Source organism: Populus nigra, chromosome 1 (genome assembly GCF_951802175.1).
Source record: "Populus nigra chromosome 1, ddPopNigr1.1, whole genome shotgun sequence".
In the NCBI taxonomy this organism is placed as follows: Eukaryota; Viridiplantae; Streptophyta; class Magnoliopsida; order Malpighiales; family Salicaceae; genus Populus; species Populus nigra.
This window is the reverse complement of record NC_084852.1, coordinates 36,116,194-36,187,406: the sequence shown is the minus strand read 5'-3', so window position 1 is coordinate 36,187,406 and position 71,213 is coordinate 36,116,194. Positions and strand designations below refer to the sequence as shown.

The 71,213-nt window shown below is 33.5% G+C and overlaps 6 protein-coding genes across 9 annotated transcripts in view; 4 read left to right on the top strand and 2 right to left on the bottom strand.

The window, feature by feature from the left end:
- Positions 1-1,056, top strand: part of LOC133676335 (tyrosine-sulfated glycopeptide receptor 1-like) — a 4,544-nt gene extending 3,488 nt beyond the window's left edge. Inside the window, exons 1-2 of the mRNA XM_062098002.1 lie at positions 1-64; positions 491-1,056. The exon at positions 1-64 is cut by the window's left edge and continues 3,488 nt beyond it. Of these exons, the coding sequence (XP_061953986.1) occupies positions 1-64; positions 491-507 (81 nt within the window). The 3' untranslated portion in view covers positions 508-1,056. The remainder of the gene's footprint in view (positions 65-490) is intronic.
- Positions 1,057-5,387: 4,331 nt separating this feature from the next.
- On the top strand, positions 5,388-10,811 carry LOC133675801 (uncharacterized protein C630.12). Of its 2 annotated transcripts, none has more exons than XM_062097296.1 (13): positions 5,388-5,781; positions 6,057-6,116; positions 6,204-6,382; positions 6,591-6,726; positions 6,981-7,077; positions 8,541-8,600; positions 8,708-8,808; positions 8,993-9,027; positions 9,138-9,195; positions 9,385-9,459; positions 9,563-9,720; positions 9,934-10,137; positions 10,285-10,811. In XM_062097296.1, the coding sequence occupies exons 1-13, from the start codon at positions 5,641-5,643 to the stop codon at positions 10,523-10,525; spliced, it is 1,545 nt and encodes a 514-aa protein (XP_061953280.1). In that variant the 5' UTR covers positions 5,388-5,640; the 3' UTR covers positions 10,526-10,811. The 2 variants fall into 2 exon arrangements, with proteins under 2 accessions (XP_061953280.1, XP_061953271.1); XM_062097287.1 differs by having other exon boundaries at positions 9,880-10,137.
- Positions 10,812-23,930: 13,119 nt separating this feature from the next.
- On the top strand, positions 23,931-32,724 carry LOC133673112 (ATPase 10, plasma membrane-type-like). Of its 2 annotated transcripts, none has more exons than XM_062093776.1 (22): positions 23,931-24,196; positions 24,931-25,013; positions 25,092-25,211; positions 25,361-25,459; positions 25,596-25,733; positions 26,049-26,187; positions 26,316-26,491; positions 26,917-27,123; positions 27,307-27,426; positions 27,630-27,749; positions 27,842-27,964; positions 28,410-28,514; positions 28,738-28,882; positions 29,241-29,402; positions 29,559-29,797; positions 30,179-30,211; positions 30,331-30,412; positions 30,904-31,064; positions 31,183-31,356; positions 31,589-31,771; positions 31,881-32,044; positions 32,274-32,724. In XM_062093776.1, exons 2-22 carry the CDS (start codon positions 24,948-24,950, stop codon positions 32,368-32,370), a joined length of 2,853 nt encoding a protein of 950 aa, XP_061949760.1. In that variant the 5' UTR covers positions 23,931-24,196; positions 24,931-24,947; the 3' UTR covers positions 32,371-32,724. The 2 variants fall into 2 exon arrangements, with proteins under 2 accessions (XP_061949760.1, XP_061949753.1); XM_062093769.1 differs by having other exon boundaries at positions 23,932-24,196; positions 26,049-26,183; positions 26,312-26,491.
- Positions 32,725-33,879: 1,155 nt separating this feature from the next.
- LOC133697857 (triacylglycerol lipase OBL1-like) lies at positions 33,880-37,166 on the bottom strand. The gene is made up of 5 exons (XM_062120670.1): positions 36,611-37,166; positions 36,005-36,246; positions 35,815-35,848; positions 34,870-35,630; positions 33,880-34,474 (listed from the first exon to the last, which is right to left on the bottom strand). Exons 1-5 carry the CDS (start codon positions 37,008-37,010, stop codon positions 34,217-34,219), a joined length of 1,695 nt encoding a protein of 564 aa, XP_061976654.1. The 5' UTR covers positions 37,011-37,166; the 3' UTR covers positions 33,880-34,216.
- An 8,114-nt stretch (positions 37,167-45,280) lies between these two features.
- On the top strand, positions 45,281-58,327 carry LOC133673082 (protein STRUBBELIG-RECEPTOR FAMILY 7). Of its 2 annotated transcripts, none has more exons than XM_062093713.1 (16): positions 45,281-45,677; positions 47,432-47,564; positions 47,661-47,732; positions 47,819-47,884; positions 47,977-48,048; positions 48,133-48,204; positions 48,655-48,726; positions 48,809-48,874; positions 48,978-49,040; positions 49,133-49,437; positions 50,000-50,283; positions 50,579-50,850; positions 51,399-51,531; positions 57,199-57,335; positions 57,480-57,636; positions 57,861-58,327. In XM_062093713.1, the coding sequence occupies exons 1-16, from the start codon at positions 45,587-45,589 to the stop codon at positions 58,011-58,013; spliced, it is 2,148 nt and encodes a 715-aa protein (XP_061949697.1). In that variant the 5' UTR covers positions 45,281-45,586; the 3' UTR covers positions 58,014-58,327. The 2 variants fall into 2 exon arrangements, with proteins under 2 accessions (XP_061949697.1, XP_061949706.1); XM_062093722.1 differs by lacking the exon at positions 45,281-45,677 and adding an exon at positions 46,621-46,805.
- Positions 58,328-58,912: 585 nt separating this feature from the next.
- Positions 58,913-63,294, bottom strand: LOC133673093 (26S proteasome regulatory subunit 7 homolog A). Its single transcript, XM_062093736.1, has 10 exons — positions 63,103-63,294; positions 62,741-62,822; positions 62,523-62,614; positions 62,367-62,444; positions 62,053-62,114; positions 61,376-61,520; positions 61,056-61,274; positions 60,789-60,970; positions 60,208-60,383; positions 58,913-59,452 (listed from the first exon to the last, which is right to left on the bottom strand). Exons 1-10 carry the CDS (start codon positions 63,193-63,195, stop codon positions 59,295-59,297), a joined length of 1,287 nt encoding a protein of 428 aa, XP_061949720.1. The 5' UTR covers positions 63,196-63,294; the 3' UTR covers positions 58,913-59,294.
- Between the last annotated feature and the right edge of the window lie 7,919 nt (positions 63,295-71,213).

The window sequence follows — 71,213 nt, the reverse complement described above, 5'->3', positions numbered from 1 at the left end:
CCAACCATCAAGGAAGTTGTTGATTGGCTCAAGAATGTTGGCTCACACAGAAATGAAAATAAGGGTTAGTGGAAAATGCTCTTCAACATAAATTAAACCAAAATGTACAATTGCACATAATATGAGGGGTTTTTTTCCATTGTTTTCTGATGTAAATGGATATCTGCCCCCTATCCTATAGGTTTATAGACGTACAGAAAAAGCAATTGCAATTAATGATAAGTTGTTAGCAGAGGAATCTACAAGTTAAGTTAAAGATGTAGTCATATGACTGTAATTTCATCTCCAATACAAGCAACCTATCACCTAGCCCATAAATCAGAAACTTCTAGCCTAAAACACTGCAAACTACTTATGCTCATTCTTAATTTACCCGTATCACTGCACTGCATTGTTTATAACTGAAACAATCTACATTCATTTGCCTTCTATTTGCCACTGACCATAGTCATTTGAAAAATGTTGTCAATATTAGTTTTTTTTTTTCCAGTACAACAGATATATTAACAACAACCATGGAGGCAAGAGGGGCACTCCAATAACATATCTGACGAGATATAACGCATGCCTGGAGGAGAATTAGTCCAGTGCACAAATGACAGATTGGGAGGAACCCATCTTGTAAACAATGTAGAGGAGGAAAAAATATATTAAGTTCAGGAAGTTATGTTGGCTAATACACGTTAATCACAAAAAGAGGGAGAAAAGGGGAAGCATAATCACTTACCTTAATGAAACAGACTCATTGCTGCTTATGCCCTCGTCAAACATTTGCGAAGTAGGCATTAAAACAAGCAGGTCACCTGCTTAGGAAATGCCACCCGGCCTCCAGCCAGGAGCATTACATGGATACAAGTTTGCAAGAGAAAGAAGCAGATAATGCAATGTGGTGCTCGAGAGCAGGAGAAAAGGAGAGAAAAAAGTGTTGATGATGAAAGTCAAGTGTTTAGGTCATGGGAGAGTCTGTTCTTGATTGGTCTACCATTGTTGTTGCAACTTTGAGAGGCCACATATATTTATAGCATTAATGTTGTAATGCAATGACAAAGACAGCCATCTCAATCTCATGTTTCCATATATATATATATATATATAGGCAGATCGCTACCTGGAGAAAATTTATTCTTTGTTTTATGTTTTTTAAGGTGTAAATAGGGTCTTTTATCCTGTTTGTTTGTTTACGGGGTTTTTTTTTAAAATAATATTTTTAAATTGTTTTAATATACTAATATTAAAAAAAACAAATTTTAAAAAATAATAATAAAATATTATTTTAACACTGAACACTGTCTTTACAGAAGAAAAAAGGTGGGTGCAAAAGTCAGATAGCGAATGCCACGTGTCCCATAATATCACATTTATTTTTATTTTTTTAATAAAAGATGTCTTCGAATTTTAATAGTCGATAGTCAATTTCGAACAATCTTAAAAATATATATTATTGTAAAGCATTCATAGATTTTTTTAAGTGTTGAACTCAAGACAAAAAAATAAAATAAACTTTCTTTGCTTTCAGCCAACCACTTAATATTATAATATCCCCGCAAACAAAATCTATCTTTAAATTAGTTTCCGTCTCAATCACAACTAATTTTTTTAAAAAAAAAACAATTTTAAAAACACACCTCTTATTACCAATCAGTTGCATTAATAGAGATTTAATAAATTTTTTAGTTGTTTATCTAAGATTTGAATTCAAATAATCAAGAAAAAAAATTTCTTGACTATTATACCAACCATCAAGGATTTCACTATGAATATCAATGAGTAATGTGGATTGGATTGAATTTCTTAGTATTCATATTTTATTTTATAGTTTTGAAATCCAGACTGCCTGACAGATCGACTCGGAATCCACGGCTGGAACTAGGCCGAGTTTAATAAAAAAAAGGAAGTCATAATCCCGGGTGACTTGGCCGATTGACCCGATCAAAAAACCTGTTGTAACTCGTTGATTTTTTTTGTTTTTTACCAAAATAATATCGTTTTGATTTATAAAAAAAATAAGGTTGACCTGAGTGACCCGGTCAAAACCTGGTGACATGGAAAAAACCTGTGACCCGGGCCTTAGGCCGGATCGACCACTGGGTCAGGTTTCAAAACTTTGCTTTATTCATTATCCATTAGGTAAGAAATTTAGATATCCATAAATTATTCATCGGGTTTCGGATATCCAATAAGTATCCATTATCTACTATTTTTTATTAATCAATAAAAAAAATGGTTGACATATATATATATATATTTGAAGTATGTAAAAGTATATTATATGATAAAATGATAAATATTATTCATATATATATATATATATATATATATATATATATATGTGTGTGTTTTATGTCAATATATATTAAGATTTGTATATATCATATTGTATTAAAAAATCTAAATATTCTATAAATATATTTATATAATATAAATATATATTTTAGGTTAGGTTTGAGAGAGTTTTAGGTCGAATTTGACAATATTTATACCCTATTTATAATCCATCAATCCAAAAAAATCTACCCATTCAAGTTGCATTAGAATACATTGTATTCAGATTAAATTGTCATTCCTAGATTTAATATTTCTTACGTACCAAAAAATTGTGATTTTCTTTCTAAAAAAATATGATTTTCGTGTAAAAATATGGGATTTCATAATCTTGAAGGTGATAAATATAAAAAAATAATCTTAATCATCTTACATCTTACAGTTTAATTTTTTTCAAAAAATATAATATACTTCTTATAATTTATAAGTCATATAATAATTTACATTCTTGTTGGAAAAAAATCAACATAAAATTCATATTATTTACAAGATTATCATTATATTTAATTAAGAACTAAGAAATTCTTATTAAATATTACAATTCTATTATTAAATTAAAAAAAAACTAACATTTTTCCCTTTCCCTTTCATTTCCATCTTACTACAATTTCCATCCCATATTTCATTTTTATTTTTATTTTTCTGTTACAAGCATAACAACACATAGAATTAAATTGAAATTATACAAAATTTATAAGAATAAAGTATCACGCATCTACCTACTTCTATAGCTACATGAGCTCCTCTAACCACAAATAATCTTGTTCATGGTACCTCTTCTTTTTTAAAAGCAACTATCAATATCTCATCACTTTCATCGTATACATTAATATTCATATTATTTTAATCTCATCTACATAATTCATCATTATAATTATTTTCTTTTAACCTTATATATATATATATATATGATTTAAATCAAACCTTAGCTTCAATTAAATTTCAATTTCTAATAAGTAAACATACTAAATTTCAATTTCAATGAATATAACCAACCATTCTTTTCCAATCATCACCATCTCATTAATACATACAATATTTATCATAATTTATAAAGATTTATCATCAATTATTCAATTCTCCCAAGACCATATACATGGCTGCCCTTCAAGCCTCTTTTCTTCCATGATTTTAACTAATGACAATCACCACAAACAAATTCAGAGTATGCTAAAAACTCAAATAAAATTAGATGAAATAAACTCATTCATCTCCAAGTATAATCATTTTAATAATTTACATTAATTATATACAATTAATAAGCATTTGCCCAATTACATAAATTCCCTAATACAACACAATTTGGTTGGCTATAGGAACCCTTTGCTACCATGATTCCTTATTCATTTCTATGATTTTGTATCTGTTAGAACTTATTCCAACCTAATCACTTTAATTACTACCAATTTTACAATTTCTCAAATTTTAACAATGAACCCTAACTCAAAGATTTAAGAATTGTCAAAATCATCTAAACTTCACCTAAACCTGGATAAATTAGTTTAAAACACTTTAATTATTGATTATTTGAATTTTAAATACCTTTCAGTTAATTTTCACTCTAACTTGAAACCTTCCTTTTTCATTCTAACTCAACTTTTCTCTCACTTAATTCTCTCTCAAATCTCATGTTTATGTATTTAAAACCCAATAACCCACTTATGTTATCCAAAAAATTAGTTTTCTTAAAGGATTTTCGATGTAAGAACAAAAGAAGAAGAAGGAAGGAAGCTTTTTTTTCTTTCTCATGGCCGACGACTTCTCTTATAAAAAAGAGAGATTAAATTTTTGTTTTATGTATGGTTCTGCCACTAGCTATGCTCTTTTAGTAATTTTAGGTAAATCTCTCGGCTTCCGGTGTAACCTGATATGAAAATTGACTAGAATTCAAAGTTATTAAACCTGGCCTGGGGATCAACTAAACCAAGGGGTTGGGTCTCAAGTCATACAGGTTGACTCGGGTCAACCTGAAAAAATTAAAAAATATATATTTAAGGTTTTAATATCCCACATGAAAAGGTTAAAAAACAATTCATATGAATGTAGGCTATACATGTTATAAATAATGAAATTTAAAAGATTATTTCAAAAGGTTTTTTATCATACATTAAAAAGATATTATTTTATTATTTTAAGTTGAAGTATTTAAATCATACAAGTTTACTATGTCACATTGAAAAAACACAATCTTTTTTTTGTGAACATAATACACACACATTAATGGGTTTCCAATCTCATAAAATATTTTTTTAGTGTTTATATAGTGAATTTTAATATAAGTTAATAACTAACAAGAAAAGAATGATAGACTCGGATGCTTGAGGTTATATCAAGCAAGAGACAACACCTATGCTTATCCTGAGATGTGAAAAATGTGAAAAATTGTTTTTGTCCCTCCATTAACTTCAATCACTAATTTTTTTTATTATTGCCCCTCCTTGACCAAAACCACATGCTTATCCTGCATTGCCATCCCATAGATTTAGTTTTCCAGCTTGTTATAGAAAAATGTTGCCCATTCCCGGGACTGGAAGAAGTGAAAAAACATGTTAAAAAGGGGAATCAGACTTGCATCTTGAGATGTGACCATGTAAAAAAAAAAAAAAAGGGAAAGGGTCTCTGCCTTGATTAAAAAAAACAGTTTCTTCTAGATTTTACCAGGTTACTCAGATTGATCTAACAAATTAGATGATTTTCTTTGAGCTAATTACAAGCTCAAGTTTATTTTTTTATTCAAACTTGACTAGTACCCCAAATCATGCAGGTCACTAGTCAACTTATCATGAAGCCCTGATAACTATACTAGAATTATCCATACTCTTTTATTATCTTTGGAACTCTTTATTTTCAATTCAATTTAATTTATTTTGTTAGAATTTGTTAATTATTTTTTTAAAATGTTTTTTTATTTAAAAATATATTAAAATAATACATATTATTTTATTTTTTAAAATTTATTTTGACATATTAAAACGAGATATATATATATAATAATTAAAAACTTAAAAACATAATTGTACCGTAATGTCAAATATAGCATTACCCCCGAACTAATAGTTTGAGGAATTAAAATTAGAGAATTGAAAGATGAGGGGCTTTTATGTTTGACCGAAAGTGAAGGTGTCTTTCGACCGATCAGAACTTCCTTTTTTTTTCTTTTTTTCATTTTGTTACAAGTTACCAGCTACAACCAACGATCTGCTTGATGAGTGATGACCCCTCTGGTTTCTGGAGTCCTTCCCTTTTAGGTGTCGCACAAGTCAACTGTTCAGTAGCAGACAATTCTACCAGGAAGGAAGGGAGGAAGTAGATTGAGAAATGAAGCAGCATCACAAATTGACGTTGGTACTGTGCGGGATATGGGTTTTCACTCTGCTCTACGGCGAGATGTTTGCCTTCTGGCTTCCATTTCAATCCTCTTGTTCCTGGCCTCATCTTTCCTCTCCTCCTACTTCTACCGTAATTCTTTCCTTTTACTTTCAACAAACATTTATTTCCTGTTATTATTTTATTTTTGCTTCTCTCCATAAATAATTGATGATGACGGGCTTGTTAGATCTCTAGTCAATTATAATTTCTTTCTTTAGAATTTCGATTTTCCTTTTTATTCTTTTTTAACAGTACGAAATATAGTCTGGGTCTCAAAATCTGAATTCGTGTGATCATTATTTTAAATGCAAAACTCTCATTAGCTGCATTGACAATATCATGTAAATTTATTCATTATGTTTCAGATAAATGGGGTTCAATCTCCCTCGGATTATGTTAAGGTTGCTGTCGTAACAGACCAACAGGTGAGTTTTCTTCTTGAATTAGATTATCAAACATGTAATTTTTTTTTTTCCTGGGGTTTTAGAGGCTAAGATTTCAATCCTTGACAGCTAATGGACAAAACCTCCATTGGTCTACCTCCAAAATCATTTCTTTTGGAGACTGTGAAGTTCTATGCTGATTTATACATGCGCCGCGCATTCTTTGCATCTATCCTCCCTTTCAAACCCAATGTCGTCTTGTTTCTCGGCGATTACTTTGATGGGGGGCCTTTTTTATCAGATGAAGAGTAAGGCCACCAAATCTCTATTTCTCTTCGTTGTTGTAGATTATGCGTGCATTTAAACTTGATTTTGGATATTTCCATCAAAAACATGTTAATGCATGACTTTTATGTTAGTGGCTTTTCCCCTTCATCTTTATTCCAATATTCACTTTTTATTCTTGTCTTCGGTTTTCTGGTGAGGAATGCCCTTGACATTTTTTTAACTGATAAGATGGCAGGAATCTTTACATCGATTTAAACACATTTTTGGGCTGAATGACGATGGAATACTTAGAAACATCAAGGTTTACTTCATTCCTGGAAACCATGATATTGGCTATGCAAGTATCAGCTCTCATAACCCAAAGGTAATTTGGCATGATTTCATTACCATTATACTGCCCTGACTTTTATTGTGATGCATCTGTTCTAATCAATTCTGGTTCTTCTCCTTTATTTTCCGTGTTAAGTAAAGTCCTGTGTCTTATGTTATTTAATTGATTGATGATTTATTTGCAATTTGGTCAAAGATTATCACAGACTTTGTGATAATGGCTTAGTTATGTTCTTTAATTTGCCTTTTGGTTTGCTCTTTGAGTGTCACTCTATACTATTTGTACAGGTGGTTGAGCGCTATGAGGGAGAATTTGGGATCAGAAACCGCCGGTTTACAATTGGAAAAGTGGAGTTTGTTGCGGTTGATTCCCAAACTCTAGATGGTAAAATAAAGAAGCCATTTACTCTTCACCATGAAAAAACTTTTGCATTTTGTCCAAACATATAATATACTCGTAGTGGGTCAGATGGCTACAGAACCTAAATAAAGCAAAACAACAGATGATGGTTAAATTAGGCACTTATATGTGAGAGGTATTGGTGTGTAGTGAAATGAATGATAAGTTCATGCAACCACCAATCAAATGAAGCCATACTTTTAACAATCTCCATCTTGGCTTGAATTGGATTTCGAAAACTCCCTCGAGTTTGTTTACATGAATTTATTTCCTATATCCTTTTTTGACTTACACTTTCTTAACTTCTCCACGTTCATTAACATGGATACCTTTCTTACCATGTTCATTAACATGGATATCTTTCTTAACTTTGCCATGTTCAATCTTTTTCGTGGATGGGAATGACGCTTCACTGTCTTTTGCTTATTGTAAGACTCGCCCCAAATTCCATATCTATTGTGCTTCTCATCAACTTGTACGAATTCTTGACAATCGATTCTTCATTTCTTCACCACCAAAGTATCTCTACTAAATTCTGTAATCCCACTCTTGCTCAATACCTACAACCATGCAAGTCAAGTTAGCCAGGTGAAATGTTTTTTGTCAGTTTAATCTGGTGCAAGTTGATATGACACAATTCAAGAAAAGGTGAAGAGTATTGAAAATTTGTCTTGAATTGGTTATAGGTGCATGGGTTTACAGAAATCTTCTCACATCCAAAAACCTCTTATGTGTACTATCTGGTGATGAAAGAAGACTGTCTTTTTTTGTTTAGATTTTGTAGCCAACTGACCCACCTCTAGCATATACATATTTCTATTGTGGCAGAATAATAAACGTGAGAAGGCAGCAGCAGCAGCTGTAGTTAACAGTAGTGAGTACTTTTTAAGAGATTTTTTTAGGTTTTTGAAAGAAACTCTATTAGCGTTTTTGACACTTTCTTAGGTGTAGTTGAGGTTTGGCATTGTAAGTGAGAAGTTTAATTGATTTTAGTAAATTGTATTAGTGAAGTTTTTGTGGAGCAAGCAATATGCCAATCTTCATGCTCAATTATTTTATTGTGGGTTTTGGGCTAATCAGTTAGAGAACCATTTTGACAAGAAACCACTGACATTTACTGATGATATTGTATTTTCTGAGAATGAAAATGGTACAACCCTGTTCAATGCTAGGAAACATTAAAACCTGACCCTTGCAGACTAATACTCACTGAACTTTCAGGAATATCATGAGTTATGATGTGGGAGCATATAATGTCTCATTATTTGCATTATCATGCATGAGATAATTTTACTTGGAGGCTGCATTGAATGGCTTATGTATGACAGTGGCTATTATTTTTATTCTAAGCATGCAAGTATAGACAAATATTTCAATAGAATTAGAAATGGGACTGAAGGTTGTAGGGAAAGGAGTCATTGTGCAATTCTATTTTGTGTAATCTCCAGGGCAGCCGCAAGGGAATCTGGCATCAATGTCTTGGGAGTTCATAAAAAATGCCTCCATCGGTATTTGATATTTTCCAGAAGATTTTCCGCTCTATTATTTGTATTGATAAGTGTGTGCTTGCCCTTAAAAGCAATTCACATGTTTTTCTTTCCCGACATTTCTTTAGATGTTCAATTACTTCCAAGGGTATTGTTGAGCCATATTCCCCTGTATCGGCGGGATTATACTTATTGTGGTCCTCATCGTAGTTCCCCGATCATCAATCAGGTATTTTTGTTTTGTTAATTTTTGTGAAGTAAAAAAAAAATCCTCTGTTTTTTGTGTTATATACTCCTTTTTTTCCATGTTCATCGAAGAGATTCTCATGTTTCTTTAGGGTTAATGATCTGAATGCTTGCACTCCTGTGAACTCTTGGAAACTTACCTTTCTGAGTTTCTGTTTCATTTTCAGCGGATCTCACATTCTGCTCACAATCATGAAATTGTGTAAGCTTCTTATCATTTGTCTTGTTGAAATGGGGACAGATGGTTGCATCAAATTGTAGAACTTGATTATGTTTTTGGGCTATGGTTTAACAAGTGTTCTGATGATGCAGGTATCAGAATTATCTTACCGAGGAATCTTCAAACCAATTGCTGGATATGATCAAACCTGTAAGTTACTCATCATCTCCTGGATCCATCTTATACCTACCTTGGCATTATGTTATGGCCTTTTGTCCAAGAAGCCTGAAAGAGTTTCTGTGTTTGCGACATTTCCCTCAACTCCAGTGAAGAAATGTGTTTGAAACTGATAGCATGTGTTAAGGGCAGATGTCAGAATAATATGTATGATTTCTGCAGGCACTCGTTTTATCTGGCCATGATCATGACCAGTGCTCAGTGACCCATGAGTCAAAATTTGGGCCAGTAAAGGAGGTAAGCACCTGATGTTTTTGAATATATAAATTTTCTGATAATATGACAGATTTTTGAAAATACGCTTCTGCTGATAATATATTTGATTAATGAAAATATGCAGCACACTGTAGGGACATTAAGTTGGCAGATGGGAAATTTGTATCCATCTTTCATGCTGTTATCTGCTAGTAACTCTGCAAGTTCCAATATATCCGCCCCAGAAGCAGCAGTGATGACTCAGCTGTGCTTTCTTCCAATGCAAACACACATCTACATATGGTAACCCTCCCTCCTGATCATAATAGTCATAGTTAGCATAGATTGGGGAGGTAGATAGTGTTATCAGAAATAATGTTTATCCATGCAAAAAGCAAAGAACAAAAAGGTTACTGCCAAGAAATTTATTTGCCCCCTTTTGTTTACTTGCTGAATTGTCAGGTATCTTTCCCTCTTTGCTCTGACCCTTCTTACTCTCCTCTTGTGGCCAACAAGTGGCGTGGATTTTGGGCATCACTTAAGTGATTTAATGGCATCTATCAGACTATATAGCAGCATGTTCAAAGGGACGAAAGAGAAAACTGAAGACGAGGATTGTGAATATGAGATGATGTGGGATGCAGAAGGATCGATGCACCTTGTAAAGAAAGCACGCGACACCCCTCTTCTACATCCAAGCGATAAAGCTTCAGTGGAAAGGTTTTTCACTACTACATCATCTCAATTATTTATAGCACTAAATACGAATAGCACTTGCAGTCTCCTGTGCACTTGTTATATGCGGATGTTAATTGAAATTACTGTTTTTATATATGATTTATGTCTCTCATTCTCTCTATGATGCAGGGGTAATGCTGTGATGCGCCCAACTGCAAGAAAAAATGCTCCTCGGGACATGGAAGTTTCTATGAACATAGACATAAATGCAGATACTGGATTTGATAAACTATCACATAGAACCAGCAAATCAAAGACAAAAATCATTATCCACAGACTAGTGAGGACATTCCAAATGGTCACAGTCATTGCTACTGTAAATGTACCTCTCTACATGATGTTACTCTTCAAGGATTGGATCGACAAGTGATGATAGACAACATATTCATGGAAAGATTAAATTTATTTCAGTTGTTACTCCTTGCATATGAGGAGGGATGAAATTGCCGAAGTTAGCTCCTACTATAAGTTGGTTTTACCCAGTGCACTGATCTGATACGTTTTGATGTTTCTAGATTTTGTCATAGCTGATAATAGGATGAGTCCCTCACAGCGACGAGCATAGGGAGGGTTGAGAGGACCTCTCGTGTGGGGCCTCTAGCAAAACACCTGTACGATTTTTTCAATATTATCTTCAGAGAGTAGAAAATTCTTCATTTTGTGCTGGTTTGGCCGAAGCGCAGTTCAGCGTTTTCACTTGCATCAGCATCTTGCTTGTATCTTTTTTTTGTTTTTTTTTGGGAGTGGGTACTGATGTGTTTCAATGCATCAATCAAGGAGTACAGTTCAAACCCATTATTGAAAGCTTTAATGTATGAGTTCAATTTCCATGTCATAGCCTCATCCCCAGCGATTCAAGCGATTCAAGGTGGTTTCGGATTTTTAATCGCAAAAAATAATAATTTATGCCGTTCATTAATCATAAGGGTATATCTAAGCAACTTAAAAAGTGCCTCTTGATGGAAAATAAACTCAAAAGCTAATTCAAACTGAAGCAGATACCGAATTGCAAATGAAGAAATAAGCTCGCATTCTTTAAGCTAATTTTTCTTTTTTTTAAAAAAAAACCCAATAGCTTGGTAATAATGTTAATCTTGAATAATCAGTTAATCTTTTAATTAATAACTTGATTCATTTTCCTTGACCATAATAATTGGTAATCAATACTTGCAAAATATCTCTTTTGATAGATTTGAGAACTTTTCGATACTTAAATAAGTATATTTTTTAGAGACTTTAAAAATAAATATGATGTAAAAAATATAAATTATGAAACTGTTTTTTATTAAAGGATTCATAGAGAGTTTTATAGCTCATGAGTTTTGTCATTTTCTGAAGAGAAGTGGCTAGAGTGTCATATTGTCCATAACATTAACGAGAAAAAATATCTCTTACACATGCATTAAAGAAGAATAAATATCTCTCACACATCATTGATGAGGGATAAATAACAAATTCTTTTGAAGACTTTTATACACCTAAAGGTGTAGAGAAATGAATACTTTTGACCTTAACATATTATGTTAAGGGTTACGATAAAAAATAAACAGATTCTTATGACTCAATATGAGGCCTAGAAAAATCATCAGCTCTGCATCCATCTAGGATCGACGTGTAGCCGAGTCCAGGGATGTTGAGTCTTGTAGCTTTCCATACCCCTTATATACTTGGGCTCAACGCATAGCCGAACCCAATGATGTTAGAGGTGTAGAGAAATGAGTACCTTGACCTTAACATATTATGTTAAGAGTTACGAGAAAAAATAAACAAATTTTTGTGACCCAATATGAGGCCTAGAAAAATCATCAGCTCTACATCCATCTAGGATCGACGCGTAGTCGAGTCCAGTGATGTTCAGTTTAGTAGCTTTCCAGACCTCTATATACTTGGGCTCAACACATAGCTGAATCCAATTATATTAGATCTGGTAGCTTGTCAAACTCACATGTACTTGAGCTCAATAATGTTGGGTCATCACCCTACCTTTGGCCTTTTTGAAACATGGATTTTAGCAAAAAAATAACATGTATAAATCACGTTGATCCATCAGTAACCCCCAAGTCTTTGTGTATTTAATACACAAATTTTGAAAGGTTATCAGATTTAATGAAAGTCTTTTTACCTAAGTTGTCTATCCCATTAATGAGAGACTTTTTACATTTCCCATGACACATATCTTTGCAGAGCAGTTGGGATTTATTATGGCCACGTGTCTCATCTTTATTTAAAGGAGATGACCAGGTGGCCTATTTTAATTAAAAGAAGGTGTCCATTGGGAAATAAAATGGCAGCGTGCATTCAATGCAGCTATTGAATAGACTTCTGGAGATTTAAGATGATATGAAAGGTCATTCATTCAAAGGTGAAGGTGAAAAGTTGTTTTCTTTATAACCATAATTGTTCTTACTTCTATCTTTTTTTTACTTTCACTTTTTATAATTTTTTGAAAATTAGCTTTGTTGAAAAACTCCAAGCCACTTTTGTTTTATTATAGGAAAAAACTGTCATTCTAGGTATTTTCCACTAAAACCTTATTTTTTTATTTACTTTGAAAAGAAAAGGAGTTAGATTTGTCTTTAGAAACATGAACATTGTTACCTATAAAGAGGAATTCAGGTTTCAACCTAAGACTAGACGAAAAAATAGGGGACTTGAGTCCATTATACTGAGCCTCAGAACTAGAGGGGGTAGAACCCCAACATCAATCTCCAGTAGGGGGAAAGTAGTTCTCCCCATAGAAGTTCTTCCCCTTTTGCTATTAGAGAACCTTAGGGGAGAGAAGGGCTACCTTAAGCCCCCGACGATGATGCCCCTATCACTAAAAGGGTGAAGGACATAAAGTTTGTTAATGATTAGCAGACATGAGAGTACAGAGTTCAAATATCTATCGAGACTGAGCGTATCAGTCAACTAAACTTAAGCCTTGCCCATAGTCATTTTGAAATTGCAACCCTTTTTTGAATGTATTCATTAGGGTACACTTTCCCTATCTAAGGATTTATAAGGGAAGTTTTTATATACTCCAGTTGAGTCTAGGCTAGTTGCACCCTAACAGGGAGATAATCTTATCCGCCTTCAATAAGTTTCTTTGGCTCGTCAAAAAAGTTTTGTAATTTTGTATGGGTCTAACACTTATACTTGAAAAAATATTAAGGCAATTCTCTAGACAATTTATATGGGTCTTACACCCACAATAAAAAAATTTATGTAGAGTCCAAAAACCTTTAGGAAATTATTGAAAACTTTATATAAGTTCAATGTCCATACTTAGAAAAATATTTATCAAATTTTGGCAGGAATCGAGCTTTGAATATTGCCTAATATTAGTAGGATTTGCCTTCTTCTTGGAGCTGAGAAAAGATCTGGGTTGTAAGCATATCCTTATATTCCTAGCAGATCATTAAGATGATTCTAGGATCACATGGAGATTTATGCTATTTTTTTTAAATGAAGTAAAATCCTTTAGGGTTGTTGAGGTTTTGTCAATCACATCCTTAAAGAGTGTGCAATAGCACTAGGGAGACATAATTGATCCCTTCTCAAGGTAAATTGTGCAATTACAATAGAGAGATTGAGTTCATCTCATCCTTGTAAGACTATGGGTTCTTGCCCTAGAAAGATTATATCAATCTTTTTTGTTGAGGCAGTTTCTATCTCATCCTTGAAAAATTATGCAATTGCACTGGGAAGACCATACAAATCCCTTCCGAGGTAAATTATATAATTGCACTAGGGAGACTAAGTTAATTCATTCCAAGGTAAATAATGCAATTGAATTAGGGAGATTGAATTCATCCTATACTTAGAAGGCTGTCGATTTTTTTTTTAGAGATTATTCTCATTGTTGAGGCAATGTCTATTTCATCCTTAGAGAATTTTACAATCACACTAGGAACACCATGTCAATCTCTTCCAAGATAAATTGTGTAATCGCACTAGGAAGACTAAGTTAATCCCTTTCAAGGTAAATTATGCAATCGCACTAGGAAGGTTGAGTCTATCCCATCATTGGAAGGTTGTTGGGCCATTTCCCTTAAGCATCGCCCGGAGAAAATAAACATCATTACTTTGAACAAGTTAATCCACATATAAAAAACTTACATTCTTAATCATTAACTATGATGCATTTTATTACCCTTTAAGGTATAATCAACTCGATGGCTTAGGTATCTAGTTTCTACTAAGATTGTGGTTTGAGTTTCATATGTGATAAGAGAATAGAGTTTCTCTAGTAGATGTCTTTTAGGTAATTGACTCATTTTCCCTTAGATAATTTTCAAAGAGACTTCACAGGTTATATGATTTGAACTAACTCTCTATTTTCATTTGTGGAAAGCGTTTAAGCTCTCGAGGTTTCAATGATATTCATGAAGTCGACAAAAATATATAGCTTGAATTTTCTTATCTCGGTAAGTCCCCGGGCAAAATAGGAGAAATCATTTTCTAGCTTAAGCAATAAAATGTTGCATAGCCTTCTGATTCCCTTGTAAACAATGCACATCTAGTGTTTTTGGTAGATCATGCCTCCCAAACTAATTTATAACATTCTTAATCATTAAAATAGTCTTGTTGATAAAATTTATTGGTATTATCAACAAGATCATAAGAATGAACATCATCCTCCTAATTGAGTAATGTTATAAGTATGCAGAGCTTCTCTTTGCTAGTATATTGGTGCTCAAAAGTGATATAAATTTTACACATAATCCTCTAAAAACCATGATAATTGTTGGTTCCCGGTTGCTGTATTGAGCTTATCGACCTGATGATTTCCTTGACTGACTAGCACCACCTCAATGAGGAGTTGGACTTGATTGAAAAGTTGTGGATGCTCTAATCGAATAATTGTTCTAGCAGTCACAAGGAGGTCCGTGACACATCTCATTCCAGGTGTGTTTTGATTATCTGCCACTGATAGCGATAAGGGATGTCAAAACCAGTTTAGAAAGAACAATTGATGAGTTTTTTTTATCAGTTCCCACAAACAACGTCATTGACGATGTCCCAAAAAAACCCAAATATCTTAGAGGCAAGGCTTATATCTTGGATAATCAGTTAATCTCTAGGTTCTAACAAGCTGATTCATTCTTCTTGACCATAATGACTAATAATCAATACTTGTAAAAGATAATTTTTGGTGGATTTGGAGACTCTCAGATACTTAAGTATATATCTCTTTTAGAGAAAATGCAATGATATTTCAGGAAGAAACTCTGAAAATAAATATGTTGTAAAGAATAAAGATTGTGAACCTGTTTTTTATTGAAGGATTTATAGAATCTTTATAACTTATGAGTCTTGTTTTTTTATGGAGAAGAAGGGTTGAAATGTCATCTTACCTTGATAGCATTAACGAGGAAAAATATCTCTGAAACATGCATTAAAGAGGGATAAATATGACGTACATATCATTAATGAGAAATAAATATCCCCTACATATCATTGATGATGGATAAATAATAGGTTCTTTTGAAGAATTTTATACACTTAGGAGGGTGTAAAGATATGAATACCCTTGACCTTAATATTTTATGTTAAGGGTTACAAGAAAAAAAAACAAACGAAGTCTTGTGATCCAATATGGGGCTTAGAAAGATCATCAATTCTACATCTATCTAGGCTCGACGAATAGCCGGGCTTAAGAATTTTAGATCTGGTAGCTTGTCAAATCCTCATATACTTGGGCTCAGTGTATAGCCGAGTCTAGAGATGTTAGGTCTTGTATCTTACCAGACCCACATGTATTTAGTCTCAACGCATAGCTGAGCCTATCCTACCTTTGACCCTTTTAAAACATGGATTTTAAGCAAAAATAACATGTATAAAACACACTAATTAATCAAGTGATAATTGCAACTAGCATCTTTAATTTACTAGGTAAAGAAATGAATATGATAAACATTATTTGCTTAAGCTAATATAAATGACAACATGGGCGGCTAGGTATCTGTAATTAGGGAGGAAACATGCTAAATTTTTGACAAGGCGCTCATTAAACTTGGAACTAGGAAGTAAAGTATATAAATTAAACACATTCAATATGTATTTGATCACAAATCTTATTAGTTGCCAACAATTTCCGTGTTCACGTACAAAGAAGTAGGTGGCGTGTGAACTGAGCTCTGTACAAAGATCACATCACAGACACTCAGCTCAGAGTGAACATGATAGAAAATAGTACAGATGATCCAGGGTTACAAACTCAACTCAGCAATTACAACTTACAATCATCCCTCATATTCTTTGTTGGTTGTTACAAACTTAGAGCATGTTACTTCCCAAAAAAGATTGATTAATTCAGAGGGAGACGCCAGGTAAAAAAGAACAGCAGTACAGGTTACAGCAATTAAGGCTTCCATCAAAAGGCAAACAAACAACCTTTGACAGTCATAATAAAAGGATTGAGGGACATGTCCCCCCATATTATAATTGATCTCCTAATCGGCTCCATTGATCTTCATATATACTCGATGAACCAGTTGGTTGGTGAAAAAGGAAAGAGTGCAGCAGTAAAAATTAACCGATCTCCTGTGGTCTGTGCCCCCAGAAACCCGATATGGATTGCTTTCCAATCAGGGAAAAAAAGGAGGGAACTGTTGCACTTACAAGGAGAAAATTCTGTGTAGCTTGAGAAAACGGATATGCAGCCACACCCTTACCCCATGAAACCAAACCGTAGTGGACCAGATATATTGAGCTCTTATTGTGCATGATGTAAGAGGTTAATTTATATGAGGGCAAGGAAAGAAATCAAGAAATATACGTCACAGCTATAGCTAGAGTAGTATATATATGCTATAGCTAGATGGCTAATCATCACCCTGAATATACCAGCAAAGAAGCATGGTGGCGCAACGGCGTAGGATGTAGATACGAGCACGTTGCTCCTTAACCAAAGCCGCACACTTGTTGGTGAAGCCATGTCCCTTAGATCTCCTTGTAGCAGGGGCCTTCTTGGCCCCAGTACAGCACTTGTTGTATACTTGGAACTTAATCTCACCCATATCTAGTAGATTTTGTGTAAGCTATGAGAGGTGTCCCCAAAAAAAGCTCGCCAAGAGCTTGGAGATGTCTGGGGGAGGGGCAAGGGAATGTATATATACAAAACACAATAACCTAAATTAAAAGATGAAAAGCCAGTTAAGAAAAGCTGGCTGTATTTTGAAGGAAAGCAACAGGAGGAGTGAACATGGTCAGGTTCGGAAACTGAGGGATTTGCATGGGAAGACGTGCATAGTAATTAGTAGATGCTATTCTTTTTCCTTCTGTGTAGATGTTAGACAGCAGGGGGAGTGAACGTGGGGTTTGAGCTTTTAATATCAATGGTGCGTGCAAAATAATGTTTTTAACTCCTCGCATTACTATCAAGAACCTTGTATTGTTGTGTTATTAGCTGGGATTAGTCAATAGATTAAGCGTAGATGTTTGATTGGAGAAATGGCAAAGGTGTGCATGAAAGGTGGAGGTCTGTTCGATGAAGACAAGACATAGGCTTAGGCTTCTGGGAACATGGCCCCGGCAATCTGACCTCAATTTTGAGGTAGGGAGTTGGTTTTGTTGGATTCTCCAACTCTACCAATATGGCTCACAGTCCCAACACACTAGTGATTGTTGCTATCTTCAACAAAAGAAAAACTATGGATTCTAGAAGTATTTGTTTTTGAATTTTTGAAAACACAAATATTTTTTTAAAAAAATACCCCCTTTTTTATTTATTTTTTATTGAGGAAAGCAGAACTAACAATCATGTCACAATTTTTGGAAAACCAGTTATTTTGATTTTGAAAAGGTTTGACAACCGGTTCTTAATTAGTTTCTCACCTTTTTTTAATTTTTTTCTGTCAGAAAACAGAAAAAGCAATTGAAATCAAATCTGATTCTTATATTTGTTACATAATTAATCTCAATTTATTGGAGAAAATAAAATTAATGTTTCTTAATTTACATAGCAACATTACACACACGCACGCACACACGCACAGTGTAGTTCTTGTGTAAGAAGGGAAAATGTGCCCGATGGATCTTAGAGATCTGGTTTTCAATGGTTATAACTCTCCAATGTCTTGTTTGATCAGTTAGGTCAACCCAGACAACTGCTCTCCTTAGTATGCGACGTGTAACATAATTTCATTAATACACGCAAATGTTTTATATTTTATAGTTTTTTTTAATGAATCAAATCCAACTCTTACTGTCTACAATTTGTTTTCGTTGTTTTGTAGTGGGGAAGGGACTTGGCCGTTGTTATGTAACTCAAAGTCCCGACTACAATGTTTTTTTGGTTGTTACTAGGTTGCCTTTCCCTTATAATTTTGTATCAAAACATTTTTAACATAAAAAAAAAATTATGGGAGAGTTGTCTCAAAATAACAGTGTCAATTCGGAATGCTAAATGAAAAATAATAACAAAAAAAAAATACAATTTCAACAGGTGGATAAAACTTTTTTTAAGAAAAAATATAGGCAATAATTTTTTAAAATATTGAGATAGTAATATATTGGATCGACAACTCGAGTTAATTCAGGTTAACTTTCTAAACTCACGACTCAGATCGTAGACTTAACTTGGTTTAATAACTTTATTTTTTAAAATAATATTTTTATCTAATTAAAAGATAATAAAAATAGACGCTTTTAAAATCGGATACCATCAAAATATTAGGATGTTTATTTAAGACCGTAATAATCCAATAAATAATAAACCAAAACAAATGATGAAAATCAATTAAAAATCAATTAAATATTTAAGGGTAAAATTAATAAAAAAAAATAATAATTTTTTAATAAAAACTCAACATTAATATATGAAATTAAAAAAAATCAAAAAACAAAATATATATAACAAAAAAACTCATGTGCACAAATAACTATAAGCTCTTTTTTATTACTAAACTAAATGGTAGCATAATATTCTCAAACACTTTTAATATGTTCAAGAATTGAGTTACATCATTTACACAAATAACAATATATTTTTTTTTCTGATACCGGAATCTGGTGGCTTGTCTCTCTTCTCTCTTAATTAAGAACTAAAAAATAATAAAAATAAAATTTTATATCAAAATCGAATTGAAAAAAATATTGAGCTATTAAAATTATATAATTTGTTTAATTTTTAAAGTTTGAAGACTAAAATATATCTTTTCTAAAAATTTTAAGACACCGTTCATGTTTAGCGCCTCTTACATCCCAATCTTTTTTATTTCAATTTCACTGTTAACTAACTAAGAAATTAGCTGTGGTTGACCATTAATTAAGATGAAATCATATAAAATACAACTTGAATGATAAAAATAAATTCTTGAAAAATACACAATGTCATTCACAATAAATTATAAAAGGATACATGATACCGAGTTTATAATAAAATGCCCACGCGTTTTAGAGAAGTAATTTTAGTAGCATTTCTGTAACTCAAAGTCTGCTGCCCCCTCCGACCAAAAAAAAAAAATCAACTAATTATTTGAGGTTTGATAAACTAGCAGTATAGCATTCTTCGGTAACACTCCATACAGCCCGATATTGCTGCTTGTATTATTTATTTATTTATTTGCAACTTAGTCCAATCCATTAGTTTTCCATGGTAAGTTATTTGTTTTTACTTAAATTATCTTAATTTTTAGTCAATTTTTCGGCTCTCACTTACCATGAAGTGTATATAGAAAGGCAAATTTGGACTAAATTTAATAAAATATATAAAAAAAATTGAACGTCAAGGGTGTAATTGAAAAGAAGTTAGAGTTTAGGTGCTAAATATTGACAATAGAGTTTGCAATTCTGACTTCCTTCCCAGTTAATCATTACATGGGTGCAATATTGATAATAGCTACTTAAGAATTTAATTAAATAGTAAGAAAGAGAAGATGGACTGAATCACTCTTCAGTTCTTTTATTTATTTATTTTTTAAAAAACAAGATTTATAAATTATAAATATTTTTTAAACTATTCAGATAAGATGTTTAAGATTTTATATTTAAAAACACGTGTATATTTAACATAAAAATAATTTATTCTTGGAATTTAATATTTTTCAGTATATTTGTTTTTCTTGTAAAATTATTGATTTTATTATGTAAAGGTCTTTAAATCCCCTAATTTTAAATGCATAGTTTTCTTTACTTTAGAGAAAATAATTATTTAAATAAGAATTTAATAATTCAATCACTAAAATATTTTATTACTAAGCTTATCGGATTTCGAAACATCATCAAGTCCGTACGCTATTAATGGCTTAGCCTCTAAGTTAATCAAAATGCAATGTAATTACGTGGATAAGTGAATTCGAAGATGTCAGCTACTTCGGCCTTAAATTACTTGCTTATGTAGCTGCTAATTTATTTTAGATAATTACCCTTTAACCGAAAGACATCAGTTTCTTATGTTCTTAATTTTTCTTTTTCTTTTTTTAAAAATAATTAAAAGAATAAATTACCCTTTAAAACCAAAAAGTATTAAACTTATTGTTAGGGGTTTTTCCATATTTTTATTGTGGTTTTTATTGTAGGAAAGTCAGTTTTTTTAAAAATAAATAAATAAATATAAATAACTGGCTAATTTAATTTAGATATATAACTAGATTATTGACACATGCTATGATATGAGTCGGGTCAAATTTTTCTTGAACATAAAAAAAAAAGTTTAAGAGTTTCTAATGTGTTTTCTAATAAAAAAAATAGTTTGATTAAAAAAAATCCAGATATTTTTTTAGAAATATAAAAACGAATTGACCTGAATTAACGTCCTAAATCTGTAATTTTGGTGTGATAATCCCAAAGAAAAAAAATAAAAAAAAATTATGAAACTCAATTTCCAATTAAACCAATATTAAACGGTGAAATTAAAAAAAATTAATTAAAAAAACACAAAAACAATTTAAATTAATTCAGGTTAACCACTATATCTGTGATCTGGATTATAAAACTATAATAATTTTATAAAAAATAAATTTAAAAAAATTATAAAAATAAATTTTCAATTAACACATTATCAAAGAATGAAATTATGGAAAAAAACTTAAAAAAAATTGGGAAGAGTTGTCTGCAGATGTGAACAGTGAATTCACCCCTGTTTTAGATCTTTTTTCCACATAGTCTATTTGGGAATCAAAATATTCTCTGCCAGTATTAGCTGATTTATGTATCTGGACATTGCAACAGTTAATTTGTTTGAAGGTTCCAAGCCCTCCACCAGCTCCTTAAAGAGTGACATTATTTCTTTTGTATTGAAAACTGAAAAAGTTTTTGCAGCGATACCAGCAACCAGAAACACAGAGAAATGCCACTTGCAGGCTTCTGCGACGCCCATTTTGTCGTGCAGATTGCAACGTACAAACTATGGCACCGAGCATAATTTGTAGGGTAGTTATGTTTGTGGTAGGGATTAAAGTTTTTTATTTTTAAAAATATATTAAAATAATATTTTTTATTTTAACAAAATTGTTTTTAAAAGGATCCAAGAATATAAAAAAAAATTTAATTTTAAATAAAAACAAAATTTAATATCATAAGATTAATCATTCCCTCCTTTGCATGGTCATTTGAGGTTTGTTTTCCAAATAACTCCTCTTCCGGCCATTCTCATCTTCTTGCAGCTCCTTGCAACAACCAGATGCTTCATATATACCTGGTAGCACCACCATTTGCTTGACAGTTCCGGGCTACCCGTCTCCTTCAAGAGTGACAATACTTTTAATAGCCTGTGGCAAGGCTCTGGGCGACATCAACAAAAAGGGCCTTCATCAACAGCCTGGCTGGTGGGTGGAGGATCACATTAGAAACCTCTGATTCATAATTGGAATCAACCATGGCATCAAACCCCATCATTTATGTCACTATCTCAAGCTTTAAGATAAATATTAAACGATGATACTAAATTGTGTCCTTGCTCCTGACAGAAATACCATAATTAATCACCTAAACTAACGTACGGATCTATGACTTTTGATCAGGATGTTATAAAGAATCAAGTAAATGATAACCTAGAAAATTCACAGAAGAAGAAAAGATTGAACTCCTTAATTAATATTCATGGTGTTGCTGTCGCAGGTCTTACCCAGCTAGGTCTTTCATAGTTTTGCCAGTCAGTTTGGAAATGGTGAGACAACCAATGCAAACAGCGAGAGACGAGATATGACAATTAAAACTTCCCTCCTTCGGATGCTTGTCGCAGGTTCTTGAGGGATTTTGTTCATGACAATGTTGCAAATAATAATCGTTACTCAAATTTTTCGTTGCTCAGAATCATGCGAGATATATTATGACTGAATTATTCAATCATTGTGTTCCCGTGTTGTGTATTGGATGAATAAATATAGTCCTCTCTCTCTCTCTCATCCTAAAGTTTAATCGGATGAAATTAGTAATAGAATTTATCCAATTAAATGTTAGAGAACTAAAAAAAAATGTTTTTAAATGAAAATAAATTTTTAATCTAAAAAATGGTACCCCAAATCTTCCGGGCAGTAATTGGATTATGAGATGACTATTTATTAAATTTCAAGTATATATATTTGATATATGTACAAATATTATGTGTATCCGTATATTATATCAATTATAGGATATGTATATATTATATTATATTATATTATATTAGACTAATAGCATATAATACAAGTTATATTTTTTGGATCAAGATATCTATATGTATCTATTATCTATGAAGAAGATAATTACCCAGAGAAATTACCCATTCGAATCGTTCGGGTCAATATATATGAAGTTGGGGTTCAATTGTCACATTGAAGTGAAAGTTATAAATATAAAACATATTTAAGACATTTGAAGCGGCTCGATTTGGGCCGGCCCAACAACGATTGAAATGTTAGGCTCTTAGCCCAGCAGTGGCCCATTCGTGTCTAAGAATTAGCTATATTTTGGTTGTTGGAGAAAATCGAAGGTTCCATGTCAAAGGGATCTCTTCAGATTACACGTCACTCTTATTTTGGTTGGTGCGGTAGGTTAGCAGTAATGAACACTTGCACCGGATGGTCAAGATTCCATGTCAGGAAATGGGCGTCAGACAACAATCTGTATGGTCTCTTACAATATACATAAATTAATGGATACTTTTTTATATATTTTTTTTTATGATATTGGTTGTTTTTTAAAATATTTTTTATTTAAAAAATATAAAAATAATATATTTTTATTTTAAAAAATTATTTTTAATATCAATACAATAAAATATTAAAAATATCAAAAATATTCAAATAATTATAAAACACGAATTGAACCATAAAAACAAACAATTGGGTTGGGTGAGTGCTCTTAATTTGACTAATGTAAATTTATTATATTTTTTTCTATGTCCTTTGAGAAGAAAATTCTTTGAAATATTGCGAACCCAATTCCAACCCTAATTTCATGAATTATTGAGAACGAGTGGAACAAATTGTAGAAGTTGGAGATTAATATGCATGGATCCAAATCATTGTCGAAGTTGGAAATAGTAAAGTATTTCTACCTAACTCTACTTTACATGCAAGGATTATAAAAGAAATAATCAAATCCCATGAAGGTTTGGAACACCAACCAATCAGCCTACTTAACTAGTTTGGTGCATGTGGTAGCCTCCGACGTTCCATGTTTTCCTTGCGCATTTTGACACCCACGGCCATAAAAGGTTAGAGCCTATTTTGGAGGGAAATGGGAAGGGGCAGTTAGGTTAGAAGAGCAAGTTTTGAAAGGTAGCTGGGCAACGGTCTTTCCTGGCTCCTTGACAGGGTAGTGGAGAGTCTTGTTTCAAACAAGCATAAGAATTTAGTCGTCTTCTAGCTCTTGAAGGAATTAATGGCTAAGCACAAATGGGGAAATTATGTAGGATTATATATTAGGATCATCTGCTCTTCATGAATCCCCAACCAACAGTCAGCTTCCAAATCATGATTATCTAATGATAATATTTGCGTTCCTTTTTAAACATCTCATACTTCACTCCTCTCTTTCTCAGCTCTCTTAACACCCGTGAAACAGAACCCTCCTCGATCCTTCCACGACTAGTGTTTCTTCAGATTTCCAAGCTTTCCCCGATTTGACAAAGGTTAGTTGATCGATGAAAGTGTGGTGTTTACTCAGCTAAATATGGGGTGTTGAATTAGGTTTGTTTTGCTTCTCAGTTATGTGGGATTTCAGTGTCTTCCTTTTTTGTTGGATTTGCAATGTGACCTTTTTCATGCATGTGGGATGCTGGATTAACGTTCAATTCAAGTCACAGTGGTTGAGCCTGGCCATTTTAAGTTTACGGTGGTGAATGCACAAGCATAGTTTAGTGCATGAACAATAGAGGAGCATAATTTAGTTCCTGACTTTAATTACCTATGGTAGGCACTACTGGTTTTGATATTATGACTATTACTATTTATAGTTTCTGCGGATTTTGAAATACCAAGTAATTAGTACATCACAGTCGCCCAGGTGTAAATGCTTGAAGGGGAATTAACATTGAAACATCTCAGTGTTGAGCCCGACTTGTTGACTGGACTTGTTCAGCTGAAACTGAATTGTATGCTTCGATTTGGATACATTCTATTCAACATCAATGTACATAGATAGGGTTTATAATCGAATCTCTTGCAAGCATGTTATTCTGCAGATTCATACATGTGTGTTTTCATGCAACTAAAATGGTCAAGTTGAACTTTACTTTTGCTAGTTATATATTTCAATGGAGTAGGCAAGTAGTATCCATGGCTGTGATATAGCACCATTTATGATGCTTTAGGTTACAGAAAGTCCATATTTATGATTGTGTGAAAAATCTGTTGTAATCTCCAGGTTGTGAGGCCTGAATCATGGCTGAGGATCTGGAGAAACCACTGTTGAATCCCGAGAGCTTCAACCGAGAGGGGATTGACTTGGTAAGTTCTACAGAAATGCCACTTTCTGGAATACGCATTTCCTAGTACTAAACATTTTCAAAACTGTTTATTTGACAGGAGCGTTTGCCACTAGAAGAGGTCTTTGAGCAACTGAGAACATCACACAGAGGACTCTCGTCTGAAGATGCTGAAGCCAGATTGATGATTTTTGGTCCAAACAAACTTGAAGAGAAGCCAGTAACCACTAATTCCATTTCCATTAGTTTTTTATGCAATTAGAAAACTCAATTTTTACCATAAATCACCTTAACTGGAAAGATGATTTAAATTTCAAGAAGAAACGAATGTAAACTTCAATTCATAGAATCTCAATTGCTACTTCGCAGGAAAATAAGTTTTTGAAATTCCTTGGTTTTATGTGGAATCCTCTGTCATGGGTTATGGAAGCGGCAGCAATAATGGCAATTGCCCTTGCTAATGGTGGAGTGAGTAGTTCAACTTTGATTCCATTATTAATTTAGTATGGTTTTCTTTTCCAGCTCTTTTTCTGGGTTCTGTTTGCAACAGATTCTGATGGTGTTTTTCCGCTTGATAACTCCATTAACGGAAATGATATTTCAGGGGCAAGGTCCTGACTGGCAGGATTTTGTAGGGATTATTTGCCTGTTGATAATCAATTCAACAATTAGTTTTATAGAGGAGAACAATGCTGGGAATGCTGCATCCGCTCTTATGGCTCGTTTAGCTCCCAAAACAAAGGTATATATCCCTTGAGCCATGCCCTTCCGCTTAATATAACGGATACAAATGTATTTGAAATGAGTGATCAACATCTTTGTTTAAGTTAGATTTCTTTCACATGCTATTTTTTTTAGAATTCTAGGTATTATGATGAAATCAACGTTATCTTGCACTAAGCTTGTTCAGACATAATCCTCAAAACATGGATTCAGTTGTGAGCACCATCTTGATGATGGAGGTTTTGATGTTAATCAACAATTTTGCCTATCTGTCAGGTTTCTTTCGAGTGGCTGAATTGTTGCTCTAATCAGTAATCACCACATGTTGATGCAGGTCCTGAGAGATGGGCAGTGGAAAGAGCAAGATGCTGCTATTTTGGTGCCAGGAGATATAATTAGCATTAAGCTTGGGGATATCATCCCTGCGGATTCTAGATTACTCGAAGGAGATTCATTAAAAATTGACCAGGCAAGTGCTTCTTACAGCTTTATATTTATCTCTTAGCTAATTTACCTTTTGTCAGGTGATTTTATGTTACAGTTAGATATACATGAGCACAAGATTTATGGAATCATAGGAAGAATCTGTTTGTGCAGTCAGCTCTTACTGGAGAATCTCTTCCTGTTACCAAGAGAACAGGCGATGAAGTTTATTCTGGCTCAACATGTAAGCAAGGTGAAATTGAAGCTGTGGTTATTGCGACAGGAGTAAACAGTTTCTTTGGAAAAGCAGCACATCTAGTTGACTCCACTGAAGTCGTTGGACATTTCCAGAAGGTAAGGATGATGTATTCAAGTGAAAAAAAAAACAATTGGTATAAAAATATTGAAATATATATAACTTAATATTATGTTATATACAAGTTTTCATTGAATTTTATTGTCTTCAAAAAGAAAAACAACGCAAGGCATGTGCAAAAATAACTAGTTCTGCTTAAATTCTCTGGCATTTAATTTGAACTTCATGGATAGAAATTGCAACTGGAAACAGTTGCATATTTGAAAATATGTCAAAAGATGAGGAAAGGAGCACATATTGGAACATGTCAAATAAGTCCAGGACCAGGTGATTGCAAGTTGACAAGTTCTGAGAGTTCCGAAGTATCATCATATAATTTTCATAAATTCTGAGCAGCATTAATTAAAATTGCAGACCATGAGACATTAAGTATAATATGACATGGTTAAAATGTCTGTGGCAGGTCCTTACCGCCATTGGGAACTTCTGCATTTGCTCTATAGCTGTTGGAATGATTCTTGAAATCATTATCATGTTCCCAGTACAGCACCGTTCATACAGGGATGGAATCAACAACCTTCTGGTTCTCTTAATCGGAGGAATACCAATAGCTATGCCAACAGTCTTGTCTGTCACACTAGCAATTGGTTCTCATCGGCTATCTCAACAGGTGCGAATCTAAAAAAAAAAAACAAATATACATTATGACAGTAATCTTATATAGCTCAGTCGTTGTCAAATGATTTCAGATGTCTTTAAGATATCATAGAGTAATTCAGACAGTAAGAAACTCGTCCAGCCCAAATGATGAACTTCATCATCATATGACTCGTTTTCACCTTCATTTGTTAAGGGTGCCATTACAAAGAGGATGACAGCGATAGAAGAAATGGCAGGAATGGATGTCCTCTGCAGTGACAAAACTGGAACTCTTACCCTCAATCGCCTGACAGTTGATCGAAACCTTATCGAGGTACAGAAAGCTTATTTTATTTCCAGGGAGCTACATCTATTTCTTCTACATCATGCAGGAATATAATGCTCCTATTATTCTCACCTGTTGAAGTGATACATCTTCTGTACTGGATTTATCAGTCTCAAATATTGAACACAATTGGGCTTTTATATGCTTCATTTATCTAGACAAGCCTAACAAAAGGACTTTTACTTCTGCAGGTTTTCAACAAAGATATGGACAAAGATATGATTGTCTTGCTTGCAGCCAGAGCATCCAGATTGGAGAATCAGGATGCTATTGATGCAGCCATAGTTAACATGCTTGCTGATCCAAAGGAGGTAGAGACTGGATAACTATTAGCTCAGGATTCTTCTGTTTGACTATATATATGTGTGTGTGAAAAAGAATGATTTTACCTTTCTGTCTGCAGGCACGTGAAAACATCAGAGAAGTGCATTTTTTACCCTTCAATCCGGTGGACAAACGTACTGCAATTACATACATTGATTCTGATGGTAATTGGTATCGAGCTAGCAAAGGAGCTCCTGAGCAGGTATCACCTTCAATATGTTCAATTTCAAAATTGCTATAAGATTTCTAAACTGCTAAACTGAATCAAGTTTGAGGTTGCAATGATAGATAATATCCCATTTCCAATTTGATATTCTTCAATGTCTGTTGTCTACAAAATTTAGTTGTGACGCCTTCGATAACATTGTTAAAAAAATACATTTATCGCTCTCATTATTGAATATCAACTTTCAGCTATCTCTATACTCACCCTTCACAAATTTCATTATTGCGTTCTGAGTTGCGAGAAACTCTGGCTACCTCTTGACTTTATGATTAAACTAACAGGCCTAGAAGTATACGTTGATTTGGAAAATTAGTTTTTTATTGATAAAAAATCATTTCTTAGTTCATGTATAAAAAACAATTTAGCTTTCACGTATTTTGTAGCAGAGCATGAAACTGTTTCGTATTTTCTATAATTTCAGATTCTAAATATGAGCAAAGAGAAGGACGAGATCTCTGGAAAAGTGCATACCATCATTGAAAAATTTGCCGAAAGAGGCTTGCGATCACTTGGAGTTGCATTTCAGGTACACAGATTGCATCTCTCTCTTTTCTCATTGATGTTTGGTGTATGTATTGACCTTATACATACCATATATATCAAGAAACTGGTTGTTCTATGATAAAGATAATGATATATAATTTCATGAAAATGATTTGTCTCATTGAGAACGAAGTATTTCTAGCAAATTACACTTTGTGATGACCTTGAATTCTCATTCATAATAAACATACCCCTTTCTGATGCAGGAAGTTCCTGAAAAAACTAGGGAAAGTCCTGGAGGTCCTTGGACGTTTTGTGGGTTGTTGCCCTTGTTTGATCCTCCTAGGCATGATAGTGCTGAGACCATCCGCAGAGCACTAAACCTTGGAGTTAATGTCAAGATGATTACTGGTACATGCAAATTTCTTGTGATATTTAAGAGCTTGTATACAATGAGTACTTTGCTAGTTTGGGTAAGAATGTTCATATCTGTGAAAACTTGAACAGAATTTTTCTTCTTCTGAGAGACTGGGAGCATGATGTATTGAAATGATCCTATTAAAAAAAAAAACTGTGGCTGTTGTCATTACATTGGATCGGATTTTCAGTATGTTTAATTTCTTTCAATTACGATCAAGCGTATCAATTTATCACCAATACTTCATTACGGCTGTCCACACAATTTAGACAACCAATGCATCTTGATGCCCCCATGAGTGGCTTTTGCAGAAATGTTGAAGAAAACTAATTTGTAAATATGCTAATGAAGGTGATCAACTGGCAATTGCAAAGGAGACAGGAAGACGACTTGGCATGGGAACGAACATGTACCCCTCGTCAACACTGTTAGGACGGGACAGGGATGAAAATGAAGCTCTTCCTGTCGACGAGCTCATTGAAAAGGCAGATGGCTTTGCTGGTGTATTTCCAGGTATTTAATTCATCATCTTTTTTTATTATTATTATTTCAAAGAAGTTAATGCTGACTACTTGTGACTTTTTACTTTTATGTATGCATTTATGTTCGTAAACTTTGATGCAATTCTTACATCTGATTTCTTTTTTCTGAATGCTATGCAACTTCCAGAACACAAATACGAAATTGTTAAAATTTTACAAGAAAAGAAGCATGTGGTTGGAATGACTGGAGATGGTGTGAATGATGCACCTGCTTTGAAGAAAGCAGATATTGGAATAGCAGTGGCAGATTCTACAGATGCTGCGAGAAGTGCTTCTGATATTGTCTTGACCGAGCCTGGTCTAAGTGTGATTATCAGTGCTGTCTTAACTAGCAGAGCTATATTCCAAAGAATGAAGAACTATACAGTTTAGTATCAATCCTTTCTTCTAAATGTGTCATTTTTACTGTCATACTTTTGTTATACTTTGATCTATAGTCTTATTTAATGTAGAAAAGAAAAATGCTAGCCACAGATGCAGGGTACATTTATGAATCGAATTGAATGAACCAGTCACTGTTTCAATTATACAAGATCACTAGATAATTATTTTAAGGCAGGAGATAAATCTGAGTGGAAGTAATTTTTGTTGGCCAATATAAATAAGCATGCAAAGTACATCATAGAGTCTGTAGGATTGCCGATGCAATAGCTTATCGTGTTTTTTAACGTTACCAGTTGTGTTTCTTTCATGTCTTGCTTCTGAATAATTTAATGAGAAAACTGATTATCCTGCATGCATTTGCAGATATATGCCGTCTCCATAACCATTAGGATTGTGGTAAGCTGGATTTTTTTGTACTTGTTTAGCCACTGTTCAATTTCCCGAACATCTGCCTTAAAAGCTCTTGCATTTTGCTTCAGTTTTCAGTTAATGTTTTAAATTCAATTGCTTTGCAGCTTGGTTTTGCGCTTCTAGCTTTGATATGGGAATATGACTTCCCACCTTTCATGGTTCTGATAATAGCAATACTCAATGATGGTAATGTATATCAAAACATGAAAGCTTTTCCTATTTCTTTTCTTCCCTCTGGGTGACTTACTGATCCTTTACATTTTTTCTAAGAATCTGGTAACAGAGTGAACTAAATCGTATTGATTGGTGTTCAGACACAAAACAGACTAAAATAAAAATACAATAGAGTAGGGAAAGAATATTTCCAAACCCAGTTTGCAGTGCTAGCTCTATGCAAATGACTGCGGGAAATAAATGGATTCGGAAGCAGCGTCTTCTGTAGCTGTCATCCACAGTGCCTCTCTCTGGCATAAAAAGTTTATTTCAAACACAGAACTTGTTTACCAAATGGATTGATGAGGACACTGCATTATCTGATTAACTATAATGTAACAGTATCCTGAAGCATGCATACGTTTATACAGAAATTATGAAAGAAGGATTCTTGTAACAGAAGGATAGCATTATAAACAGCTTCGCATGATATTTAAGAAGGTTATTGTGCTATTTTATTTTAGGGACCATAATGACTATCTCGCAAGATCGAGTTAAGCCATCTCCAAGGCCTGACAGTTGGAAGCTTGAAGAGATATTTGCGACAGGCATTGTCATCGGCACATATCTTGCTTTGGTCACTGTCCTGTTTTACTGGATTGTGATCGATACAAATTTCTTCGAGGTATCAGACATATGGCAGTTCCTTTGTGCTGGTTTTAATATAGTGAGATTTTGTGGTAAATATTGGATGTGTTTTCCCCATATTGATATTGGTGGCTATTAATCATGTCTGTGTGCAGACACACTTCCATGTGAGGTCTATCTCCAGCAACACTGAGGAAGTCTCTTCTGCCGTGTATCTACAAGTCAGCATCATCAGCCAGGCTTTAATATTTGTTACGCGTAGTCAAAGTTGGTCGTTCCTTGAGAGGCCTGGAATTCTCTTGATGTGTGCATTTGTGGTGGCTCAACTGGTAAGCTGTACCCAAGGAAAGCTCCCAAATGGGCTCTATCTTTCAATCATTCTCGCATATTCAACATTCAGGAAATCCTGTTTGAAAATACCTAACCAGAGCCTTAATTTTTTAATTGATATTGGCCATTTGGGCCAAATTCTTATGTGTTCTTTCACAAACTTCACTTTGGAACAAAATGAGACCTGTTGGAGTTATAATACATTTCTGACTGTCGTTTCTTGATGTTTAGGTGGCCACTATAATTGCTGTCTATGCACATATTAGCTTTGCTTATATTAGAGGCATTGGATGGGGATGGGCTGGTGTCATATGGTTGTATAGTTTGGTCTTCTATGTACCACTGGATATTATCAAGTTCACAATTCGTTATGCCTTGAGTGGAGAAGCATGGAATCTCTTATTTGAAAGAAAGGTTAGTGAAGTTGGGTTTTGTCATTCATCGCTTAAGGAATGTGCCTCGGCTTGAAATGTCTCTAAACGCTTTTTTTTCTTTCTGTTCCTTTTTTTTTTTTTTTCAACAGACTGCTTTTTCTACAAAGAAAGATTATGGAAAGGAAGATAGGGAAGCTAAGTGGATACTTTCCCAGAGGAGTCTACAAGGGTTGATGGCAACAGACCAAGATTTCAATGGCAGGAGATCAACTTTGATTGCAGAACAGGCCAGACGGCGTGCAGAAATAGCTAGGTACTCTTTTAGACTTTAATCGCTTCTTGTTGAGTCCTATTGCATGATTACCTTGAGCTTTGGTCAGTTTCAAGCAATATTTGTCTCCCAGTTACATGCTAAGTGTATATATCTTAGCTTGTAGCTACCAATTTATGCCTTCGGTGATATTCATGTCCAAATTTCATTCCCAAAAGCTAATATACTTTCAAGTTGAATGAACTTGCTGAATAACTTTTGAACTTTGCAGACTGGGGGAGATTCACACCTTGAGAGGACATGTAGAATCAGTAGTCAGGCTCAAAAATCTGGACTTAAATTTAATTCAAACAGCTCATACGGTTTGAAGACATGATATAAACAATGTATCTTTCTGTGAAGAAAACTTGACAGAAGTTGCTCACATAGCTACTGTGGAGCATGATCTGCTAGAGGAATTGACATTTGTTATAGGAGCCGTTCAGAACGCACCTGTAACTCCTACAAGATATAATCTCCAGATGTTTTTGTCCAGAGCACATCTTAAGAAGGTATCTTCAGAGAGTAACTGATGCCATTTCCTAGTATGTATCGCGATTCTTTTGACATGCTATTTGTGTTGAGGTTTGGGAATTCTTGTATTTGTTTGCAGAGTTTTTACTGTCATATTTAAGCAGTTTACAGTAATAAAAGCTACTCGACACAGTGGAATTTTCACATTATTTGATTCAGGAATTATGAATACTGAATAGATGGTATGAAGGTGGATTCTTCGCAATATAGTAAAAAACACTCCAGTTGCAGGTACTTGCATTTTAGGAGCCAATAAGCTTGATGGCACTAGCTGCATTATCACAGCGACTTCATTAAGCTTCAAACACTTGCATGCTATGAGAAAATAAGGGTTTCACTGGAGTTAGGCTACAGACATTCCAACGGGTTCTTATTAGGGATGAGCAAAAAAACTGATAAATCGATTAAACTGGAAAAAAAAATAACTGAAAAAACCAAACCGAAAAAAAAACCGAGTTAACCAATTAAAAAATCACAAAAAAATTCTGGTTCAGTTCAGTTTCGGTTTTCAAAGTTTGCAACCGATTGAACCGAACTAAACTGAACCGGTTCAACTAGGCCAACACTTAAAAAAAAACAAGTATAAATTAATAGGATTTTTTTAACTCTAAACCCAAAGTAGCATTCCTAAACACAAAATCAGTCGCTGCTCTCTGTATCTCTCCCTCCCTTCACTCTCTGCATCTCTCAATTCTCTCCTTCTCTAGATCTTAACTAGCAAGCCCCACCGTCATACAGGTACACACATAAACACCTACTAGATAAACCTCATAGACTCCTCCTCGACTTTTTCTTTTTCTTTATTGAACTTGAACACTCTAAATTTTCAACTCAAACGAGCTATGACTCACTTAGAGAGCTTCTTGTTATTGAAGCTTTCATGCAAGAAGAAAAAAAAAAAAAGAGGTAGTCCTCTACATGCAAAAGGTTGTGCCATGGTCGATGTACATATTCTTGATAAGAATTGGGTTGCTAAAAGCAAACATCTGTTTTGTCTTGTACAAAAATTGCATCATTTCCTAGATTTTCAAGCTAGTGAACCGAACCGACCGGTTCAGAAGGGAAAAAAACCAAAGCGAACCGAACTGAAATTAATTAGTTTGAACCGGTTTGTGGTTCGGTTCGGTCCAAAAACTTTTTTTTTAAAAATCAGTTTGGTTATTTATTTTGGTTTAAAACCGGACCAAACCGAAAATGCTCGGTCCTAGTTCTTATAGAAACACAAAATTTTAGTCAAAGGAATGACAAGAAACCAATCACAGGCACAAAACCTATACAACCTAATACCCCCACAGCAAAAAAGATACCTAGCAAATTGGCAAGCTACTGCTTAGCAGATTTCATCCCAGTTTATCAAAAATTCCACAATTAGATCCTCTGCCTGACAGGCATTACAAACCCAGGAATATAAACTGAACAGCGCAATTTTTTTCTGCAATAGAAACGCAAATATTTTGGACGGACAGGCACTGGTAAGTACTACATAATCCAAAGGGCATGAAAGAAAAGTGCTTTGACATCAAAATGGAAACCAGAACCCAAAAGCGTAAGAAATAATGTAGACAACTAGACACTCTATCCATGATAAAGCAAGCATTTCATCTTGGCACCATCACCAACATTATTTGCAACAGAAGCCTATCAGAAAGAAGACATGTGAACAACTCGCTCTTTTCCCAGTCTTACCGAGTTAACATAATCTGTGGGGCAATGTGCAGCAATCCCAGGGAGAGCCAGTCCCATTATCCTGACCAACACCATGAACCAACTTTCTTTGTACTCTCGCCCGTGGGTGTAGCCGATTATGAAACTTCTTATTAACTCCCATATAGCATTCAGATGTGCCGAAATAACATTTCTCAACCCATAGAGGTTGGGGTCTGGCTCCTCATCCACTTTCTTCAAATATGCAATCAAAAGGAAGAAACAAAATCATCAGGAACCACTTACTAAGAAAAAAAAAAGATTAGAAAGCCGTTTTAAGATAACAATGATCACATGTGTAGTGGAAGTGGTTTATTTTTCGTTAAAAATTTCGTAATGGATTAGAAGTACCAGTATTTCCACAGCATAACAAATAAAAAGTGCTATATAGACAAAGACTCCGATTCAATCAGATGACTTCTTCCTTTCTGCCATTAGAATTGTGAGAAGGAGCAGAGACAGATGCCTCAGAATTGGCAAAGGGTTGAGATGTTTCATATTCTTTAAAAGGGAACATTTCAATGAAGAAAAAGTGCAGCATTTTACGCAGATAGTAAGAAAAAGATCAGTTGGAGGCAGAATGTACTTACTTGTTCAATATAGAGGCTGTTATAATAAAGGCACACTCCGAAATGTTTGTACAAGAAGGTTTTGTCATCATAAGGCAATCTAGGGACAAGATCATAGCTGTAAACCACCCTGAAGTATTTAGGAACAGGATGCTCCAAATGGGCTTCCATGAACTTTGCTAGCTGCCGGTTCCCAATCCTTGGCTGCCCAAATGTGTAAACCCCAAGCAACCTTTTCATTACATCCATCTGTTGGTGCAGCACCAACACAGATGGGAACAAAATAGCAAGTGCACCACCTAAGCTATGCCCAGTGACTATAAATTTCGCATTCTTGTGCTCCACGAGTAAGCTCTTGAGCTTCTTTCTCACTGTATAGTATGCAGTCTTCTTCACCATTTCTGGCGGGAACTTCTTATGACCTACTGCAGTGGCTCTGTCAGAATCAGAAGAACGGTCCAATTCATTTTGTTCCATGTCAGAATCAGTATTTGATAATAGTGATCCAGAACCTTCATAATCGTAATTGAAATTTGTGCTCTTCATCTGAAGGTGATATTGGAAGGTGGTAGTATCATCTCTGTTGCCCAAACCTAATGCTTCTAAGAATCCCATGTGGACTTTTCCCAGTTTTGGAATCTCATACCAAGAGTAATCAAAATCAGTATCCCAATCGTAAGAGTCAAAAGGTTCCGTGCCCCGAAAGCTGATCAGTATTAAGTTTGCATCCTTGGGCTTGTCACAAAGAATGAACACTTGAGTGGAAAATTCCTTTTGCAAATCTATCAAGGCATCATTAACCAAGAAAAAGAGGGAAAAGCACCAAACACTTGATCAGAAGATCAAAGTAATTATTTGCTGATAACCAAGTACAGGAATACTATTTTATAGACAATGAGAGAATGGTTGGAAAGTTCGAAATCTTCCACTTAATACAACTCTATCCAAAATTTGTTGCATGCTTACCATTCCAGCAGTTGTAGAAGTCCACAAAATGCATCTGTTGTTTTGTCAGAAGTTCATATTATTATATTAGTTGCTATCAGAAATACATATGTTACCAGTCAATCAAAATTACATCATTCAATGAAATTAATTGAATGCAAGAAAAACAAGCAGAAAAATTGAGGGAGACGCAGAAGTTAGGGTCGCTTGCCTTCCAGTGATGAACAATATTTCGAACAACTTCCGCGTTCTCATAAGCTAATTTGGATGCCATGATACAGAGGTCCATATGAGCGCGGTTCCCTATTTCTTCTGTGATTGTTTTCTCTGCGGAAACCGAATGATCTATTTGTTCCAGCAAGTTTTCAGCTCTGTATAGGTCTATTCGCCCATCCAAATGCCCGATGCTACTTATAAAAGTCTCTGTGTCTCTCTGCGGTATCACCACCTTTCCTGCATTTCCATGATAATCAGAATAACCTTTTTAGTAGACCAGTAGTACTGTAACCATAACAAAGTCTACAAAAAAGTTACCAGTAAGACAATTTAAGTCAGTTCCTTAAAAGATGGTTTTTCGATACTTGCCATTATAAACTGATGTATAAACTGCCAGACATGAACCTAGGCTGTTTATCTTTCATAACCAAGCCAGAACATTGTAAGTCTTTCTGAAACCATATTATACATGTAAAGGAAATCAAGCACCAATTCTAGCTACTGTAATCAGTACAGACATATACAAGCATGTATCTTATTCAAAATAGAAACAGAAAGAAAGGGAATTAATCGAAGAGTATAGGCAGGATTGGCGATATACCTTGGAGAAAGTTGAGAAATAAGCCCATGATGCCACCATTCTGAAACAAGAGATTGAGAAAGAAATCAACCACAAAACCAGTGTACTCCAAGGGCTTGCCAAATAAGAAGATGATCTTCCGAGCAATAATAGACACCAATATAATCCACCTATGATCAGCTGCCTCCTCACCCATAATTCCCTCTTCTGAGCTCTCTAAGAATCTCACACCACTTCCAATGTCGGCCCATGCCAAGTACCTCAACAAGTCCAACATTCCTCCCTTTTCTGGCCTCACTATCAGATAGTTGGTAATGCTTTCTTCACTCTTCTCTTGATCCTCGGTGTTGCTTTCAAATTTTGTAGCAGTACTAGTCGCAGCCGCCATGAATACAGTCCCTCCTATCTTTTTGGTGGACATTCAAGATTCAAGATTGAGTGTTTTGGTAGGTGTTCAAGATGGAGTACTTAGGAGAATTAAAGAAGAGAACAAAAGCTCTATTAATGATGGTATGGTAAAGATGGTAGAGAGGATGTTTATCACTTGAAACAAACTGACACAGTGGATATGATCTGATTAGAATCTCTCACCTTATTTATACCTTTTCACTTGATGACATTTTTGGATATAAATGAAGGCCAAGTCACGTCACGGCCCACGAGTGCAACCATGGAATGGGCACCGACGCAAAAAAAAAAAAAAAACAATAACCAAATGCCGTTGAGACCTCATGGTAACACTTGTCTTTGTGACTCGTTTCTCATTTAGCAACATGCCAATTGTGGGCCTCAACCCTTCAACTGTCCACCCATATTGAAGAATCTTTTTCTAATACAGGCTGAAGATAGAATAGAAGGCAGAATGCACAGTTCAGGCCGAGGGCTATTCTCAATTTCAAGAACTGAAACCATTATCATCATGATAAGATCAAGTTGCCCAGATGGATAACCATGTCAGTTTCTAATAGAAAATTTTACTTTTGATTGTTGGCAATGCAATAACTACTCTTGAGTTTTCACAGCTGAAGTTCTCTGTTACATGCATGTGATGGTTTCTCGGCGTATAATTTAATAATCTTGGCATGATACAGGATGTTTTCCATGACATTCTTATCCTATATATTTCTTGATTAAAAAAAATGGAGATATGGCGATGCAAACAGAGATTTCAACATGCAATTCTTGCTTTCTCGTTTTGGAAAGAACCACGTCAAATTACGGCTGTTAGCAATCAACTTTGTCCTTTTGGGTTAACAAACATTAGCAGGACATAGAGCAGAGTTTGCTTATACGCACTCAATTTCTTTTTGCAACTCCACGCAACATTCTAGCACTTGTAAGATTCAGGCAGCAACCTGGTACAACTGTGCAAAGGAATAATCTTACGTTGGTGGTTGAAATTAAAAAGCGACAGCACTTGAAACTGAAAAGTGTGGCTACTGCTACCTCGCCTCTTTGATGATAGTATAGCCAGATAGCAATATGAATACTTGTAGTTAATTGAAGGGCATTTTGACATCACTTTCGTTTTTGTTTTCAATATTTCTTGAAAAATAATAATCTGCAGGGCACGAAAATCACACTTTAGATCAGCCAAGTCAAGCAGGACCCCCCAAATCCATCGGCCTCAACCCTTTCATGGTTTTTGTTTTTTCAAATTGTTCAAAAAAACAATTTTACTATTTATTAATTGCTTTTAGCTTTATTGAATAAACAACGTAGCTCAAAAAATAATACTTTTTGTTAAAACAATATATTAATAAGAAAAGAAAAAATTATATTATAAAGTTATTTTGTTTAAATTATTATTTTTCTTATAAAAAAATAATTTTATTGTCGTATAATTAAATAAAAAAATTTAAAGAACTCTCCACAACACAAGTTTAAATATATTAATATATATTTATCTTTTAATTTTTAAATTCAGTTTTAGTTAGTGTTAATAATAATTTTTTAATATTTATTATTGTATATAATTTTTAATTTATTTTATTAAAAATACAGATTAACCTCTCAATTTACAATTAATTTTTTTGATGCTGAAAAATGTGTTAAATAAAAAAAAACTTTTGTTAAGGTCCACAACGTGGGTACTCTGACTAATTACTCTTGTTTTTTGCATTTTCCCTCTCTTTTTTCTTTTTTTTATTTTCATTATTTTTTTTAATTTTATTCTTTAATATTTATTTTATTTTAAATTTATTTTTATAAATAATTTTGATTTATTTTTTTATAAGGTTATTACAATCTCAAATAAACATCCTAATATTTGATTTGTATTTAATTTTACAAACATTTATTTTTATCATTGTATAATAAAATAAAAAATCATTTCAAAAAAACAAAGAAAGTACATCACTGAATCACAAATTTCAAACGTATATTTTTGTTTTTTGTTTTTTCTTCTTTCTTCTAAATGAAGCTTCACGAACAATAATGTACAAACAATTAGGCAAGTAGGAAGACTGGGGAGCATTCATCCTGGGCTCGATATTTTTGGGCCTGGGTCCCTTTTGTCCAAAACATGCCCGGATTACAGCTAATATTTGTTATTTTATTTTTTTTAATTGGAAATTTGGAAGAACTCCTGATTATCTTATTGAGGGAGCAAATGCCAGTTCATCAGCGAGAGCGACTGGAAAAGGAAAGACAATGTCACCGACAGCCGACACGACTCCTGGATAACGTTAATAAGGTCAAAAACGAGTGAAATGCAGGCAGGAGTGGACAAGCTGTCCAGTTGAACGCCACAGGTTGTCGCACGCGCACACGCAAGATTGACAATTTCATCGCCATCCCTTTTCTCTTTGTTATCTATCACTATTACCATTATATTTTGTCAACCAAATCTACTTCAGCTTATTGTCTAATCATATATTTCTCTGTTGGCCGTTTATACAGACAATCATTAACAATAAAAAAAACATGAACGAGAAATTACTTATTTATTGAGTTAGAGAAAAAAATTCCTTTGATTTCTTTTTCAATGCTTTTATTTTTTTTAATTTTATTTTTTAATATTATATTTGTTTTTTATCAAGTTATATAACTCCTTTTATAATATGGATTGCTGATTAATCCGGTTAACTTATTTTTTTTTATTTTTCAATTTTATTTTTTATATCAAAATGATTGAGAATTAAGTTTTATAATTTATTTTATTTGCTCTGTATTTGATTATTTCGGTCTCATTACCCAGAAATAATGTATAACGGATTAACCCGAGTTGACTTGAGTTGTTTTTTGTCTCTCTTTTTTAATTGATTTTTTTTCAATTTTACCATTCAATATTGGATTGGTTGGAAATTGAGCTTCATAATATATTTTGATTTACTTTTTATGGGGATATCTTGGTCTCATAATCATGTTCGCGAGTTTCGATATTTTAACCTGGATTGAATCAGGTTGTTTTTTTTCTAAAAGGTTATATCGGTCTCATGACTCAAGACACAGGTCCTTCAACATTATATTTATTTTTACTAGGTTCTCCTCGTCTCATAATCCAATTCGCAGATTTGACGGTTTAACTCAGTTCACTCAATTTTTTTTTTACTTTTTCCCCAATTTCATCAATTAAAATTATGTTTGATTGAGAATTGAGTTTCATAATTTGTTTTGATTTACTTTTTATTAGGTTATGTCAGCTTTATAACCTATGAATAATGCTTAACGAGTTAAACTGGGTTAACTCTGTTCATTTTTTGTGTCATTTTTAATTTAATTTTTTTTACAAATTTCATCATTCAATATTAAGTCTAACAAGGTCGATTGAGAATTGAGTTTTATAATTTTTTTTATTTGCTTTTTATGGGGTTATCTCAATATCATTACTAGAGTTGCAGGTTTGATAAGTTAACTTGGGTTAAATCAAGTCATTTTTTTTAATTTTCTTTATATGGAGTTAGGACATAGACCACGGGGTTGACGGAGTGACTCATGTCGTTTTCATGCTCTCTTTTTTAATCTCATTATTCAGTATTGAGCTGATTAAAAATTGAATTTTGTTACTTGTTTCAATTTGCATTCTTCGAGGTTATCTCGATCTTGTAAATCAGATTGCGGATTTGACATGTTAAATCACATCGTCTTTTTAGGTCATCTTTTAATTGATATTTTTTCAATTTCATTCTTCAATATTGAGTTGATTGTGAATTAGACTTCATAATTTGTTTTTATTTGCTTTTCATATGGTTATTGTAGTCTCATAACTCAGGTCATGGATTTGACATGTTATCTCATGTTGATACAAGTCAATCTAATATGTTTTTATCTTAATATTAGAAAAAAAATATTATCTTGAATTCTTTTCTAAGCCAAACCAAACAAAGTTTGGTTTCAAATTTTTTTTACTAAAAAAAAATATTAGTAATATTTAAATATTTTTTATATTAAAAAAAAATTAACCCTATCCTTTTATGTAATGTTATAGTTTTATGTAATATGTAGTGGTGTCCATGTCATCCAAAAGTCGTAAGAGGCCCTTGCCACATCTCTAGCTTCTGCCCTCTTATATTATACTTGAGTTAAAACGCTTGTCACCATGCCCTTCAATTCAATTCAATTCATTTCCTTGGTCTGTATTAGCTTTTTTGTTTTTTAGTTTTTCTACGAACTTCGATTTTTGTCTTGTCTGCTGATTAAAAAACAATGATATTAAGATGTTTTCTATAATGGATTGTGTGGAAGTAAAACGACGGTGGTCGTCGTCGTCGTTGTCATTAGATTTGAATATGTGCGCTTCTTCGAGCATCCATTACCATGACGGGTCAATAAGACCAAGTTCGCCGCCAAGGATATCGTGCATTCCTGCCGGATGCCAGGCCCTTCATGGAAACCTAATACGACCAAGTTACTGCATTGTTATTTTAATTCTTTCAATTAGCTGGGATAGATGTGTTTAAAGGTGTTTTTAAAAGAATTTAAGTTTTTTTCTTTGTTTCAATATATTTTTTTATGTTTTTAGATATTTTAAAATGTTGATATGAAAATTAATTTTTTAAAAATAAATTAATTTTTTTATAAAAGTGAAGAGTACCTTTTCATGTATATATGTTTTTTATCCAAAAGTCTTGGAGCTTGTCTCGATGAAATTAAGCAATATTATGAAAATGCACTCTTGGATTAAATTAGACTTTTCTTCATCGGTACAGCTATTTGTTGTATTTTAGAAATGAACCATTTGAAAATAGATCGGTATGAGTTATGATCCATGTGAATGTGTACTGCGCACTGATAAATTCAGTAAATTACAGTTTTGCACATCTTTCTTGGTTAAATGAATTAATTAATTTCTCATCTTTCTCCGTGTGATTTCCCAGGCTTGTTTAAAGAATTAGTCAATGATGGTAATTTTTTAAAATATTTTTTATTTAAAATATATTAAAATAATATTTTTTAAAAAATTATTTTTGATAATGATAAAAAAACATAAAAATAATAATTTAGTATAATTTGTTTTAAAAAAATTACTAAGGACTTTTTGATTTAAAAAACAAACACATTCTTAGAGGTTATTTGGAATTACGTTCCAAATAATGTTTTTTTTTAAAAAAATTCAAAAGTTATTTTTGCTTAAAATTATGATTTTTTATCGTTTTGATATACTGGTATAAAAAATAATTTAAAAATAAAAAATATTATTTTGATGCATTTTCAAGCGAAAAAAAACTTTAAAAAATAATCGTTATTACACTTCTAAACATCCCCTGATAAGATTTAGAGAGCAATGATATTTCAGCATTGCTTGAAATTATGTTTTAAATGGCGTTTCATGAAAATTTATTTATTTAAATTTATTTATTTATATATTTTTAGATTATTTTAATATATTAATATTAAAAAATAATTTTTAAAAAATATTATTCTAATATATTTTTAAACTCTAGAAAAACTACTATGATACTTTCAAAAACTCTGTCAAGTCCAGTGATGATGGTGGGAACCTTACGCAAACAAAAGAAATGAACAGAAGCAGGAAAATGATCTTTTACCCACTTCTACTAATCAAAGTGTCCGTTTATTCTGACTCAAAACCCCTCAGTCATCTACCAAATATTCTGCGACTGACATGCCGCTGCCACGTACCAGACTCCATCCCTGACATTTGACCATGCCATACAACCTTAACCTTAAATCTAAAACATGTTTTTGCTTTGCTTGGATTGGAGTTATTTATGCACTCCGAAATGCACTGATAAATTCAGTAAATTATAGTTTTGCACATCTTTCTTGGTTCAATGAATTAGTTAATTAATTTCCCATCTTTGTCCATGTGATATATCCCAGGCTTGTTTAAAGAAAGAATTAGGCATTGTTTGAGATAGTAGATAAAGTATTTTTTGTTTGAAAATATATTAAAATAATATTGTTTTTAAAATTTATTTTTGACATTGACATATTAAAATGATCCAAGAACATAAAAATTAATTTGAAGCAATTTTTTTTTATTTTCATAAGCATTTTTTAACAGCAAAACAACACATTCTTAGAGTCGTTTGGAATTGTGTTCCAAACAGCGTTTCTAAAAAAATTAAAAAATTATATTTTTTAAAAATTATTATTTTAAAGTTTTTTGATGTGATGATATTAAAAATAATTTTTTAAAAATAAAAATATTATTTTGATGCATTTTTGAACGAAAAACACTTTGAAAAGCAACTGCTATCACACTCTCAAACACCCCTTAATCATATCCAGAGAGAAAAGGTACTTCAATGCCGTTTGAAATTGCGTTTCAAATAGTGTTTGAAGAAATTTAATTTTTTTTGCTTAAACATAATTTTTTTATGTTTTTTGATCGTTTTGATATTCTAATATCAAAAATAATTTTAAAAAAATGAAAAAAAACATAATCTTGATGCATTTCCGAGCAAAAATTATTTTAAAAATCAACCGTTACTATAATCTCAAACACCTTTCTTAAATCAGATTTAGAGAGCAATAATACTCTGGTGTCGTTTGGAATTGTGTTTCAAACAATATTTTATGAAAATTTATTTATTTATCTTGCTTAGAATTATTTTTTTATGTTTTAAAATTATTTTGATATGTTAATATCAAAAATAATTTTTTTAAAATATAAAAATAAATTATGTATTAATATATTTTCAAATAAAACTCACCTAGCAAAAACAACTATTATAATAATTCCAAACAACTCCGCCAAGTCCAGTGAGATAATGATGGGAACCTTACGCAGAAGCAGGAAAATGATATTGTACCCACTTCTACTAATCAAAGTACTCGTTAATTCCGGCTCAGAACCCCTTAGCCACCCACCAAATATTCTGCGAATGACAGCCCATTTACCAGACTCAATCCCTGACATTTGACCATCCCATACCGTCTACAGTTATGTTTTTATATTTTAAAAATATATTTTTTTAGTTTTTTAAATTAATATTTTTTAGTATTTCCAGATTATTTTGATATATTAATATTAAGAATGATTTTTAAAAAATAAAAAATTATTATTTTAATATATTTCTAAATAAAAATTATTTTAAAAAACAACAACAATACAATATGTTAAAACACGCCGTAATCTTAAATCTAAAACATGCTTTTGGTCTGGTTGGATAGGGGTTATTTATGCACTACCAAATGTTATACTAATTCTTTGCAACTAAACCTAACCTTTAGATCTCCACAATTACAAGCTCATGCTTGTGAAGAAAGAGATGGGAGGGGGAGAGGGTCAAAATATACATAAAATAGCACAAGAGAGCCCACGTTTACAAGCATCTCATGATTCTCCCATTCAAGCATGGGGAAAATTGACTTTCCAATCACCACCCCCGGAATTTCTAAAATCCAAAGATGTTTTTTTTTTTATTGGATAATAAGGATATTTTCTGGTTATGTTTTTGTTTACTATAATATCGTAGTTTTAAATAATGAAACTATTGACAATATTTAACTATTGATCTATAGTTTATTTAATACTTGATATATTCATCAATCTGATTATTGATATATTTTTATTTTTTTTAGCGACAAACTTGTATAAATATCATATAAACTCAACATTAAGTGTTTCGACTTTCAATACCATAAAAAGATACGAAATGGCTAACTTCATCAAAGTATAGATAATTATATCAAATGGTAGACATGCTAATATGGTAATTTCAATATCAAGAGCATTGTTAAGATGCTTTATTTAATATCGTGGTCTAATCATGATTTTGAAAATTCTTGAATTTTTAATTTAGCTTTGAATTTATGTTTTTAAATTTTATTAACGTACTAATATTAAAAATAAATTAAAAAAATAAAAAAATAATATACATTCAAGCAAAAATTATTTTAAAAAACAATCCTCATCTCTTACATTGTTATTTCAAAACATGACAACGGAGTTATATAACTATATTATTATTACAAGACACAGGTATAGTTTCATTGTGGTAAATTTAATGTTGAGTTAATTGATATAATAAGTATAAATATGCGGATATAGTAGTCAATAGATAGATTAGCATTACTCATATAGTTAATTAACACTCAAGTTACATTATGTCAAAAATAAATAAAAATTATCCGCCATCGTATCAATAATAGAAAAAGGAATCACATGAAACCACCAAAAGCTTCCAATCCTCGTGAAAGCAACAGCCCATTACCAGTTGAATCACTCTTTTTTGTTTTTTTTTTTAGGAAATAAAAAGCCAAGCAAAGCATGTAATTGGATGCACCTACCGAAGCAGCACAAGTGAAAAAAAAAAAAAAAGGCAAAGGAGAATGTGATGGTCTAAAAATAAAATATAGAGGGGGGAGAGAGAGAGGGAGCGCATTCTGTGGCCTTGGATTCTTCTGGCAAATCGTGCCTGCCTGGGGGTGGCTAAATATTTAGAATAAATTCATCCCATAAAAATTGTATTCTTTTTAACAAGGGAAGTAGATTAACTCTGAAAAGGAGCCATTCAGACAAGAGGTGGTCTTTTTTAGTTTTTGGTTGTGGGTTAGACAGACAGACCTGAGGTTCTTTGAGATGAGATGATGGAGAATTGGAGAAGAGTTGAGCTGGTGTTAACACTCTTAGTCTGCGTTCTGGGATGTGTCCATGGTGCAACAGATCCAAATGATGGTTAGTTATCTCACTCAACTCTTTCATTCACTACTTTATTATTATTATTATCTTCTTCTTAAACCTTTTTTATGCTTTTTTTTTCTGATTCTTACACGGATAGATAGATTTCCATGTGCTGATTTCTTTTGCCACATCTGCATTTCTTGGTCCTTTTTTTTTTTTGCTTTTTGTGTTGCTTTTTCATTACTGTTTGGTTTTGCGACTGCTGCTTATGATATTAAACCACAAGAAGATACTGCCTTGGATGCATTTCCAGATTTTGCTTTTCTTCTTGTTTATTTTTGAAACTATTGCGTGTTTACGCTGATTTAAGAAGCAGATTGGTGCAAAACTGTGGAGATCAGTTCTGGGTTGAGAAAAGCTTGGTTCTTTTTTTCTGGGAAAATAGAATCTCCAGCTAAGGACAGTGATATTAAATATCAATGTCAATTTCTTGTCTGGAATTACTGGTGCCAGCTTTGCTTTCAATGTCAATCACTAATGAAACCTAAGATTTTATGCCTATCTGTGAGGTCCAGTGGCATGTGATACTGTTGTGTCAGGTATTAATTTACCTTGTATTATCTCAAAGGTGATTGCTTGGTCAATAAAAAGAATATTATCAAGAAATTAAAAGCATCTTGAAAAAAATTATCATTTTGCTTATATAATTTTCGCTTCCAAGTCTTTGTTTATACCAGTTGTTCATCCACCCTTGCATTAGTTTGTGACTTCCCGGATTACTGCAGTATTTGTAGAATGAAGGGGCGATCATTTTATGGATATCAAAAAGAAGGTAGTGATCCCAACAGAATGTTGATTAGGCATTTCTGTAAATGATTGTTGAGTATCAAGATTGATTTCATTTTAAGCTTTGGGGAATTTATAGAAGCCATACTTCATTTCAAGTGCGAAGAGAGTCAGTGCTCAGGAGGCAGAATGCTTGATGCTTTGAAGTTTGAACAGTCTGAAGAGTAAAATCCTTGTTCTAGATGACATTTAGTCCAAGGTCTTTCCAGAAACACTCACTAGGAACCGGCAATTTCATCAACTTTGTGAAGTACACAGACTCCTATAGGGTTAAGAGTTGATCCTCTCTGACATTGATGAGCCTTGACCTCCAAATGTGTCTTGACAGTCAAAAAGGTTCCATAGCGTAACTAAATCATTCCCTCTCTGTTTCTTACTCCCCTGTCTCTCTATTAATATTGGGTTTTGAATTGAGGGAGTTATAAATTACTTTTGTACAAGGCTGGGTCTTTTTCTTAAACAGTTCCCTTGAGAAGTACTGAGTTCTCTTCTTGAACTGAGCACCCATGGAAGATTGATGCATGTAAATAGGAATAGGGAAATTTCTCAAATATGATTCTTTCATTTTCCCACCTTCCTTTTCACCACTCAATTCCCATTGGTTTGCGAGAAAGCCAGCCATTCCATTTAATAGCCAAAGACGAGCACATGGTCAACATCTAGAATTAACCAAGAAGTCAATGCTCTGAGAAAAGTTTTTTTTACATTTTGCTTCCACTTGCTTTTCAAGAAAAGATAAAACATCAATAGCCAAGTGCTCAGACAACAGCTAAATATCACATATTGAACTCCAATTCTACATGTTATACTAGCAGACTCTGAAATGCTAGTGATATGTTCACTTGCCTGTGATTTGAAATTCAGAAATATCTTTTGGAAAATTTTTAGTTGGCAACATATATGGTTGATGATCCTCTCTATACTGAGCATCTATCCTAATTTTTTGCTTGTTTGTCTTGCAGCTTCTGCTCTACGGGTCATGTTCAGCAGTATGAATTCACCGGGGCAGCTAACACAATGGAGTGCAAATGGTGATGATCCATGTGGGCAAAACTGGAAAGGCATTGATTGCTCAGGCTCACGAGTTACAGAAATGTAATCTTCTGTGGAGAATCTGTTTTTTCTGACATTGTATCCATTAGAATGCTATCGGCACTGATTCTTTTACCTGTACTGTGTTTTTTTCCCCAGTAAATTGCCTGGTCTTGGACTTTCTGGGTCACTAGGGTACCAGCTTGACAGTTTGACAGCAGTAACAAACCTGTGAGATTACTTATCCAGTATATAGTGTTGGTCTCATTTCTATAGATTTTCTATGTTTTGACACGGTGATACCTTGTGTTCTCCAGAGACTTGAGTAATAATAATCTTTCAGGCGCTTTACCTTATCAACTTCCTCCAAACTTGCAGCGATTGTGAGCTTCAAATTTTATTTCTTTCTTATTTAAGTTATTCCTGCCTTTTCTGATTTTGTGATGATTTACACTTGATGCTCTCTTGTACGCAGAAATCTTGCAAATAATAAACTCAGTGGAGGAATCCCTTATTCCATTTCTCTAATGCGTTCTCTTACATACTTGTAAGTAATTTCAAGTTAATAATTCTTGGTTTCAACCTATCCAAGGTACAAAGCTAATGCCTTTTCTTGTTGCTTTGAGTGTAGAAACCTTGCTCACAATCAGCTTCAGAATCAGTTGGGAGACATGTTTGGACAACTAACTTCTCTCTCCACATTGTGAGATCTTCTCACATATTCTTATTAAATAACAATAAAATAATAATTTTACTTGGCTGCTTATATTAGTCTTATTGAAGGGTATTGTGAGATTTCTCTGTTACTTTGACAGATTGCTAATAGTATCAATAATTCTTTGGTTACTTTTCTTATTTCTTGACCTGTTAAAGAAATTTGGGTTGACACTTTAGCACTTTACAGTTAACAATGCAAAAACAAAAACTTGTGCAGGTGCATATTATATTTCTGCTAAAGTGAACGTTATCAATATCAATTACTGTTTCTTGTATTATACTCTATAATGTCTGCTGCTGAATATTTAAAGTTCCATTTTTTTCCTCAACAAGTAGATCAAATTGAAGTTCATTCTAAATTATGTTAAATACATCTATCTAGTTTTATGGAAGAAAAAGGCAACAAAATGTTGATAATTTCTCTATGCCACTACAGTGATGTGTCATTCAACCTACTAACAGGTGACCTACCTGAGAGTTTTAGCTCACTTTCAAGTATGAAATCAATGTAAGTTTCAAAATGGCCTTCTCTGATAGTAGAGCTTAGCATATTGTCTTGGCCACCTTTTCCTTAATTAGTCCTTTGGCAGGTATTTGCAAAGCAATCAATTTACTGGAGCTATTGATGTCCTCGCCAATCTTCCTCTTGAAAATCTGTGGGTACCAGTGTATCTGTTAAATTCACCAGGAACATTGTCCTCTCTCTGTTTGCAATTGAGAAATCAGGCCTTTTATTATATCTGCATGTATGTTTTTCAGGAATGTTGCAAATAATCGTTTTACAGGTTGGATCCCTAGCCAGCTCAACAGCGTTAATCTACAGTAAGCATTTGCATTGATGAAATTTTCATTATTATCCCTATTGTTTCATAAGAGAGAAGTTTGTGACAATTATAAGTTGAATATCTTAACAGGAAGGATGGTAACAATTGGAACTCAGGGCCTGCACCCCCCCCTCCACCTGGTACACCTCCAGCCCACAAAGGTCCAAATCAGAAATCTGGTGGCAATGACAGCTCATCAGGCAGTGGTGCTGGTGGTGGCAGCAAGAAATCAGGAATAGGTGCTGGTGGCATAGCTGGAATAATCATATCCATATTTCTTGTTGGGGGGATAGCAGCTTTCTTTTTAGTGAAGAGAAGATCCAGGAGGTCCTCGGATATAGAAAAGCTTGACAATCAACCACTTGCCCCTCTTTCTTCTACTAATGATGTACCAGGTAAAACGTTTTTTACTTGTGCCTTTCACTTTGTTGAGCATCATGGATGAATCATCTGTATCGTTTGCATCATTTTTCCTTTTTGCACTGCTGCATTAAATTGCTTAATGGGCTTTGTTGTTTGTTACTTTCTAGACTGGAAGTAAGGAGGATGGCTTTGCTATTTATCCACAAACAACTATGATTTATCAGTATGCTTTGCAATCTATTTACTTTCATTGCTGATAATTTGACAGAATTATAACTCAAAATTTGAAACATAAGGGACCAAGGGATATATTTTAAATGTCTAGGGATGAGTATCTTAAATGCATAGATAAAATACTTTCAAATTTACAGTCCCTATACTAAGTGAATCTGATTTGGGGCGTGGACACTACCCTGACTTGAAAACATCAAGTCCCATAAATTAATAAGCAGTACCATGTAGAACTTTACTACTTCAGTGTAGCTTGAGGTCCATGCCATTAGCTTGTTGATTTCAGAAATCATCATGCTGAGCATTTTTCTTCATCTTTCCCTTCCTTTCTCTTGTGATCTTATCTTTGAAATTGTACTGCAGAAATGAAATCTATGCAAACTTCCTCTGCAGTCAACACCAAGATATTTGACACCTCAGCCTCAATAAATCTTAGACGTCCACCTATTGATCGTCACAAGTCATTTGATGAGGAGGAATTTTCACCAAAGCCTGTTGTTGTCAAGAAACCTGTTACCACTCCTATAAATGTGACATCGTACTCTGTCGCAGACCTGCAGATGGCTACTGGCAGCTTCAGTGTCGACCATCTTCTTGGTGAGGGGTTATTTGGACGTGTTTATCGAGCTGAGTTTGATGATGGGAAGGTATACTTTTCTCACTTTGACTATTTCAGTTAAAGGATAAAAAACTAGTCTTCTTGAACATGTCTTGCCCCTTTCATACTTTATACTATACTTTCCATTCTCTATGATGAATAACATACCCACTGATAATTAAGGTAGCTGTGGAAAGTTGTGTAAGAATGTGTATGGAGTGATGGCAAGTGTTCACATAGGAAGAAATTGTGCATATGTTTCCTTCAGAAAGTTTCTTTTCTTTCACATGCGTGCTCTCTGTCTATCTTATTAAGTTGTAACATCTACTTCAACAACACTGTAGGTTGTTGCTGTGAAGAAACTAGATTCGGCCACTCTGCCCAGTGATATGTCTGATGATTTTACAGAGATAGTTGCAAGCATTTCCCTGTTGCATCATCCGAACGTGACAGAACTAGTGGGTTATTGCTCAGAGCATGGACAGCATCTGCTGGTTTATGAGTTTCATAAAAATGGCTCATTGCATGACTTCCTGCATCTATCAGATGAATACAGCAAACCTTTGATATGGAACTCCCGTGTCAAGATAGCTCTGGGGACCGCTAGGGCATTAGAGTAAGTTCGTAGTATATATATGCTCAGAAAAAGAATTCCAGGGTTCCAATTGTTTCTAACTAACATCAAGTTGCGCCAAGAAGATCAGAACACCTGGTTTCTCTTCCCCAATATTTATCATTAGCTCCATGGTTCAATTATTGGTGTACACAAGGATTCGATCAATGCCACATGAATGATTCAACCAAAAAGATACTTAACTTTTTAGCTCCATGGTATTAATTTTATTAATAGAAATCATATAAAAGCATCAAGAGGAAAACCTCGTGAACTTGTTATCGTTAAATTTTCTAAGCATCTAGAACCTTACAACCACATTAAGGAGTTGCTTTGGCTTGTTCATTTCCACTCCATGTGAATTTTTCTAAGATACAGGGCATCGTCCTGATTTTTGTTAAAGAATTTTGATATTGGAATTTAGAACTTCACCAAATGATAGGGAAAGAGTCCAAACCTTTGCAACTGAGATCTTCATAAATCATGGTTGTTACTTACCTGTGATATTAATGATGAACGGTTCCTAATACTCAAGGGGTTTTTTCTTTTAGGTACCTGCATGAAGTTTGTTCACCATCTATTGTTCATAAAAATATCAAGTCCGCGAATATACTATTGGACACAGAGCTCAATCCACATCTCTCAGACTCTGGCCTGGCAAGTTGTCTCCCTCATGCAGACCAGGTTGGTCATGAGCCTCCTTAAAATTTCTTCATAATCCGTTGCATCATATTCCTTTGTAACAGATTTGTTTGAATTGCCTCTACCTTTCGACTAGGCTTTCATTATATATAGGAAAAGTAGTGCTATTGTGCTGTACACAGTAATTACAAAGAGGAAATCTAGGAAGCTAAATATAGTAAAAGGTAAATTTCCTATTTAAGCATTTATATTCCTATTTAAGCATTTACAGCTGTATGCTTGACTTCAGCCTTTATATTGACATCCCCCCTCAAATTGATGCGGGCTTATCCATAAGCATCAATTTGGTCGTAAGAAAATGATGACGTTGTCGTGTGAGAGTCTTGGTAAAAACATCAGCCACCTGAAGATTGCTGGACACGTGTGGAAGTGATATAGTTTGAGCTGCAAAGGCGTCACGAATGAAGTGGCAGTCCACCTCAATATGCTTTGTGCGCTCATGGAAGATAGGATTGGCGGTAATGTGTATAGCACTTGTATTATCGGCAAAAAGAGGAGTAGGAGTGCACTGCTGAAAACCAAGCTCAGCAAGGAGCCCGTGGAGCCAGATGATTTCGGAACAAGCTTGGGACATAGCCCTGTATTCAGACTCAGTAGAAGACTTGGAAACACGGTCTTGTTTCTTGCTCTTCCAGGAAATAAGTGCAGGGCCAAGGAACATACACCAACCAGTAGTTGAACGCCGAGTGTCAGAACACCCGGCATAATCAGCATCACTATAAGCAATAAGATCAAGGGAAGTACCAGCAGGATAGCAAAGTCCTCTTCGAATTGTGCCATGAACATAACGAATTATTCTTTTAACAGCAGCCAGATGGAGGTGCCTTGGAGAAGCCATGAACTGACTAACCTGTTGTACTGCATAAGAAATATCAGGTCTAGTGTTTGTAAGATAGATTAAGCTGCCCACGAGTGTACGATATGCTGCCGGGTCTGATAATAAATCACCCTCATCTTTGCGTAGCTTGAGATTAATTTCCATCGGAGTATCAAGGGGTGGTGAATTCTGGAGACCAGCAGCTGTCACCAAGTCCATGGCATACTTGTGTTGGGATAAAAATATGCCATGTGAACCAGCATGAATCTCTAGACCAAGAAAATATGTTAGAGGACCTAGATCCTTCATGTGGAAGGATTTCTGTAAATGCTGCTTTAGTTGATCAATCAGAGCTAAATCAGTACCGGTGATAACTATATCATCAACATACACCAATAGAAACACAACTCCATGTGCAGTCTTACGTAGAAACAAAGATGCATCATATTTACTTTTGAGGAAATCAAATTGAAGAAGGATAGAAGTAAATCTCTCATACCAAGCACGAGGAGCTTGTTTGAGACCATACAAGGAGCGGCGTAACTTACACACAGCAGAGGTAGGAGTGGAAAATAAGCCGGCTGGTGGTCGCATATATATATCTTCAGTGAGATCACCATGAAGAAAGGCATTCTTCACATCCAATTGGTGTAAACACCAATGTTTAGATGCTGCGATGGCCAGAATTGTTCGAATAGTACCCATTTTGGCTACGGGAGCAAAAGTCTCCTCATAATGTACTCCATATTTTTGATGGTTTCCAAGAGCCACCAATCGTGCTTTATATCTATCCAAGCTGCCATCAGCCTTGATTTTAACAGAATAGACCCATCGACACCCAAGAGGAGTCACACCAGAAGGACAATCAACAATGTCCCAAGTCTGATTAGCTTCGAGAGCATGTAATTCTTCCTGCATAGCCTGCTGCCAGCATGGTTCTTTAGCTGCCTGTGAATAACCAGTAGGAATAGCAATAGAGGATAAAGTGGCAGAGAGAGCAGCAGTAGAATTATGTGCCACAAAGGAGTTAAATCCATACTTAGCAGGTGGTATAGATACTCTAGAGGAGCGGCGTAAAGGAGCCAAAACAGTTACCTCAGAAGCCACAGAAGGGTGCAAAGGAGGAGCAGATGACAGGACAGAAGCTGAAGGGGGCAGCACTGGAAGTCTTCTCTTGTATACCATATGTGGCTTGAACCTGTCAACTTGAGCACTTTGCAGATGAGAAGAGTCATCAAAAGAGGGTAAAGAGGCAAGAGAAGTGGTTGAGGATGAAGGCAAAGGAAAGAAACATTGATTTTCAAAGAAAATAACATTTCTGGAAACATGAACTCGATTAGTGTGTGGATCAAAACATAGATAACCCTTTTGAGTAATGCTATATCCAAGAAAGGCACACCTAATTGACTGAGCAGAAAGTTTATTTCTATAAGGTGGAGGAAGATGCATGAAGCATACACACCCAAAGGTGTGAAGATTGGTGTATATAGGAGGGCAATGATGAAGCCGAAAATATGGAGACTCTAGACCCAAGACTTGTGAAGGAAGTCTATTGATTAGATAAGTTGCTGTAATGAGTGCTTCCACCCAAAACTTAGGAGGAACAGAATTTTCAATGAGCAAAGTACGGACCACATCCAAAAGATGGCGATTCTTGCGTTCCGCTACTCCATTTTGCTGAGGAGTATAGGAACATGAGCGTTGAGAAATGATACCATTAGATTGCAAGAAAGATTGGAAATCGTTAGACATATACTCCCCTCCTGAATCTGATCTAAGAGTTTTAACAGTGGCAGAAAATTGAGTGTTAACCAGTACAAGGAACAATTTGAACATAGAGAAAACTTCTGATTTTTTCCGCAAGAAATAAACCCATGTATAACGGCTGTAGTCATCTATAAAGGTTACAAAATACTTGTATCCTGCATGAGAAAGGATAGGACTAATTCCCCAGACATCACTATGAACTATCTCAAAAAGATTTGTTGCTCTGCTGCCTTCAGAGGGAAAAGGTAATACTTTACTTTTGCCAAGCTTACATGTGACACAATCAAGGAACATACTGGAAGAGGAATGCATTGTAGTGTTTATTAATCCAGATTTCAACAAATGGGAGAGAATTCTAGGATTTGGATGACCAAGACGTTTATGCCAAACTTCATTAGACACTTTAGGTGCAGTACAAAAGAGAGATAAAACAGAGGAAGGAACCAAGGTGCGTGGAACATGAAATTGGATGAAGAATAGACGTCCGTGCTTAGGCCCCTTCGCTACCAGCTGTCCCGACATCTGGTCCTGTACAATACAGCCATGTTTAGAAAAGGATACATCACAATTATTGTCCACAAACTGACCTACAGAAGCTAGATTTACAGCAAGCTTAGGTGAGACAAAAATATCCTTTAAAGGAGGTATATCACCAACAGCTACAATGGGAAGAGCATTGCCATTAGCTGTTTGAATATGTGAGGATCCACAATATTTGCGGATATTACTTAAGCCACCAAAGGAGTTTGTCATGTGATTGGAAGCACCTGAATCTAAGATCCAAGGAAGAGTTGAAGAACCAGTACCTTGAAGACCAAGTGTGGAGAAAGCACTCACAATCATTTCTTGCACCATCTCTCTGGTTAATAAATGTGCTGGAGGTTGTGAGATAGATGGGCCAACAAGTGGCTGTGGAGCAGAAGGACCAGCATTGGTAACAGCAGTGTGATAAGCTTTGTTGATGCGAGGAGGACGAATAGAACATTCCTTAATAATGTGTCCTGGCTGTTTGCAGTAGTTGCAAAACTTATTTGGACAATGAGGTGCAATATGACCATACTTCTTACAACTATAGCATTGTGTCTTGCTCATATCATGGTCTTTCCCTTTTCTGTAGGCAGCATAAGCAACTGGGGCAGCTCTGGTCTGCTCCATAATGGTCTGAGTATGGAGACGCTGTTCTTCACGCAAGAGTTCTCCAAAACAAGCATCCAAGGATGGAACAGGATCACGATTGACAAGAGAGGCACGTACTGGTTCATATTCAGATCGCAATTTCATCAGAAATTGGTCGCGTTGGCTGATCTTATGGACTTGCTGCACTGCCAACACTCCTTCAGCAGAGATCTTAGCTGTAACAAGATCAGAATAGTCATTCCACATAGTCAAAAATCCAGAATAGTAATCTTGAATAGAGAGATCTCCTTGGGTATAGTTGGCAATAGCCAACTCAAGCTGAAACCGCCTAGCATTGTTATCTTGGTTATAGACTTGTGTGAGGTGATCCCACATAGCCTTTGCTGATCTATGAGGACGCAAAGACAGGATAAGATGTGGCTCCATAGAACTGAGAATCCATGACATGATTTGTGCATCTTTGGCTGCCCATGCTGTCTTAGCAACAACAGATCCCTCAACAGCCAAGTCTCCTTTGTTGCTGTCATCTATATGACCCCATAACTCCTTTCCCTTGAGAAAGATCTCCAGCTGAAATGCCCAAGCAGTATAATTTTTGCCAGTAAATCTGACACAAGCATTATCTGACTTTTCCATGAGGCTATGACTGAGAGAAAAAAAAAAAAAAAAAAGACTAAGATTTTAGGAATTCTATGAGAGAGGCTCTGATACCATAACAGATTTGTTTGAATTGCCTCTACCTTTCGACTAGGCTTTCATTATATATAGGAAAAGTAGTGCTATTGTGCTGTACACAGTAATTACAAAGAGGAAATCTAGGAAGCTAAATATAGTAAAAGGTAAATTTCCTATTTAAGCATTTATATTCCTATTTAAGCATTTACAGCTGTATGCTTGACTTCAGCCTTTATATTGACACTTTGATGTGGATTGCAAAGAATTAGGTTGTCATTGAGCTTTTTATCATTGTCTTCCTTAGCTTTTAATGTTTTTGTTTTGCATAATTTGCATGCAAGTTGGGTTTTTATTTTCTGTATTTTTATATGAAGCCATCTGCAAGTTATGACTGGATAGGTAATTAATACTTCTAACTTACGCTTGTCTCTCTTCTGATTTTTAAATGGCCATGATGTGGTAGTAGCATATTTTGAGATGGTGCAACATCTAGGATATATGGGTTCCTTGTAGGATCTACTCTGTAAGAACTACCATGCAAAATACTAGTGATTTCATTGTTGCAAGTTAGCTTATTTCACTTTTTGTGAGGAATCATTTATTTCGTGTCCTTTCTAATATATGATTTATATTATTCTCTAACTAACACATCTCTTTAAGTAAAAACTCTTTGAGCTTGAAACTTGCACAAACTTGGTGCTTAATTTTTATTAATTAGAATGAGATTGTGAGATTTGAACTCATGACTGTTTGGTTATCGAGGCTCTAATATCATGTTAAAAAACTATCTCAACTCGAAAGTTTAAACTATTAGGTGAAGTCACGATAATCGTTTTATATTGCTCTTGATTTTGAGATGGTTATTTGATATGATATTAGAGTCTTGATGACCAAACAGTCACGAGTTCGAATCTTACCATCTTCATTCTAATTAATAAAATTAAGCACAAAGTAGTTTGAGTCTGTGTAAGTTTCAAATCCAAAGGGTTTTTACTTGAGGGATGAGTTAGAGAGTAATATAAAACTATTCTCGGGACCTCACTTAATAGATTAAGCTTTTGGGTTGAGATGATTTTTTTGACATGAACAACCTCTTAATTGGTGATGAAAAGCTTCTTCTACTTTAGTTGAAATTTTTATCTGTTTCATTTGCAGCACTGCATTAGTTTAGAGGCTAGACTAATCTCTAACCATGCATGGCTATTTGCTTAAAAGATTTTCTAAGTCCATTTTATTTTTCACCACACATGCAGGTACTGAACCAGAATGCAGGTTCTGGATACGGTGCACCTGAGGTAGCTATGTCTGGTCATTATACTCTAAAGAGTGATGTTTACAGTTTTGGTGCAGTCATGTTGGAGCTTCTTACTGGACGTAAACCATTTGACAGGTGAAGTGCTAACATAAACAATGTGATGACTCTCTCATTGCCTTAATCATGTTGATTTTCTCATTATTAACATAATTTTAACTGAAGATGGGATAAAAATGAGCTGGTTATTAATCATCTCATCGCAATGTGAATTGTTAACAGCTCAAGGCCTAGATCTGAGCAATCATTGGTTCGCTGGGCAACTCCTCAGCTCCATGACATCGATGCTTTATCTAAAATGGTTGACCCAGAACTCAAAGGGCTCTACCCTGTCAAATCTCTCTCCCGGTTTGCTGATGTCATTGCTCTTTGTGTCCAGGTAATGTATAACTTGAAAGAGGGAACTTAGGTGGGGTTGGGTTGAGGGAAGGGGGTTTGAAGTGTGGTAGCTTGGTATTGCAGTTTATAAACTGAAACATAGAGATTGGGAGTTAAAATTAGCAGCTCGGCAAGTTTGGGGCATTTTGTAGTTGTAGAAGGGAAAGGGTGGGTGTGCTAAGTCTTGTATGTGTTGTTCTAATGCTTATGATTGTTTTGTGGCAGCCTGAGCCAGAGTTTCGACCTCCTATGTCAGAAGTGGTTCAAGCATTGGTTCGTTTAGTGCAGAGAGCTAACATGAGCAAGAGAACAATTGGAAACGAACAAGGTGAAACACCAAGAGCCGTCAATCCAGACACGCAAGACTACATGTCTTGAACATCGTTGCAAAATCATTCATTTCTTGCATTGTTGTCGCTGATTGATAGCCGTCCCCACTTTTCCTCTCAGTTCATCTTGTTTATTTTACTTTCGAGTTTTTTCAACATAAATGTGTGTAGTAGTTGAATGTTGGCATAAACACATACGAGAATTAAAAGCCTGGTACGGTATGTTAAAGATGACATGGTTTATCCTAGTGTCTGTTTTCTGGGGTTCTCTCTGTAATCGCTTCATGACAGTTGATGGCATTCTGTACATGGTTATACTCCTCTCTCTTCCTAGTTAAAAATGGTGACCATACCTTTTCATGATTTTCAGATGTTTGATCATTGATGCCCCTTGTAGAATATTCATGAGGTTTCACTGCTGGTCGTTTGAGAAGGAACATAATCTGATAATCCTTTTATTCTGGCAATCCTCGAAAAGAACAGGAATGGAACTCCATGTGATATCAATGAATACCATCTTTAAATATAAAGGCAAAACAAATGTAGGAGGTAAGATTTGGTCATGGTGGAAAACTCAAATATTCATCTCATCAGGCTGCTGTTTTGATTAACACGTCTCTGCTCAAGTTTTCTCAGTTCTGTGCTCCGTACTTTGGTGGTTGAAGGCTCAACCCTTACAGCTCAAATGCTTTTCTTTGAAATGACTCTTCTTTAATCAAAATATCATCTGGGTTTTTTTACATTTTAAAAGTATTTTTAAAAATATTTAAAAATTTATTTTTTCTATTTTAAATTAATATTTTTTATAGATTATTTTGATTCACTAAAATCAAAAATAATTTTTAAAAAATAAAAAAATTATTTTAATACATTTTTTAATAAAAAAATAATACTTCGAAAAATATCCAAAGCAACCCTTCCAAACACATCTAATACTAAAAACTAAGATACAGAACACCTGCTGTGGGGGCAGGAAACTTAAACATAACATTGTGATCCATTACAAAAGTTGAAAAAACCATAAAGCACAAAAAGGTCCATGGCCATTGAAACCCAAGTAAAGGAAGGTGAAATAATACGAATTTGATGTCAACAAAACAGCAGTGTTGCATCACTTAACCATCAAACTTCTCTATCCAACAGCATAATCACCCGCTCAATTGTAGACTATATATTTCGGTGTCGCACTTAACTTTTGGTATCCCTTGATTACTTTATTCACGCTACATCAAGGAAGTCCTTCTCTGTTACTGTCTTCTGCCGGGCTCGTATAGCAAACATTCCAGCTTCAGCCATCAAATTTCTCTATCCAACATGCAAAATCACCCACTCAATTGTAGACCATATATTTCGGTGTTGCGCTGAACTTTTGGTATCCCTTAATTACTTTGTTCACTGCATCAAGGAAGTCCTTCTCTGTTACTGTCTTCCGCCGGGCTCGAATAGCAAACATTCCAGCTTCAGTACACACACTTCTAATGTCCGCTCCTGAAGAAACCCACATTGTTAATCAATAATTCAAAATACACCAAGTTAACTAAAGATCAGTCCATTGCCAATGAAATGGGGGATGGGGGCATCTGATGTCAAAGGAAGAACCAACCAAAGGTTCTTTTCTTTCTTTCTTTTTTATTCTTATCTAAATGCCTCTTGAAATGTCACTAATCTAATGTAAGGATAAATGATATTAGAATTTTGTTCTTTCTTCTTTTTTTTAACAAATAGGGGAAGTCCAAATACAATTTGGGTCTCGAAAAGATTACCATATATAACACAAGATTTCTTCACCGATCCATTCTAACCAAGCCTCTCAGCCTTTCATTATACCTCAAGAACTAGAAAGAATTACATCCCCATTCCACCTAAAATTCTCAGAATTTGTTGATGGTTAGAATAGATTTGTAGACCAAGGCGACTGGTGCATTTTAAAATTAGATTAGTTCTACATGGTCCTTTCCTATTTCTTCTATGGCGTATCACTCACAAACACACGCTACAAAAGATAGCACCATGACTGAAGCCTAAGATTTTTAACCAAATCTCCAACCTCTTATCACCTTAATGAGCCCCGGGTGGTGTATTACAAAAGATAGCACCATGAATGAAGCCTAAGAGTTTTAACCAAATCTCCAACCTCTTATCACCTTAATGAGCCCCCAGTGGTGTATTTCATATTATCAGAGAGAATTTTTCTGCATTAAGAATCTAAATACAGTGAATCATAACATAAAGGCAGAATTTACCTGTTGAATTCGGGCAGAGCCGAGCCAAAAGCTCAAAACGGACATCCCTTTCACAGTTCATTGTTCGGGTGTGGATCTTAAATATCTGTGCTCTACTCTCCAAATCTGGAAGGCCAAACTCAACCTTACGGTCTAATCTTCCAGGGCGTAACAGTGCTGGGTCTAGAGTGTCAGGCCTGAAATACAGAATGAACATATCTTATGCTTAAGAGTTGAAGATGCACTGCAAGTTCACAGCAACAATATGAAACCAAGAAATTGCTCAATGGAGCAGCAATTGAGGCATTCAGAAAATAAAAATTCATTTTCAAACACATGCAGACACATCCCACGACTTTCAACTTTCTGAATTTGACAGCTAAATTCTAGCAGAATGTGCATGCCAAGATGTTCAAAGCAAAGGAAAGCAAGCAATTGGTTGCAAACATGCAGGCAGCTAAGAAATGACTGGTTCTATGTGAGAACGGGCAAAATTAAGAAGCAGCACTGAATGCAGTTACACCTTACAAAAGGAAATGGAAAGGAGCAAATGTGCCACAAAGATTTCATAAAACAGCAGCCATATAGTAAGCAAATCTAACCTGTTTGTTGCCATAAGAACTTTGATGTTTCCACGGGCATCAAACCCATCAAGTTGATTGACGATTTCAAGCATTGTACGCTGGACTTCATTGTCTCCACCTACACCATCATCAAATCGTGCACCCCCTATGGCATCAATTTCATCAAAAAACACAATGCAAGCCTTCTTTGAACGGGCCATCTGCAATAGTGAACATTTTATTTTTAACATAAGAAGGCATTGTAACAATAAGGGGAATAAACACCAAAATGCAGCAATTCTTAACCTGAAAAAGTTCACGGACCATCCGGGCTCCCTCACCAACATATTTTTGAACAAGTTCACTTCCAATAACCCGAATGAAACAAGCATCAGTTCTATTAGCCACAGCTCTGGCTAAAAGTGTTTTACCAGTTCCAGGAGGACCATAGCAGAGAACACCCTTAGGAGGATCAATTCCAAGCTTCACAAATTTCTCAGGGTGTAGCATGGGCAGCTCAACAACCTACAAGTTCATTGGTATGAGTATGGCATTTAAAAGGAAAACGATGAATTGCTAAGTAAATTAATCAATAACAAAAGAAAAATAAAGAAAGATTTACATACCTCTCGCATCTTTTCTATCTGCTCTTTACATCCACCAACATCATTATATGTCACATCTGGCTTCTCCTCTACTGTCATCATGGTCACACTAGGATCAATTTTGGGAGGAAGAGGAATCTGTATCTGATATTTATTGCGATCGACCCTGCAAAAAAAGACATGTCAATTACTTACTTTGATTCCAAACCAACCAAGTGATAACGGATAATCCCTCAATATAGCTAATGGAAAAAGGATAATTAAAAATTGGATAATGTGAAGACACAACATAAATTTAAAACAAAAGACATAGCATAGGTATGGTTTAAAGTGCTAGTGTACAGCCAAAGTCTTGTTATAGAAGATAGGCCATGAGTCACAAATCATCTAATTCTACATGATTATACTACTACTAATCCATTACAAACATGGTAGTCCTCTTTAATATAAAAACATCACCAATAAATTTAAATTGAGAACATGGAAGTAAAATTCAAATAAGGTCACATCCATTTAGCAAACAGAGCTGGCAATGAAAAAGATATTTATCAAGCAAACTCTAGAAATTAATGCGTGAATTGATTTTCTAATGAGCATGAATACAGACCAGAAATATCTTACTACTTCAGCAAATATTGTCGAAAAAGCTAAGCAACAAAATAGTAGAGTGCAACTTGCAAAGTTTAAAGGAAACCTACCCCACGCGCATGCCTTCTTCTATATCAGTAGGGGAAACCTTGTCACCCAACCCAACAACAAACTGGAATGGGATAACAAAGAATACATTAATGAAAATATGATTAATTATATGTAGCTTTGGTTCAAAACAAAAATTACTGAAAATAATCCATAAAAAACCTAACATTAACATGTGATAATTTATGTGTCCGTGTGTCTTGCATTCAGGATTTGATTTTAGAAAACAAAAATCGCTGAAAGAAAAAAAAAATTGACCAAGAGGATTGTCCATGTGAAAACACTCCAACAATATGCCTTGAGATTTGAAGTATACCTTGGCAATTTGCTTAACATTTATCATGTATTTGGCATCTTCGGTGTTTGGACTAATTATCTTGGTGCACCTAGCCACCTGGTTAAGAAGCTAAGTCACTATACCAAAAACAGAAAGTGCAAATTACTGACTAAACCTCCTCGACTGAACCCATACCTGAAGGGGCTGCTCCTCCTGCATCATTTGCTTGTCAGAAACAAGATCCCATTGGCTCGGTGCAGCTAAACCAGTATCAGACTCCTTGATACCTATTTTTTAAAAAATTGAAGCAACATACAATGGATCAATAGCATCCAAGTAGCAATAACAAAACCATGTAAGCCCTTTTAACAAGATTGAAACAATAAAATAATATCGGTGAGATAAGCACATACCGCACAAATCATTGACTTTCTTAGCCATTTCCTTAATTTCCTTCTCGGCTTTCTTTATACTCGCAGAATACGGTCCTAAGCCCTGCATAAAACCAACCAGTACTACTTAAATTCCGGTAATAAACTCCTTAAAAAGTTATAGCGCTACCCTTAAAACAAGAAAACGCAATAAAAAGTTAATGGTGCTGATGCTCAAACCTAATAGCTAATCAAAGAAAGAAGCTTTACTATATTTTTAATTATAGAAATGGAAGAAATAGTATTAGGAGCTGGGTACCACTATGATAATTAGGGTAAATAAATGAAAGTTAAGTGAATAGAGATAAAAGTTAGGGTTTAGAAGGGGAAAAGGGGTTAGATACATAGGTCTTGAGGAGAGCGATATCGTCCTCATCCAGAGGGGGAGGGTTCTTCTCGTCCTTCAACATATCCTCCACATCTCCACCACTTCCCATTCCTGTTACTTCGCTTCGCTTTTCCTTTCTTTTCTTGACAGAGAGAAGAAGACACCACCAGGCTGAGGCAGCAGAGCATATACAGAGGAAAGAGGACTTGCTGCTTTAAGCTGAAGCTATAATAATCAGCAGCACGTACGGGCTTCCCTTTTCATATGGGCTTTTGCGAGCCCATTTCATTTTATCCAGGACACTCATATTACCATGAATTTTTTCCCCCCCCTCTTTTAAGTTTTTACTACCACAAGCAGCCATGGCCCGCGCTTTGCCGCTACGGCGTCGGGTAAAAAATAATAATTAAATGTATAGTTTTTTTTCAATGTTTTTTTAGCCCCGTTAACAAAGAAGGCTATGCGCATGTAAAACCAAACCTGCATATCTAGATTTTTTTTTTCTAAAGGGTCACTCTATTGTTTTGAAAAAAATAAACGTTGCCTGTCACAAAATATAATCTTCATTATGGTAGAGTGTTATTTTTTTAATTTAACCTAAAAACATCTAATAAACACTATTAGAATATCAAAAAATCAATTTATCGGCTTAAAAAACCTAAAAAAAATAATTCAAAAACACAAAATTAAACCGGTAAAAAATTTACTCTCTTAACCTTGATCTATTTTTTAGGTAAAATAATGGTTCAAAAACACCTCAAAGGGATCCCTCCTTGTTTTATAAGACCTGTTTATACTAAAATTGGATTTATTTATTTTTCTATTAAATATGACCGATCAATAATTTTCTCTCTTTTCTCTTACCTCCAGAAATTAAAAAATAAATAAAATAAAGTTTTGAATAAAAATAAAATGATAAAAACATAAAGATTGAAAAAGAAGAAAAAAGAAAATAAATGAACTAAAAATACTTTTTTCATATAAATTTTATATTGATCATGAGATTTTTTTTATTTTATACTTTGGTTCTTTTTTGTTGGAATATTTTTTTTATAGATTTTTAGAAATTAATAATTAATTTGGTAATATAAAGCAATAATTGAAAAACAAATTACCAATGAAATTGAAAAATACAATTGTGGTACTATATATTGGTACAATTTATCTAATTGTTTTAATATAATCTTTAATTTAATTTAATATCTGGCTTATTTTATCCACCACTCTACTTTTATTTTTCCCTTAACCTATCATTTTTTGTTGTCGTGTTGTCTCAATTATTCAAAATTACTTCATTAACAATTTATTTAATAACACTTTTGTTTGTAAAATCAACTCGATGGTAAATATTTAAGTGTCGTCCAATTGCTATGCTAATTTTGAATCAACAATTTTCAAATAGAATAAAAACTGAACTTAAATACCAGATGAAAGATATCATCTGAGTTGTGTGGCTTAAAAACCAATAAACAAAAATATTTTTCATGTGGATTCGATTTGTATTGTGATTTAATTAAGATTTTGAAAGGTTTCAAATTATTTTCATGAAGAAGGTTTTAGATTTTGAGATAAAAGTGATTATAACTCCTGATTAACATAAATTAAAAGAGATTAATTGTTCACTGTGCATCTTCATCGACTCTCATTTTATTGTTTATACCATTACTTTTTAGATAGGTTTTTCTTTTTATAAGGTGTTCGAGAATGTAGTAATGGTTGATTTTTAAAATATTTTTCTCTTGAAAATACATCAAAATAATATATTTTAAAAAATTATTTTTGGCATCAGCACATTAAAACAATCCAAAAAAATAAAAAATTAATTTAAACAAAAACTCAATTTTTTTGGAAACATGGTTTCAAACATGTTCCCAAACAATTTCTTAGTCCATCAAATCCTAGTTCTTTATGGTTTGGTCATTGAATTTTTTTAAAAATTTAGTCTTTATTATTTTGTTATTGTTTTATGTTTTGAGACTTGTTTTGATTTGGATGATTTTGTATGTGCAAGATTTCAATGAACACTTCAATGTTGGTTGTTTTACAAAATAGAAATTTAGGTTATTATATATATATATATATATAAAAAGAACAAGGATAAAAATCCACTTCAAATAACAAAGCATTTTATAATTTGATTTGTTCAGGAGGAGCATAGAACTTTAGGTTAGTTCCTTAATTTTTTTTTCCATACTTGGTCCCTATTATTTTAGAATTTTACTATTCAATCCTAAACTTTGTTTTTTACATTTTAATCCCTAAATATTATTAAGAAGAGAGAAAATCACTAAAAAAATAAAGAGGAGAGAGAACGGGTTTGGTCAACCATATTTCAACAAAAAAAAAGCTAATCTTGGTGTCAATAAATTTATCATAGAGAGATGAGTTTAATAAAAATGATGTTGTCCTTTTGAATATGCTAGAAAATAAATTTGGACCCGTAAAGTTTTTTTTTACTCAATTAGATTTTTTATTTTCAGACAATATGGTATTTTAGGGTTGGAAGTATATTTATCAAGGTGTATAAAATTTATTTTTAGATGTTTTCATATAAAAATAAGTTGAAAATTGGGTTTTCAGGACTGTAAAACTTAACCCTAATTTTCCAATCATTAAAGGTGATCGGAAAAGGTAATAATAAAGGACATATAATTTGTCTAAGCAAATAAGTGTCATTTAATTAGTTAAAAAAAGAGTTGTTTGTCTATTTAAAAATAAAATAATAAAAAAGGGCCATTGCAAGCTTGGCCTTCTATGTCCAACAACTCCTGACTTTTTATTTAATTTGATTTTTAATTAATACTATCTTTCTTAATTTTTTTAATTGATTAGTTTAACTATTTTTAAATAGTGATAATTTATTATAAAGTTATTGTATATTAGTGTCCTTTTCTCGTGTATTAAAAATTAATTTGGAATTTTATTCACAACATATTGATGGTATATTGAATAGTTTAATAAACAAAGAAGGACCAATGAACCAAGTGAGTAGCTTAAGCCTTAAATGAGAAAAAGGAATTTACATGGAAAATTGAATAACTTAGATGAAATTAAAATCAAAATATCATTCCTACTCTTTTTTTATATTCAAGTGAAAATTAAAATAAATGAGAATCATAATTCTTTTTATCACCATTCATGTCCATCATAATCAAACAAATAAAACATTTGCTTCTCAATTGAAAAGGGTTTCAATTTAAAAATAGATGGAGAGAGGATGATATAAATGTTAAAAAAAAATAGAGTGTTTATATAGAAATTCTATATGGAATTGGATCAAGTCCAATTTAGATTAGATTTTGCTCCATCTACTCCTAATAAAATAACAAAATTCATTATCTATTTTTATCTTCAATCTGGTCAACCCATGTAAGATGGAAGACTTTCTTTACCTAATAGCGTGCATAATCCAAACCGAGTTCTTTTTTTTTAATTAAATCAATTTTACAAAATAAGATTTAAGCTTAAAAAGCAAATTGTATCTTCATCGATGACTTATAAAATCATAAAAGTTCTTGACAAAATTCCATGCATTGCATTAAAATATAAATTTACAACTTGATGTTTGTTTTAAAAAAAACAATTAGAAAAAACTAGTTATATTTTACTAACCTCTTAGTCAAATTGGATAAAAATTTGACCCATATAATATGATATCAGTAACTAGACAATTCAAGTGAAATTGTTATCCTTATATAAGATCAAAAGCAAACACTAAAAGGATGTTATTTGATTATGATGAAAACATATGGAAAAGTAAAAACTTATAGACAAAATTTTACAAGGCAAAATAAATAAATAAATTGCAAGATAAATTAATAACACCATAATATAAATAATGATAATTTATCATATTTAAGCCACGTCCAATCCAACATTTACTTTGGATTTTCAAATTTCCTTTAAATTGTTTAAGTCCTTTATCCCACCAATTCTTTTTCTTATTGTTTTTGTTTTATATATATATGGTAACTCTTGATAAATAACTAAATACATTTTATAGTTTTTATATGTAAATATGTAGTTTATTTTGTCCCATATTAGTTAGATAACTTTGCCTCCCCACTAAATGTGTATAAACATGGTCTCATTGTGATCAGTAAAACAAAATCACTTAAATTAAGTTTTTTTTTTTTCTATATTCTAACATGGTATCATGGTCAAATTCAGAAACTTCAAATCTTAAAATGATTCCTTGTTGAGTTGTGTGCTCTACACTCACCATTTATAGTGGGTCTTATACATTAAAAAGCTCTTATTATTTCAATGATTTTGTTATTGAGTTGAATTTTATACATTTTCCATGTATATTGGATCCTGAGCATAAAAAAGCTTTTTTTATCTCATTCGTGTATCTCAACCAATGTAGTTCATCAGTTATCAACTATTCATTGCCAATTGTTCATCGTCAACCATTATGAAGTGACATCAATGATCCATCATATTCTAATTTTGAATTATTAGTATTCTATCATTCTTGCAAATATAGACAAATCGAGCATTTCTTACCCTATTCATATTGTGTTATATGGGCACAACTATGTTTTGTGGTCACAAGCCATGCATAACTTTCTCAAGGATATGAGACTTCAGTGTTATATCACTGGTGATATTATTAAATCCATACCAATTAAAGATGAAGATGAAGCTAATGTCAAATTTATTAAGCACTAAGATAGTTAGGATACTAAGAATCATCAAACCATCACTTGGTTTTTGTAATACCTTAATTATATATAATAGTCTTTATTTTGTTATATTTGATACTGCTAAAACTCTTTAGGATCACTTTACTCATCGCTACACCACTACTAATCTCTCTTATCAGTATTAGCTCAATCAGAATTTTAACCAATTATATCAAAGCCTGAACAATTTATCATTGATTTTCACTCTCAAGTATAATTTCTTTAAAATCAATTTACTATCACAAAATTAGCTTGGAAGAAGTCTAATGATGCTTAAGAATTTATTACATATAGAGATCATCATCACCTCATCTAGTTTCTCATAGACTTATAAGACATTTATGAGCCTACCCATATAACTCTCTTTCATCAAAATCCATTAACATCTTTTAATCAAGCTATATATGATCTTATTTCTAAAAAAAAACAAACATGACTCTCGATTCTTCGGTCACACCACTCAAATATAATACTTACCACTCATCGAACTTCTTAAACCAAAAAAGATTGATACTTCTTTAAATTATCAATATTGTTATCTACCTGACCATATGGTATTCACCTATCCAACTCGTGTCCTATATGTCATGAAATTGGACTTAGACATTATGAATAAGATTGTCCTAACAAAGATGGTTCCTCTTAAGGTCAATCTTTTAATAATCAACTCTTTACCACCACATTTGATCCTATACATGTGCCCATGAATAATCAATTAACAACCAATGATATTGAGATGATATACTTGTTTTTTTTTCTAAGTTTAGTAACACTTTCATCTTTGCATCCATTAGTATCAAGGTATCATAGTTTTTTTTATTTAATATGTTATAATCATATGAATGTTAATCCTATTATTTCCTCTTCCACAAACTCTTCCTTAAACTTACCATCTATACAAACTATCAATGGCTCTTTAATATAAGCTAGTCACATTGGTTATATATCATATCCAAACCACTTTTTATGTAAGACATTTCTTATTTCAAAAATTACTTTGAACTTGTTATTTGTTGGTCAATTATATGAACTTCTTATTGTTCCATTTACTTCTTCTAGTTGTTATATACGAAATCCAAAGATAAGATAGACACTTAGGATGTGCTATAAAGTCGGGCAACTATATGAGCTCATTGTTTTTTATTATATTATCTCATGTCATCATTTTTTCACATCCATAACTACAACCTCATTGTTAAGTCTTTAGCACTCCCATTTAGGTCATACCTCTTTTAATTGTATTCAAGCTCTCATTTCTAGTGATAATGTGAAAACTATTTTTGATAATCAATTAGATTGTTTAACTTGTTCTTTAACTAAACAATTTGCTTTATCTTACAATAATAGTGATTCTATTTTCCATGTTTTTTTTTACCTTGTGCATTCTAAATATTTAGAGACCATCTCTAATTATTATTATATGCCAATCCAAATATTTTGTAATTTTTATTGATTATTATTCTCACTGTATATGGATCTATCTTATACAAACTCACTATAAACCTATTAAAATTTATCATGAATTTACTAAAATGATTCAAACCTAGTTTTCATGGAATACAAGGATACTAAATTCTTGAACATTTTACATGGTTATAATACTATTTGTTAACTATCTTGCCCAGGTACTTCACATCAAAATAAGAGAGTCGAATGTAAACATTAATATATTTTAGATATTGTTTATGTTATTCTCATCTTTGCCTTTTATCTAGAGCATTTTTAAGATGAAACAACTTTAACTGTTATTTTTATGTTCAATCACATTTCTCACCCATCATAGATAGTTAGTCTTCTTATGATTATCTTTAGAGGTTAGTTCCTAACTATAACATACTTAACATTTTTTGTTCTTTTTCAACTATATGAATATCATAAACAAAAACCTTGTACTCAACTTTTTTGTTTTCTAAGTTATGAAATAAAACATAAAGGTTATAAATGTTAGGACTTTATCTCTAAGATAATTAATGTTTCTCGTCATATTGTCTTCCTCGAACATAAAATGTTCTCTTTAATGTATCATTTGAATTATATTCCTTCCACCGACCAATTGTTCTTTATAAATAATCTGGTTGATTTATTTTTTGATGAACCACTCTTTTTTTTAGATACCTTTGAAACTCATGTAAGTGACATTCAAATTACTAGTGTGGTTTTTCTTGAGCTATCTTTCTCATACAGAAGATTTGTAACAAATTTTATCAATTCCTTTACTCTTCATCACTCTACCCAGGTAAGAAAACTTCTTAGGGGTTGGCTACCATTATCTTATATAAGCCTCAATTTTATTCTAAAGCTAGTTTTAATCATGTTTAGTAATATACAATGTTTGAAGCATTGTAGGCCCTTGAGAAATCACATACTTAGGATCTAGTTTCTCTTTCACTTGACTAATTTGTTATTGGAAGTAAATGAGTTTACAAAGTTAAAACCAAGTCTGATGGCTCTATTGAGTGATAAAAAGCTCAGGTTGTTTCTAAAGGCTTCACTCAAGAGTATGGCATTGATTATGAAAAGAAATTTTCCTCTATTGCTTATCTTACTTTAGTCCGTAGTCTATTTGTTGTTGTTGCTGCTTGAGTTTGGGCATTGTTTTAGATCGATGTGAAGAATGTATTCCATAATAGTAATCTTATTAAATAAGTCTACATGAAACCTCCCCTTATATACTCATATCCTACCAATATAGTTTATTACCTTTGTCGTAATTTATATGGCTTTAAGTAAACTTCTTGTGTATGGTTTGTTAATTTTAACTTTATTATTCAATAATAAGGTTTTCATTTTAATCCTTATGATTCAATACTTTTTGCTTGATGGACAAACTAGGTTGTGTTTTTTTTACTTAATTATATGGATGGCATTATTATTGTGAGATACGATCATTTTGGTGTCACTGATCTTGAGGACTATCTTCAACAAAATTTTGAGATTAAGGATTTTAGTTCTTTTAAATATTTTATTAGTCTTTAAATACTCTTAAACATTACATGATATTATTTTTCTTAGGCTAAATATGCTTTTAATTTACTTTCTCATGCAATTCTCCCAAACAATATGATACCCCACTAAAACCTAACATTAAGCTTAAACCTCTTGATGTTGATACATTATCTGATAACACTCTTTATCAGTAATTGGTTGGTAATTTAGTATATCTTATTGTAACGTGCCTTGATATAATATATGTTGTTAGTCAATTTATGTTAACTCTCTACTCCCCACATAATGAAGCAATCATCCATATATTATGTTATGTTAAAACAATTTTTTTTATATATAATCTTTATTTTCAAACTAATTCTAAACTCGAGTTGCGAGCTTTTGTAAATATCATCTAAGTAGGTGATCTTATTGATAGATGAGTAACCACTAGTTTTTAAACTATGCTAGGGGATTCTATTATTTTTTGGTGTAGTAACAAAATAGAGTTTTG

Excerpts from the sequence above, each read along its gene's own strand:
- LOC133673082 (XM_062093713.1), top strand. The coding sequence starts at position 45,587 with ATGATGGAGAATTGGAGAAGAGTTGAGCTGGTGTTAACACTCTTAGTC. Across the intron at positions 47,733-47,818 it reads TTGACAGCAGTAACAAACCT|AGACTTGAGTAATAATAATC; the intron begins GTGAGATTACTT and ends TGTGTTCTCCAG. Across the intron at positions 49,438-49,999 it reads TTCTACTAATGATGTACCAG|AAATGAAATCTATGCAAACT; the intron begins GTAAAACGTTTT and ends ATTGTACTGCAG.
- LOC133675801 (XM_062097287.1), top strand. The coding sequence starts at position 5,641 with ATGAAGCAGCATCACAAATTGACGTTGGTACTGTGCGGGATATGGGTT. Across the intron at positions 9,028-9,137 it reads GCTCACAATCATGAAATTGT|GTATCAGAATTATCTTACCG; the intron begins GTAAGCTTCTTA and ends CTGATGATGCAG. Across the intron at positions 9,460-9,562 it reads AATTTGGGCCAGTAAAGGAG|CACACTGTAGGGACATTAAG; the intron begins GTAAGCACCTGA and ends GAAAATATGCAG.
- LOC133697857 (XM_062120670.1), bottom strand. The coding sequence starts at position 37,010 with ATGTCCACCAAAAAGATAGGAGGGACTGTATTCATGGCGGCTGCGACT. Across the intron at positions 35,849-36,004 it reads ATATTGTTCATCACTGGAAG|ATGCATTTTGTGGACTTCTA; the intron begins GCAAGCGACCCT and ends ACAAAACAACAG. Across the intron at positions 35,631-35,814 it reads CTTCTACAACTGCTGGAATG|ATTTGCAAAAGGAATTTTCC; the intron begins GTAAGCATGCAA and ends ATGCCTTGATAG.
- LOC133673112 (XM_062093776.1), top strand. The coding sequence starts at position 24,948 with ATGGCTGAGGATCTGGAGAAACCACTGTTGAATCCCGAGAGCTTCAAC. Across the intron at positions 27,965-28,409 it reads GCAAAGGAGCTCCTGAGCAG|ATTCTAAATATGAGCAAAGA; the intron begins GTATCACCTTCA and ends CTATAATTTCAG. Across the intron at positions 29,403-29,558 it reads CTTTGCTGGTGTATTTCCAG|AACACAAATACGAAATTGTT; the intron begins GTATTTAATTCA and ends TGCAACTTCCAG.
- LOC133673093 (XM_062093736.1), bottom strand. The coding sequence starts at position 63,195 with ATGGGAAGTGGTGGAGATGTGGAGGATATGTTGAAGGACGAGAAGAAC. Across the intron at positions 62,823-63,102 it reads TCGCTCTCCTCAAGACCTAT|GGCTTAGGACCGTATTCTGC; the intron begins GTATCTAACCCC and ends GGTTTTATGCAG. Across the intron at positions 59,453-60,207 it reads GCTCTGCCCGAATTCAACAG|GAGCGGACATTAGAAGTGTG; the intron begins GTAAATTCTGCC and ends GGGTTTCTTCAG.